This window comes from Pinus tabuliformis, chromosome 1_2, assembly GCF_031772625.1.
Source record: "Pinus tabuliformis cultivar Carrire ecotype Pingquan chromosome 1_2, CPIR1, whole genome shotgun sequence".
In the NCBI taxonomy this organism is placed as follows: domain Eukaryota; kingdom Viridiplantae; phylum Streptophyta; class Pinopsida; order Pinales; family Pinaceae; genus Pinus; species Pinus tabuliformis.
Genome location: NC_142298.1, coordinates 78,090,198 through 78,151,145, shown reverse-complemented (window position 1 = coordinate 78,151,145; position 60,948 = coordinate 78,090,198). Strand labels below are relative to the sequence as shown.

General features: G+C 34.0%; 1 protein-coding gene and 1 pseudogene across 1 annotated transcript; both read right to left on the bottom strand.

The window, feature by feature from the left end:
- Positions 1-18,434: 18,434 nt before the first annotated feature.
- Positions 18,435-22,707, bottom strand: LOC149204503 (aspartyl protease APCB1-like). The gene is made up of 9 exons (XM_089393304.1): positions 22,475-22,707; positions 22,272-22,386; positions 21,170-21,396; positions 20,741-20,980; positions 19,684-19,837; positions 19,523-19,611; positions 19,187-19,292; positions 18,910-18,982; positions 18,435-18,728 (listed from the first exon to the last, which is right to left on the bottom strand). The coding sequence occupies exons 1-9, from the start codon at positions 22,705-22,707 to the stop codon at positions 18,628-18,630; spliced, it is 1,338 nt and encodes a 445-aa protein (XP_089249430.1). The 3' UTR covers positions 18,435-18,627.
- Positions 22,708-22,898: 191 nt separating this feature from the next.
- On the bottom strand, positions 22,899-27,327 carry LOC149204502 (aspartyl protease APCB1-like; annotated as a pseudogene).
- Positions 27,328-60,948: the final 33,621 nt, after the last annotated feature.

Here is a 60,948-nt window from a genome sequence, read left to right as displayed (position 1 = left end):
ACAATTCCAATTATGAGGAATATGATTTGCAATCGGACTTGCAATTTCTAAACCAATCTGAAATGAAGAAAAAAATCAATCTTGGATTTCAAATTACTGCCCATCCATTTTTAATGGAGAACAATGAATATTACAAACTTAGAAGAATCTTGAACAAAGAGAAACAAGCAATTGTAAAAGACATTGCAATTAAAAAAAAAAAAACCCGAAGGAACCAATTTACCTTTTTATTACAGGTGGAGTAGGTGTAGGTAAAACGCTCACAGCAAAAGCGATTTTCCAAATGCTTATACGAATTTATGATTCACAAAACACAACTGATCCTATGAAACCAAAAGGTCTAATATTAGCATACACAGGAAAAGCTGCATATAATGTAGGTGGAACAACAATCCATTCTGCATTGCTAATGCCTTTTAACAAGTCTCAACTGTTTTCACTAAGCAAAGAAGTATTGGACAACTTATCAAAGCTATATCAAGAATTGCAAGTAGCTTTCATAGATGAGGTCTCGATGATTGGAAGTCGGTTCTTATATTCTATTGACAATAGACTCAGAAACATAAAACATGTCCAAACAAAATACTTTGGGAACATTGACATGATATTTTGTGGTCATTTCTATCAAGCACAACCTATTCAAGACTCTCTTATTTTTGAACAACCAACAATCAACAATCAAACAATAACACATGATTTCTAGAAGGATAATGTCAAGTGCTTCCAATTGCATATGACGATGCGACAAACAAATAAGAGATTCATATCAGTGTTAAATAGAATGCGAACAAATTGTCAAACATCTGACGATATAACATACATGAATACAAGTTGCATGCGCCCTGTACCAAATGATCCAACATTTCCCTATTTATTTTGCAAAAACAAAGATGTTGCAATGCATAACAAGAAAATGTTGATGTTGATGCCTGGCAAAGAAATTTTAATTAATGCAATTGACGAAAATGAGAAGAATAACGACAATTTCCCAACTCATCAACATACGGCTGTTTTGCCACCGCACCTTTTGATAAAGTTGAACATGTTAGTTGAACTGTATGCTTGCAATTATGATGCACCAGATGGGATAGTGAATGGTGCAGATGGAATAGTTAAAGCATATATGCATACAAATAACGTCGATGTTCTATGGATTAAGTTCCATGACCGTAATATTGGTCATCGACAATCTAGAAAACTAGCTCATTTGTATACTTCAGAGATAGCACATGATTGGACACCAATATTGCGAATATCAAAAGCAATGCCTATGACATCAAATATGGCGCCATTGAAAATACGAAAACAATTTCCAATTCAACTTGCATGTGCACGCACAATACATAGATCACAAGGCTTAACCTTGGATAGGGTTGCATTCGACCCTACTGGAGTACAAGTGCATGGCCTAGTATACACAGCACTATCACGTGTCAAAAACATACAATCATTGTATTTGCTTAATCCTCTTAAACATAATAATTTCAAGGTCAAGCAAAAAGTAAATTGTGAAATGCAACATTTGGAAACCACTGTAAAATGGAAATTAGAATATGACTCTTCATCAATACAATCATTGCGATCCATCTTTATTCTTTCATTGAACACTCGTAATCTTCATGCGCATCTTGCTGATATATGCAATGACTATGACACAATGCAATCTGATATCTTGTGCTTACAAGAAACACATATGTTGCTGTGTATGGAAAATGAATACTTCAAAAATTTCAATTGCATCTCAAGTTGCATTAAGCATGGAGTAATGATATTGATAAAGAAAAATATCATTATCCTTGAACATACCCATTTTGAAGACTGCTTTGTAGAAGCATTGCTCGCAAAAATAAAAGTTCACACATTACAAATTGCAATACTCAATATATATGCATCGCCACGTGCAAACCTGAACAATATCCTCAATGTCATTGCAAAAGCTTTGTACCACTTAGATCTAAACAATATCATAGTTATATTAGGGGACTTCAATATTGATATGGTACATTGCAATCAAAAACAAAGCAGCTAGAAACCTACATGCAAAACTACAATCTTCATTTCCTAGTTGACAAAACTAATAGCATGCACAAATCATTGATTGACCATGTTTGGGAAAATCTAGCTAATATAAAATATACAATTTTCGTATTGGATACATATTGGTCTAACCATGATACAATATCTCTTGTCCTTCAGCTATCATAACCAATTTTGTCATTTGCATATTTTCTCATGGTACTCGTACAGGCTGTGTTGTGCATGAATATGGTCTACACGAGAAGGAATTCGAACGCTTGGCTTCATTGCAGGTACGACGTTATTCTACTAATTTCTTTTTGTCAATTTTTCTATTAATTTCTTTTTGTCAATTTGTTAGGCTTTTAATTTTTGCATTGTCTAGGTTTATGGTCCAGTTACTCTAGGTTTATAGTCGAGTTACTCCGTCATTGTTTTAAAAAATATAGATATTTAAGCTTTATTGGCTCATTTATATTTTTTCTCTCATTCAATTATATTGCAATTCAAATTTGGAATCGTCGTTGTTTATTCTGTGTTTACATTAATATTAATATTAATATTATTAATTATTCCCTCCGACATTTTCCAACATTTGCCAACAATTCCTCTATTGTCCCTTTGTTACATACTATGCATTCTATTGTACATTTACATATATGGCGTTCTGTGTTGATCAATGTAAGTTATGCGAAAGACAGCCTTTTCAATTTACCAATACAAGTATCCTATCATAAATTTGCAGATATGACCTCATCTATTTATGGATGCAGATTCTGCTAGTAAAACCCTTTTCAATTGAACAGAACGACCAAGAAAAAAGAACAAAAACATGCAACATAAACAAACAGAGTATATTCTCTTTGCCTTTCCTTTCCTATGGATCTTCTGTTCTTGTTCAAGTTTTACTTTTATATGTTCTTTTGACTTGCACTAAATATGTCTTACTATTCTATAACATAGCATAAATCTTGAAAAAGGAAATGAAACAATTGAAGAAATAGAATGCATAAGCCAATTAGAAAGCGCAACCCAACCATGCTAATTTGTATTTAGAATATTAATGTTTACTATATATGCATTCTATTTTTATTTTTTACATATGTATGGTTCTATGGTTTTAATGTTCTTGTTCACTTTTTACTTCTAATTTGCACTAAATATATGTTACTATTCTATAACATAGCCTAAATCTTCAAAGACGAAAAGAAACAATTGAAGAAATAGAATGCATAAGCCAATTAGAAACGGCAAGCCAACCACTTGTTTTGCAAAGGTATGACTATGACAACTATACAAATATGCTAATTTGTATTTAGAATAATAATGTTCACTAGGGTATGTCCATGACAACTATACAAATATTCCAATTTGTATTTAGAATATTAATGTTTACTATATATGCATTCTATCTTTACATATGTATGGTTCTATGGTTTTAATGTTCCTTGTTAACTATTTACTTCTATATGCTCTTTCAAATTGAACTAAATATATATTGCTGCTCTATAACATAGCATAAATCCTGAAAAAGGAAAACAAACAACTGAAGAAATAGAGCACATAACTCATTTAGAAAAGGCAAACCAACCACTAGCTTTGAAAAGGTATGTATGACAACTATACAAATATGCAATTTTCTATTTAAAATATTAATGTTTACTATATAAATCTTCTCTTTTTACGTATCTATAGTTAAATGTATATATAACAGATTAATGTTTACTATATATATCTTCTCTTTTTACATATCTATATTTAAATGTATATAAATTAGAAAATCTTGGACGAGTGAAGAAAGCACTAGTAGTAAGCCCCCCCAAACAATGCAACAAGAAGACATGTACAGGTTACATATCACAATTTCTTTATTGATTGCTTATCACAAAATACACGTGATAATATCCACATCATATTGAACCATGCCTTTGCCTGTGTTAGTCCAACTGAAACAATTGCAGCCAAACTTCATTCAACAAATGTACAAAATGATACATCAAAAAGGTATGCATTTGAAACACAACACTCTAATCTATTTCTACTTATTCAGTCTCTAGGAGAAACATACTATTCTACAAATGTTTATAGCAATTTCTAACTAAGCAATTTTAATAGGCAAAAACAGATACTGCCAATTAAAGTATCAATTGAAGATCTGAATAGTCGTAAAATTGGGCAGCTGTTTGTTGGAGACATAGTGGTTGTCTATACTGCATTCCTTGATAAAGCAAACAAATCACGTCAAGTATTGCGAGAGGATTTGATAGATGCTCAAGGAATGATGACTATAACGTTGAGTGTACCTGCACATTTGGTGGAGCAACATGAACACAAAATTTTGCAAGGCAACAGCATCTCAATTACAAATTTCAAAATATTGCCTAAAACTGTATATGATTGCGGTGACTGTGACAAAATAATATTGCTTAATGAATCAAGTATCATAGAAACTGTACCTGAAGTTTGCAAAGAATATTGCTTCATTCCCAATACAACCATTAGGCAATTTGCAAACAAAAAAGAAATGTACCCAATTGGCACAATCGCTGCCGCCGTTACACTTGCCAAACGAGTTGGATTGCATTACATACTTCATATCAAAGATGGAGATTCTGAAAACGACAATGCAACTATATGTATTCAGATGTTACTTATTCCTAATTTTCAGTAGATAACATGCATCACTTCAATACATAGTTGTTGTAATTTTTCTATAGTTTTTGTAATTTGTCTAGTGCAATTGCAATTTTTCAATGCATACGAACAATGTATTTGCATATTACTTTTTGTATTTTTCAATACATAACAATTTCTGTTTTGCAGTTGCAACTCTTTGACACATATGAACAATTTTTCCTTTCAATGGAAAAACAATTGCAAAAAGGACACTTTCCACTCATCCTTTTCAAAAATTTAACAAAAAAGGTAAACACAAAAGAAACAATATTCAGAGCATCGAAGTCAACGTTCATGACTGAACTTAACACAGATGCACTCAACAATCTCAGAAAACTAACTACATCTACCTATGTTGTAAGTATAGCAATAATAATGTTTTTGCTGCCTTTGCATTTGCCATGTAATAATGTAAATTAACGCTTGAATGTTTTATAAACAGGTCGAAGGTATTCTGATCGCAACAAATCCATATTCAACTCCTTTCGAACCTGTTTGTGCAATTTGTAACTCCCCAGTGAATTCATCCATAGCAATAGCCAATGCAACAATTTTCTGTTCACAATGCAATGATAATTGCGCTTTCCTCTACAAGCATTGTATAAATGCTGTAATAGAATCCATTACAAATAACTTTGTCCAGTGCATTATCAGGGATCCGTTATTACATGACTTGCTTCCTGATTTAAAATCAATGTCATATGAAACATATTTGCAACAGAAAGCTACCACTGTTTACATCTTACGTGACTTCAAAATTCAGAGAAAGTTCACACTCAATGAAGATAGTGAGCTATTACATGTCAACTAACAAATGGAAGGTACATGAACATATGCCTTAACATGTTTTCTCTCAAATATGTCCTCTCTTCAATTTACAATGTTATCATTTTGTTCTAACTAACCATTTGTTATACAGATTACAAAATGCAGGAACATGGCAGCCTTCACATCCACAACAAATGCAAAAGTAATATGAATATGTTTCTTCATATTATGTTGTTACTATAATACAAGTATTTGACTTGCAATTTTGACTCATTTACAAAGAATATGTAACGCAACGGTTCATGAAAAAAGGCTAGAAAGTCTTTATGTATCTGTGTTTGTACTGTTTCTGTTTATGTTCTCTATCTCGAATGGAACGCATTCTGCATCATGCTTTATATCATTGAATATAGCAAATGCAACATCAGATCAGCAATAATTTTGTATCTACAGCTGCTGAATGCAAACAACAAAGATTCCATACATTGATTAAACATGGCACTTATTATCTACTCAAGTTAAATGACAAATTGTATATTGAATTAGCTAGTCATTTCTGTTTCTTCCTATGTTATAGCTGAATGCTATGTTAGTTTTTGTTTCTTGCATACTGTAGGTAACGACTCAGGAAACAAGGCTAGAAAGTCTTTATACATGTCTGTTCGAATGCATTCTGCAACATGCTTGAAGCTAGACTTTATAAATAGCACCAAACTATATGGACTTTAAAATGAATATATGTTGTTTGAAAATGGAATTATGGCATAATGCATTTGGTATTATTAGTCCTTCCCTGGGACTATATGCAATTGATCAATTGCTAACCGTTGGTTGACCGACATGATTTTTCATTATAATAGCATTATAAACTAAGTCGAATGAAAGTTTTGGGCTCGAAAGTTTTGTTTTATTTTACCTATGTTTCTCTTACCTGTACAAGGAATGAAAATCTCATCTAAACATAAGTTTCATAGAGGAAAACAATGTTGGCAATGTTGCTGCAGCACTGATGACTTGGCTGGCTCCAAAGAGCAAGGTCTGTTCACTATCTTTTGTATCAGTGGCAGCCCCAATATTTTCAGTTTTCTATCCTGGTTTTTGAGGGGAGGCATGCAATTGGATGTTCAGAACCCTGTTAAGATCATGGCTGCTGCAGTTTTAAATTCTTTGGTCAATGACTTAAGACTTTGAACGTAACAAGTTCTCAGAGATGGACAATGGAATGAAGAACATGCAGCAATGCTTGTTCTTGGTGACATAATCAGCATCAAACTTAGAGATATTGTTCCTGCGGATGCACGTTTTCTTGAAGAAGATCCTTTAAAGACTGATCAGGTCTTAATCCAATCCTTTTCTTTACTTCTTATTTCTGATTACAAGTGCTCGAATTTTCGGTATGCTTTTATATCGTTTCTGGGATTAACTTAAACATTTGGTACTTTTCCTGAACCACGCTTTATGACAATATTTTTGAATGTGTGTAGTCTGCCCTCAGTGGTCAGTCATTACCAGTAACAAAGGGTCCTGGCAATGGGATTTATTCTGGCTCTACTTGCAAACAGCGTGAACTTGAACATGTTGTCATTGCTACTGGGATCCATACCTTTTTTGGTAAACCAGCACATATTGTCAACAGTACAAACCAAGTTGGCCACTTCCAAAAGGTTGGTATTTATTCTGGACTTCTGATTCTTCTTTTTGTCCTTTCTCTTATTTCATAAATACATAATTTTTGCTGATACTGCAGTTGTACCAAATTGGCTAGTTAGGGTTCATGGTAATATTCGATGATCCAGTACTGTTAGCTTCCTTCAAACAACTATCAATTACTAATTGTTGTCATGAATAGGTTTTCACAAAAGGATATGACAAGGATGCTGTTGTCTTGATGGTTGCAAGAGCCTCCAGAACAGAGAATCAAGATGCCATTGATGCAGCAATTGTTGGGATGCTTACAGATCCTAAGGAGGCAAGTATTTTTTTTATGTCATCATATTAAATTTTAGTCAATAAGCAGGGCTATGCTTATTTTAATGATTTGTATCTTTTGTTGTGGCTTTTAACATCCATGCATCTAAAAGGCACAGGCAACCATTCCAGAGCTCCATTTTCTTCCTTTCAATCCAACTGACAAGAGGATAGCTCTCACTTATATTGACAATGAAGGGAAAATGCATCGAGTTAGTAAACATGCTCCAGAGCAGGTATTTTTCTTTGGAAGTTTGACCTTCTTCATTAGACCTCTTACATATATGCATCATTTTCTGGATCTTTAAATGAATCAAAAGAATAAACAGCAACAGGTCAACAACATCTCAACTACAACGTATTGATATTTTCCAATATATGGATATTTTCCAATTTTAAAATGATAGAATTGATATTTTATGGCCTAATATAGATGTCCTTTACCAGATATCCTTTATCAAATATAGAAGCCTTCATTTAACATTATATTTCAATGATTGTTACCCATTAACAGCTTCCTTCTAAAAGAAAGGTTTCCACGAAATCTCAATTATTTTTATCTTTCACACAGAAGTAATGAATAATATAAATTTTCACAGGAATGCTGAATAATATTCTTCTCTTTATAAGAAAAATCAATGAATTAGGGAGATAGATTTAACCCGAAGGTCAGTGTTTGGCTCTGTAGTTGTGGGTGTCTCCCACTAGAAATTTGTAGATAACATTATACATAAAACTACTAAGATTCATAGTACGTAGCTCTCTATTTCAGGTGAAGCTGCAATCTTTGCATCACTCAACCATTAGATATCAGTTCCAGTCTTATTTGTATTTTTGGCCTAAACAACATAAATTCTCAACTAGGACGCATGGAAATCTATTGGAATGCATACTTGGTCACCAGGATATCCAAGTCCTATGCAATAAAAACGAGCACTAATGCTTTGTGAATGACCTGGTAGAGTTTATAAGAATAATTTCATTTATGAAAGATGAAGACCTGTAATTTCTAACCCTATGATGGCCAAAGGTGTCAGTGGAGCAGAGTCATTATGGATACTATGTTATCCCCACCTGGAACTCCTAATCTTGTATTCTATGGCGATTTATACCTCTGGATGTACAAAACCCTTTCCTCTATGCTGTCCTTGGCACATCCTAATGAAGCGGTTCCATATCCCCACTCGTGGAAGCTGCATTCTGTGTTACAGATCGCCTGATCCATCTCTCTTTCGACATTCCCTAACTGTTGGTTGGTATTTCTTTCCACACCAGCAAGTTTTTTTTGTCTTTTCCACCAAATTCATTAAACAGACCTCGTCTTCCGCATTTAGGGTCCTATCAAGAAACTACCTTTGGAGTTCTTCGGCAAGGGGACTTAAAGGTTTTTATGAAACCCGTGCCTACAATTTCTAGTTGGCTGTTTGCATTTTCTTGCACCATTTTTCCCATTTGTTCTATACTAAGACAATAGAAATGACATGGTGGTCGAAACCGACATTTATGGAAATTTCCATAAAACCCATGCAGGTAAGAGAAACCCTCAGTATTTAACCAGAATGCCATTAACTTATAATGCTCAAATAACCATGGAATCTTGAGGGAAACGAACAGACAATATTGTGACAAACATCAACACCACTGGAAAACGCCAAAAGACAGAGGAACAAACATCTAAACAATACAGTAGCCGAACTTAACAAAGCGACACCAGACAGTCGAGGCATACAAGTCGGACCTGGAACAACAGAACCGCAACCAAACGTTTGTTATACAGTTAACCGAGCAGGCAGGAACCGCATTCTGTTTTCACCGCAGACAATACAACAAATACAAAGGAAAAATCGCAGAGACTGCAGAGCTAAACAACCAAGTAACAATAATAACCCAAAGGGCGCAAACAGGGTAAAACCCAAGCCGAGTAACTTTCCAGCATTTCGAGGAGGGACAGTTGTCCGCCAATAAGACCACCACAGTACATGCCGTCCTCAACACTCTGGAATATTTTGAGCCAATGTTCATATTAGATCTCGTTGAAAAGCATTACCTAGTTACCGTGAATCTGAAGTTTGATGACACATACAGATCTGTAACCAGTAATAGGATTGCATGTGATAAAGTACCTTTGAACAGCTTGATCTTATTTTGAAATTTTGTTATCTAATTAGCAGCGCTGCTGCAGTGACTTCTGAAATCATGCACACAACAGCTGCCAATATTAGAATATTACCAAGAGAAGACCTTCCTCGGTCTGCTTTCGAAACTGATCAATTGGTTCAGGTATATACAATACTTAGTTTCTAATAAATTGTTTTTGCAAATTAAAAGAGATCTCGTCAAGATTGGAAAACTGCAACAAGCCATGTTAGAGATCTGTTTTACTCTTATACAACTTTAGTCAATCAAATACTCTTTTTAATGTTAAACAAGCTTTTGACACATTGTACATGATATAAGGATTGCACAAGAAGCTTTAGTTCACATAACTCCTTAAGATGTTTTGTCTCAAATATGTCCTCTCTTCAATTTACAATGTTATCATTTTATTCTAACTAACTGTTTGTTATGCAAATTACAAAATGCAGGAACATGCTGGCCTTCACGTCTACAACAAATGCAAAAGTAATATGAATATGTTTCTTCATATTATTCTCTTACTGCAATACAAGTATTATGACTTTGTAGCCTCACGGTTTTGATGTCTCCTTCTGCATTGTCATGTTCAGCTAGTTAGCGTGACTTTGAAGTTTGACCGCAGATACAATTTTGTAACCAGTAATAGGATTGCATATGATAATGTACCTTTCAGCAGCTTGATCTTATTTTGAAATTATGTTGTCTAATTGGCAGGGCTGCTGCACTGACTTCTGATATGAGGCACACAACACCTGCCAATATTAGAATATTACAAAGAGAAGACCTTCCTCGGTGTGCTTTCGAATCTGATCAGTTGATTCAGGTATATACAATACTCACTTCATAATAAATTGTTTTTGCAAATCGAAAGAGATCTCGTCAACATTGCAAAGCAATGCGAAACCTGCAATAAGACCCCAAAACCTTTCCACCCCAAAACTTTGGTTCGACTTAGCTTATAATCACTTGCTTATAACAATGTGTTAAATGGCTAGTGATTGAAGCTCGATTGTTGATACCTTGCTATGAAGATCCTTTATTGATCAATCCCATTCATCATCAAGCTATCTGACTATGCAGTCTTCACCAGCCCCATGGTCATCAAAGGTCAGCTTTGTTTAAACATTTTTATTTATTTCAAGTGCATCCATTTTGTATGCAGTTCTTGATTTCCCTCCAACATTTTCCAACATTTGCCAACAATTCCTCTACTGTCCCTCTGTTACTACTTTTTCATTTTGATTTCTTAGAATAAAAGCAGATTCCTTGGTGCAATTAAATTTCTATTTAAGAAAATTAAGCATAAATCTGTCTGCAAACACCAACCCCTGTTGTACTAACTATATGCTTTGTTTCAAAATTCAGTCAAATCACGATATAAACAGTATTGGCAATTTCTCTGAGTTTGAGGAGCCAATTCTTCGTCAAGGGAGTTCTGCCAGATTTGGAAGGTACACAAGATTTGCAAAACTTTGTCAATTGCTGCTATCATGGGGGGTTTTGCTGATCACCATTTCTGTACTAATGTCCCTGGCATTGTATATCACCTTTGGCAGTGTCACAGCAGCTCGTGAGCTTGTCACAAAAACTACAGTTGAAGTTGTAATATCTGAACGCACAGTCGCAGCCATTCTAGGAAAGTCTGGAAATGCTGTTGTTAAAATTCAGTAGCTAAGCTCGTATAAAGAAGCATAAATTTCTGCAAATTCCATGGGATCCCCTTCAACTAACATTTTTGAAACATGGAGACTTGGAATGAAGTATTGTCATTGCTGACAAAATGACATTGTACTGACAGAATGACAAAATGTTACAACACAAAATTTGACATTGTACTGAGATAATACTTCTTTATCCAGCCTATAAAGTGCCATTTCTTTGACTTGACATAAATGTATTTTGATAAACATGAATTGCATTATATTTTGAATTTGGATTCTACTGCCACTGCTTACGCTCCAAAACCAATGTTCTCTGTGTAAAAAATATATATTTTTATATATATTCAATATATCATTACACAATGTATTAGCTTATCATTTTAAATTATAAATTATATTTTTTAATTCGATTACTATGATATTGCAGAAAGCAAGAGTATAGAACACCAAAAGATAATGGATTTTGTCTTGGAGATCATGATCAATTTACATTTCAACTCGTAAAGTTTAAATGTTTTTTTAATTTTAATTTGTTTATTTTAATTTTTAATTTATAAAATAAACTTATCAAAATTATTTTATTATTGTACTTATATGCTATATTTACTAACCCAAAACTATAAAAGAGACCAAAAGTCATGTCCTTTTGCATCACAACAAATCATTAATTAAATGCAACAAATTACTAATTACAAATTAGATGCATTTCAACTCGTAAAGTTTAAATGTTTTTTTAATTTTAATTTGTTTATTTTAATTTTTAATTTATAAAATAAACTTATCAAAATTATTTTATTATTGTACTTAGATGATATATTTACTAACCCAAAACTATAAAAAAGGCCAAAAGTCATGTCCTTCTGCATCACAACAAATTATTAATTAAATGCAACAAATTACTAATTACAAATTAGATGTATTTCAACTAGATGTATTTCAACTCGTAAAGTTTAAATGTTTGCTTAATTTTAATTTGTTTATTTTAATTTTTAATTTATAAAATAAACTTATCAAAATTATTTTATTATTGTACTTAGATGCTATACTTACTAACACAAAACTATAAAAAAAGCCAAAAGTCATGTCCTTTTGCATCACAACAAATTATTAATTAACTGCAACAAATTACGTCCTTTTCTTTGCTAATTAGTAATTGGACAAATTTAAAGTTCACACTAAAGTTATGATAAACAATAATTTTAAATAAATATATCTTTTGTTCTTTTGACCATGGAATAATTCCTCAATCATTGAGATTAACCTGAATCGTATCATTTATGTCCAAATATGTTACTAGATATGTAATCTTTCAATCATGGCTTCAAGACTCCATAACTATAATTTTTAAATGCTTAAGTTCTTCTTTGACCTTCGAGAATAATCTATGTAAATATTGAACACTCTCCACCACGAATTTAATTAACAAATTTATATTCATAATAATGTTTATTTGGTCATTATCATTTTATCAAAATTTCCATAATATTCAAATGTAAAAAAATAAGAAAATTCTATGTTTTGTGCACCATGGTTATTAAAATACATAACTTGCTTTAACACCTTCCTACTATTTTAATATGTTTTGTGCACCATGGTTATTACAATACATAACTCACTTTAACACTTTCCAAATCTTCATACATTATAATTCATTATTATGCATTTCAAGATATTTTATACCCCGTGCCTATTAAAATACATAACTTACTTTAACGCTCCCTAATTCTTCATACATTATAATGCATTATTATTACCTTTTATAGTTTTTTTCCCTCAAGTTTTCTATGATTCACTCTTCAATTTTATTATATTTTAATTATTAATCTAAGCATTTTTTAAATCATGAGACATTGGAAAATTATATCTAAAACTAATCTTATTTTAAGAAATACAAACTCAACACTATAACAAGATATATGACAAGTGTCTTTTGAAAATTAATTTTAATCATAATAAGAAAATATAGGACCAATGTCTTTTAAAAATTATTTTATAATTGAAAATAATAAGACAAGTGATAAGGTAATTTTACTTTATACTGTTAAAACATATTTTAAATATGTATGTTAATGTATTAAGATACAAATTAAATTATTATCTTAAATAGATGGATAGATTTGTAATATGAAACAAAAAATTTGAGATATAATAAAATTGTAACAAGAAATTATCAATTCAATGACATTTCTGACAATTCTTACTTAACAAAGGCAAAGTTCACTATATTTCACTCTTCGCATAAAATCAAAAAGTTCATTCAACAATTGGCCATCCAATTCATTAAATCTTAATACAAGTAAGCATGCGTACAACACACTACTAATGGAAACCATCTCTCATGATAACGCAAATTAAATCTCATAATAATAACTGACCAAACTGTTGTGTTAACCGGCAGGGACTAACGCCACAACAGTGGCTCCTTGTTTATATAGGTGTAACTAGATGTTATCGGAATGTTTGGGAAGAAATTAAAATAAATGTTTATATATATAAAAGTTTCAAGGGTTAGTTTAACTGGTTGAATTTCCATTGTTAAGTATTTCGGTGATTCGGGGGTCACAAGGTCAATTCTCTTCGATACCTTTGGGGTTAGGCCTAGCTATTGGTGGTGAGGCTTGATTCTCTCGAGGTTGATCAACCCAGATATTTTTGTGGACATAATGGCCACCCATTATCCGTGAACCACCAAAATATATATATATATATATATATATATATGTATATGTATATGATGTTTTAGGAGGAAGTATCTGTTTTTAAGCATTACGTTCATAATTAAATTTATTTTTTAATTAATAATTATTGTTTTTCTTAATAAAAGAGAAATAAGTAGAAAATGTTTCAATATTCTCAAAATATATTTTATTTTTTAAAAACTTAAATTATAGCATTCATCGCAAAAATGTAATAATAAAGATAAAGAAATCATTATTTACAGAAAATAAAAATAAAAATGTTATATTATAACAAGTAAATATCTTATATTATCTTATATTATTTATTAAAGAAAATATTAACTATGCACCCCATTGACATGATCCCAAGAAAATTCTCACAAGTCAAGGCACACGTGGACTCCCAAGGTGTTAGACTAAACCTCACAATGATCCTTAGTTAAGTGTATTTTGGAATAATATGTTACTTAACTAATTTCAATTATACAATTGCAATAATCTCCATAAACATTAAAATTGCAATTCAAACGCATATGCAAGAGACCATCATAGAGTGGATGGCTCACTGACCTAGTACCCAAAACATCATACAGATGACAAGTTTTATAATGAACAACCCTCTTAGATCCTGACATCAAGGCAAAACCAACCAACATCACGATATGACCTCTATAAGCCAAACCCCAAATTTTTGGTATTTAAAAACCCCAAAATACATCCCCAAAATTTGGCCAGCGTCTCATGCAACAATCAACACCTTTAGTTTTTGCATCACTTTAACACCTTTAGTTCATTTATCCAACATTCAACACCTTCAATTCTCTTGGGCAATGATTCGCACCTATAATTGTATGTCCCTAAGAAACCCCCGACCCACATGCCCTTGCCTCACTAGATAGGGCATGTCCAATACCCATCTTATGCCACACTCATCTCCACCTAACTCTGCCTTTTGGTTTCCCCTGCTCAAATCATCTTAACGCCAACTCATCATATGACTCTCCATATTGAATTGCTTGTCTCTTCAACTGAACTCTATCATGTAAATATATGAGGCACACACAACCTCCCCAACTGGCACAACAATTGGGAGGCATATCCCCTTACCTTTTCGTGTCATTTTAACTTCCATCTAACATGAAAATATCCTTGCAATCAGTTTAGCTGATGCACCGAAGTTGTGACATGTACACCTTGCTCGTCTCATGTCATTCGAGCCGACATGCCAACTCTTACGATCCACCTTGTGCTTGTCTCATTTCGTTCATGTTGACGCACTCATCACACCATGCTAACACCCATCTCGGACAAATGCCTATCACACATTGTCGACTAACCAAATGTCGTGTTGGTCATGCCCTTCATCACATGTCCCTGTCCATGCCCACAAAATAGTGGGAACCCCAAATTTGGGCATTCCACCCCGACTTGCTCCCATATGAGGAACTGTCCATGTCTTGGGCATGCCCATACCATGTGACCCATCCATTGCAAATTTATCATGATGCCCCTTGTCTTGCCCAACTCAACTCACCAAGTTTTGATTATGGTATGCGACTCACCCACTTGCCCAACCATGGGTTTGTTCAAGTCATGCAATTGCCTAATTTGTGATGGCATGCTACAACATGGTATGTCATTCATGTGGCGCCAAGGTAAGGAAACCCCAATATGTGCATGGTTAACCAAACTAAAACAATCATCCCCAATAAGCCCAAGTGTGCTCATCCGCCCAATGTGCCCATGAGTGTGAGGGCATGCCATCCTCCCCCTCTCATAATCATCGTTTTTCTTAACAATCCTCCATCCAACAACCAAACCTCCAAGTCACCAATTAAAGCCACATCTACAAGCAAAGTTTCACCTCATGATTCGTCATTATGCCTCTACTCTAAATAAACCTTGCATGCATCCATGTGTTGGGTCCCCCTATGTCCCTAGCTAATCATGTAGTTAATCCAACTAGCATGCCCAAGTCCACAATAACTCACTTCCCCATGCTAGTGAATTTATTTCAATCTTAATGGCTTTTCCATGCAACCTTTAATCTCCATCAATAATCCTAGGCACACTTTTTGGAACCTAAGAAAAATGACTTTCCGTCTCTCCTCATGATAGCAAACCACACCATAATGGCTCAGTGAGAAGGAGAGGCGGGGTAGCCTCCTTGATTGCTACCCCATCTCTAATCAAACCTGACTTGACTGCCCTCACTGAAGTTCCTCCATACTTATGCGTCATGTACATCGGTAATGAAGCATAGGAACTATGCTCCTCTGTGATTCACTCCAACTTTAGATCACAGGGTTGTTGGGTGTGGAGCCTGATTACCTTCTTTATTAAGAGGTATCGCCGCATTGGACCCCAGTTCGTAATGTGGTGGCAACGCCGCCAGGGGGATCCACGGGGGTGATGACAATTATTTCGAGCCCCCCCGGGGGAGGAATGGGGGCAGTGCCCCTGGAGCTAAAAATAGATGTAAAATTGCTTTGTAAAATGTTGTAATTTAGTAGTCAATCTAGGCCGTTCATTAGGGGGAAATCTGACGGTAGAAATTATGTTTAATTTAGGGTTTTTTTCCCTAAAAGGCAACCCCTCGCTATATATGAGAGAATTGTATTGCGTCTATGTAGATGTGTATTATGAGCGAGGAAGAGAGAGGTGATTGATAGCGAAGTCGGAATTACATCGAATCTGTTGTAGGTTGTATCTCTTTATTTTGATGGATAATATAAAAGGAAGCACTCACTGTTTCTCCATGAACGAAGCCCAAATTAGGTGAACCGCATATCTCTTAGTTTGTGTTTATATTTCTGCAATATATTTTATGTGTTCCATTGCTTTGTAATATGTCTCTCTTAGTTTATGTGTTTATATTTCTGCAATATATTTTATGTGTTCCATTGCTCTGTAATATACAATTTTCTAACAAGAACCACTTCCCCTTCCTAGTCTCTCTATGATAGGACCAATATCCTCCCTAACATGTATTTAACAACAAAGCTAGAAAACCCCTCATCACACTTATGAATCAGTGTGATGAATCATGGGTGACTCATGCGATAATCTCATCTCCACATCTCCTAGAACTCTCTAATCGAACTCTCTAATCTAAAACACTTTACGGAGACCTCTCTATTAAAGTCACTAATATGTCTGAATATTGTACCAAGAAATTCTTCACCAATCAAAACTGGTCTTCTAAGTGTCAAAGTCCTCTCCTCATGCACTCGAAGGATGTGTCTGACGACCTCAACATATCCCACCCCCAAAGTAACTCCCTCATCCATGCACATGGAAATCACCCAAGCTCCCAATCATGCACTACTACTTTCAATAGTTAAAACCACTAGTGAGGGACCAAAAAAAATGGCACCCACGGTTTGTATAACTTTGTTTTAATCTCAGATGATCTATGAAATGGATTTTGAAGGGCTGTGAAGCTTTCAAATGAAGTCATTGCTCCGGATCTATCGTATACAAATTTGTCCCATGAAAAAAATATATACCAAACGCTGGAAGAAAATATGAAGAGGAAGAGCAAACTGTTTTCCCGTGTTCTTGATCACATGATATTGTTTCTTCTAATGTCTCTCTGTGAAACATTGAGGGATCTTCTAACACCACAAATTGTTGAGGAAGAGGTTCAGAGGACTGCAACACCCGCCTCAAACGACTAACTTCAAGAGTTAGATTTATAGATAGATTAGAAGAGAAAATGAAAATTCAAGTGATTAATCTAAATGACAAAATAAATATTTAATTAATGTCTAGTCTCTATCCTTACCATCAGGAATCATGCAGGGGAACCATCTTTCCCATATCGGAGTATCTAAATCCGGAAACATTTCCCTGTATCGTTTCTTAAAACTTTTGTGTTTTTCTGTTAAAAGTTTTCTAAACATTTTCAGGTCAAGTTAAGGATGCATTTTGAAAAGAAATGCCCAATCCTCAAATCGAACTTGTACTTATTTCAATTGGATATTTGGTTGCCAAAACATGGTAGTGAAGAGTGTTGCCCTTGAAGCAAATTAAGAAATTTTAAGAGTTCTCTGTTTTTTTTGCTTTTAGGTTGCTTAGGTAACCTTTCCAGGTTTTTAATGCTATATATTTCTTTGGTTTTTAATGCTATATATTTCTTTTGGAGGAGATTATTTTCTCTTCATGGGATGTTAAATGTGATTCAAGTCTTCTTTTTGTTTTATATCCTTTTACTGGAGCAGACTATTTACTATTAATGGGCTGCTGAATGCAAATTGTCCTTTTTAAGTGTACTTTTCGGTGCTTTATCAAGTAATTAATTGTACCAAGATAGTTTCTGTACTTTCTTTTCATATACATAACATAATGTATTTTGATTGCAGCTAAAAAATTATAGTTTTTTCATTTCGGATTACTTGTTTTGTGGTTAATGAGGTTCTCAATCTGTCAATCTGACAAGGAAAGAAAAGTTCAAGTTAGGAAATATCTCTAATATCTAAATGATTCTTGGTGTCGTGAGTGTTCGTATGGAACCAAATATTATATTAAAAATCATCAAATATGGGTACAAAAATCATCAAATATGGGTACAATGATATCATCTAAGCAACTTCACCAATCTCTCCCATTGTTGTTACTAGTTCTCAACTTGCCATATCTCTCTCATGTACAAAATCATATGAAAAATAATAAGAACTGCACTAAATCCTATAGAATAAGAATCATAGGTAAAAGAAGAAGGTTCAGAACTCGGGAAACTTTTTGCAATTTGAGTCTGATTTAGCCCAGCCGATCTGGTTTTTCTCATTGTCATAAACAACAAGGTGCCCTTGAAAAGATATATCTGCAAAATGCAACAAACTTTTGTTACTTTATCTTAATACCATCACCAACATGTTGATTAAGAGCATGCCTCAACTGCTCTAGGTACAAGCCCACCCAAGGCCATTCATGCCATGCTTATAGAAAAATCAGCCTGACAGACACACATAAAAAAGCAGCAAAACAATATGATGTTTCATTACCTCCAAGAATATTCGTGTCCAAATTAACCACTTCAGAACCATTCAAGATTCCCAAGCAGACGTTACCTTTTTCCTGTGCATTGAAAATCATTCAGGAATCAGCAGTAATATTTTTTTATCATAGCAATCATTAAGCTTAATCAATAAATAGCTTCTGCAATAATATCTTCTTTGGCAGACTCATAATGTTGATCCTTGAATGCTATCTTACGTTACACTCTCATCTGGTAGTAAAATACAGTTCTCATAGAGTATGCCAAAGCTTATGCATGCTTACACTGATGACCAAATAACCTCCTGGAAAAATTTCCATCTGTTTTGCTCTGGCACTTCCAAATTTGAGTGTTAACAATTTAAAGTATGGTGCCGCTTCTGCAACAGAGCTGATACATTTCACAAAACCCAGGAAGCATTCAAGATACTAGTATCTTGCCAATGGTCATAGTTTTTATAATTTGAACTCTAAATAAGGCTAAGATTAAAATGTTGAAACCGAACATGCACTTGACTTTCTGGCTGTAGTTTTTATAATGTGTACTTCAAATAGGCCTGAGATTGAATTGTTGAAGTTGAACTTGCACTTGATTTTCAAAACCTAACCAAAGCCATTTACCTGAACCTACTTTTCCCGCGCCAACAGAGTGGTAGGAATGAGTCTGATGAATCTTGCTCCAGCTGTTTCCCACGTAGGTTTTCTTTAACCTGTCAACATTGCATAATTAGAAAGAGACAAAGTCCTTATAGTACAAGGGAAGTGTAATTTGTGATACTTACAGCTGAGACGAAAGCACCATAAGCTTGACTTGTGAAGTATGTGTAGGAGCTACCACTATCAAATATTATTCTTCCTAGCTTTTTTCCATCTCCATCTTTGTCAAGGGTTTTTTTCCCAAACATCATCTGTGCAGCCCCCACATCATAGTGCTTTCTGTAAAACAAGAGAACAGTGTGTTAGTAGAAGTTCGTAGATTAATTGTAAATAACAAAGTAAATCAAGAAAGTTTATTTATAAGGGATTTCAAGTTTATTCTTAAAGCAGAAGACATGGGAGTTTTTTCTAACTAGAGGCCTATGATGCAACTCACTGTCCCTATGAATTATTGGCCAAGTCTAAAATGCAGGATGCTACTGTAAGTAGATAGCAAACTGGCTTTATGAGGGAAATATAATTGTCAGAGAGTATAGTTAATTTGGAGGAACACGAACTTCCTAAGCGAAGAAGAAGGATAATGGTTTTGGTGCTGTATTTCAGGGTATAGAAACCAGAATTACAGGAATTAACCGCAGATGTGTCTGAGGAAGTTGAAAACTCTAGAGGACCGTTCGTCTGTAAAATGGAACACAAAATGAAAATGATGAACAACATTGTGAATATTCTGAAACGTAAAATGACCATGGTGGGGATCTGGAGGAATTTTGTCCCATCCGTTATTCAAGGCTGTAGATGAATAACCTTATCCAGATTCTCCATCGTTCTTGTACTGAAGCATGTGAAAGGAGAGAAATCGGGAGTTCATACAATTTACACAAATTCTGGGTCAACTAAATAATCAGCACAAATGAATTCAAAACAAGAAGGCTCTGATGAATCAGAGTATTCAAGATTAGCAGCTCAGTGAGACTAGTGTATTTATACTATGTTCTTTGAGGCTGAAATTAAACGTGAATTCTGGTATGTGATGAACTATGATTTGGTGCCTATTACATTGATGAAATTTTTATGTGTTGAGGGTTATTTTTAGGAAATATGTCGAAAAATATTCTAATTGATTATCCTGAACTTCAAATGAAAAGACGGAGAGCAGAAAAAGTGGATTTAATTTGATCTTACGTGGATGGCTTGCCAAGCATGGGAACCCATGTCATGGCTGAGGTGGGTACGAGATCATCACCAAAGAACATATATCCCCCATCTCGTCCCTCTCCTGAAATACAGTGACCTATCACATTCTTGATAAGGCCTTGCTTTTCCCATTGAGATGGAAGACTTGCCATACCACTGCCAAGGCCCAAAACACCATCCGTGCGTGCAGGGGACTCTGCCAAAGATCCCTGTTGGTCATATCCACACCTATCTCTCACACAAAAAAATAAATAAATTAACATGACTGGTCACCTCGATTTATTTTTATGCCCATGACAAGCAGTAAGGTCTGTTATTAGATTCCATAATTTAGTAATTTTCAGAGTTTTAGAAGTTGTTTGAAACAAATGAATTCTACCTGACACAAACAGACCGATTAAAAGAAGCAACACATACCCAAAAACGGAATTGGCTGTCAACACAGTTCCATTGGTGAGCAAGGCCCGAACACTGTCTCTAACAAGGACTCCCGAGGAAGAGCCTTGATCGGCATACTTAACATCATAACGACACTTTTTAGAAGAAGGTCTTTTGTGGCCACTCCCTGCTTGCACAGCAGCACACAGAGGATCCTTTCCTGGCACGAGCAAGCCTTCCTTTAGCTTGTACAGTGGATGTGGTACCTGCACAGAAGACATAACACTCTCATGTAGTCCCAAACTGTAGAACCCAAGAAAAAATGAATTCAATAAATAGTAAGTGTCCACTGGTGACCTAAAAAGCTGAAAATTGCAGAGTCTCGAATACATCCATTACAGTAACTCAAGGAAGTTCCTAGGACATATCCAAGACAGAAATGCAGAAAGACAACTAACAGAACAGACAACAAATGTAGGCCATGATGCAGATGCCAACAAATAGAAAACAACTTTCAAATGCATCAATTGGATCCTGTCAAGCACCATGAATTCTACCTTAAATACCATGTCGTTCAAGAATATCAAGAAATCCAACATGCTAATTTTCAGATTGGAATGCATACATAAACAGGTAGAGATAAGATGCAAACAAGCAATGCATGGGCTACTAACCCCAAAAAAGCAGAGTCAACTCAGAGACTCAGCAGGCTAATAACTTTGCTTATTAAAAAATCAGGAAATATAAACTTGGCAAAGTACTGGTGCTTGCTAGCAAGTGTGATTGGCCTGCTACCAACCCACAATCCAAAGTAAACTCTGAGACTTAGAAAGCTCATAACCTGGCTTATTGAAAAACTCAGGGAACACAAACTCGCTAAACTAGTGATCATTGTCTGCAAGTGGAATAGATCTACTACAAACCCAAAATGCAGAGTCACCTCTTAGATTCAGCAGGCTCATAACTGGGCATATTAAAAAGAATTAGGGAACATAAACTCAGAAAAATCAGGGAATAAAACAGTATTCAGCAAAGTGCTGGCAATTGTCCGCAAGAGGCATAGGCCTGCTACCGAACCTGTGTATTGTATGAATGCATCTACAATATACTCAAATTGCTCAAATGAAAAACCAATGCATACCTCGGCACAACTTTTGCATGGAGCGCATTGGACCCAGGTGAGGTCACTACCACTGTCCACATCCAGAAAATATGGCTTTGAAGGATTCCCAATTAACATAGTAACATAATACAGTCTGCAATTCCACCATAATTAGTTGCATATTCTAAAACAAACCATGAATTCAGAGCTAAGAATGAAATTCTGATTGTCTTCTACATTACCCATATGGAACGACGTTCCCTTTGAGAGAAAAGATGGTAGTATGAACCGCCTGCAACCTCCTGCCAATCCTGTCGGTGTCTCGGCTCACAAAGGAGGACTCGGAGTCCCCTCCTTCATTATCATCTGCTGCTGGATATTTGGGGTGCATACGGTATACGTAGGCCTGTTGAGAGAGGCACATGCAAACAGAGGAGAGTACAAATCCTAGGAACAATTTTGTGAATAAAGCCATTTTGATCTCAATGCCTTAAGGTGCCTATACAATGCTATTGTGCCTTCCCAATTGCATATAATCAGAATTTATAATGTGGGGGGAGAGGTGGTGGGTGTCGAACACCGCAAACCATTTGCTCATATTTAGTTAAGTAAGAAAATGTAAAGAAGCAAAGCTCAAAAAAATTTATAGTCAAATGTCTAAACTTCTTAAGGAAGTATCTTTTTCCAAATTTAGTGAACACTTATAATATAAAAAATACAATTTTAAATAATATTAAAAATATAATAATATATCAGAATACAACAAAATTTATTAAATAAGTTTGTGTTTATATATTTTAAATATTAATGACGTTAAAATTAATTATTTTGTTTTTATATATATATATAAAATATTATAATTCATAAAGAAATATATATATATATATATAAAATATGTAGATGTCTAAATTTATTATTTGACTTTTTAAATATGAAAAATAAATAAAAATATACATATATATGTAATATATTTTATCATATATTTATGTGATAAAATATAGATATCTGATAATTTTACATTTAACCAATAATTTTTTTTGCAATTTGAGTCTGAGTGAGCTCAGCCGATCTGGTTTTTCTCATTGTCATAAACAACAAGGTGCCGTTGAAAAGATATACCTGCAAAATGCAACACACTTTTGTTACTTTATTTTAATACCATCACCAACATGTTGATTAAGAGCATGCCTCAACTGCTCTAGGTACAACCCCACACAAGGCTATTCATGCCATGCTTATAGAAAAATCAGCCTGACAGACACACAAACAAAAAGCAGCAAAACAATATGATGTTTCATTACCTCCAAGAATATTCGTGTCCAAATTACCCATATCAGAACCATTCAAGATTCCCAAGCAGACGTTACCATTTTCCTGTGCATTGAAAATCATTCAGCAGTAATATTTTTTTATCATAGCAATCATTAAACTTAATCAATAAATAGCTTCTGCAATAATATCTTCTTTGGCAGACTCATAATATTGATCCTTGAATGCTATCTTACGTTACACTCTCATCTAGTAGTAAAATACAGTTCTCATAGAGTATGTCAAAGCTTATGCATGCTTACACTGATGACCAAATAACCTCCTGGAAAAATTTCCATCTGTTTTGCTCCGGCACTTCCAAATTTGAGTGTTAACAATTTAAAGTATGGTGCCGCCTCTGCAACAGAGCTGATACATTTCACAAAACCCAGGAAGCATTCAGGATACTAGTATCTTGCCAATGGTCATAGTTTTTATAATTTGAACTCTAAATAAGGCTAAGATTAAAATGTTGAGACCGAACATGCACTTGACTTTCTGGCCGTAGTTTTTATAATGTGTACTTCGAATAGGCCTGAGATTGAATTGTTGAAGTTGAACTTGCACTTGATTTTCAAAACCTAACCAAAGCCATTTACCTGAACCTACTTTTCCCGCGCCAACAGAGTGGTAGGAATGAGTCTGATGAATCTTGCTCCAAATGTTTCCCACGTAGATTTTCTTTAACCTGTCAACATTGCATAATTAGAAAGAGACAAAGTCCTTATAGTACAAGGGAAGTGCAATTTGTGATACTTACAGCTGAGACGAAAGCACCATAAGCTTGACTTGTGAAGTATGTGTAGGAGCTACCAATATCAAATATTATTCTTCCTAGCTTTTTTCCATCTCCATCTTTGTCAAGGGCTTTTTTCCCAAACATCATCTGTGCAGCCCCCACATCATAGTGCTTTCTGTAAAACAAGAGAACTGTGTGTTAGTAGAAGTTCGTAGATTAATTGTAAATAACAAAGTAAATCAAGAAAACAAGAGAACTGTGTGTTAGTAGAAGTTCGTAGATTAATTGTAAATAACAAAGTAAATCAAGAAAGTTTATTTATAAGGGATTTCAAGTTTATTCTTAAAGCAGAAGACATGGGAGTTGTTTCTAACTAGAGGCCTATGATGCAACTCAGTGTCCCTATGAATTATTGGCCAAGTCTAAAATGCAGGATGCTACTGTAAGTAGATAGCAAACTAGCTTTATGAGGGAAATATACTTGTCAGAGAGTATAGTTAATTTGGAGGAACACGAACTTCCTAAGCGAAGAAGAAGGATAATGGTTTTGGTGCTGTATTTCAGGGTATAGAAACCAGAATTACAGAAATTAACCGCAGATGTGTCTGAGCAAGTTGAAAACTCCAGAGGACCGTTTGTCTGTAAAATGGAACACAAAATGAAGATGAAGAACAACATTGTGAATATTCTGAAACCTACCTAAAGGCTAAAATGACCATGGTGGGGATCTGGAGGAATTTTGTCCCATCCGTTATTCAAGGCTGTAGATGAATAACCTTATCCAGATTCTCCATCGTTCTTGTACTGAGCAGTGAAGCATGCGAAAGGAGAGAAATCGGGAGTTCATACAATTTACACAAATTCTGGGTCAATTAAATAATCAGCACAAATGAATTCAAAACAAGAAGGCTCTGATGAATCAGAGGATTCAAGATTAGCAGCTCAGTGAGACTAAGAAGTGTATTTATACTATGTTCTTTGAGGCTGAAATTAAACGTGAATTCTGGTATGTGATGAACTGTGATTTGGTGCCTATTGCATTGATGAAATTTTTATGTGTTGAGGGTTATTTTTAGGAAATATGTCGAAAAATATTCTAATTGATTATGCTGAACTTTAAATTGAAAAGACGGAGAGCAGAAAAAGTGGATTTAATTTGATCTTACGTGGATGGCTTGCCAAGCATGGGAACCCATCTCATGGCTGAGGTGGGTACGAGATCATCACCAAAGAACATATATCCCCCATCTTGTCCCTCTCCTGAAATACAGTGACCTATCACATTCTTGATAAGGCCTTGCTTTGCCCATTGAGACGGAAGACTTGCCATGCCACTGCCAAGGCCCAAAACACCATCCGTGCGTGCAGGGGACTTTGCCAAAGATCCCTGTTGGTCATATCCACACCTATCTCTCACACAAAAAAAATAAAATTAAAAATTAACATGACTGGTCACCTCGATTTATTTTTATGCCCATGACAACCAGTAATGTCTGTTATTAGATTCCGTAATTCAGTAATTTTCAGAGTTTTAGAAGTTGTTTGAAAGAAATGAATTGTACCTGACACAAACAGACCAATTAAAAGAAGCAACACATACCCAAAACGGAATTAGTTAACAAGGTCCGAACACTGTCTCTAACAAGGACTCCCAAGGAAGATCCTTGATCGGCATAGTTAACATCATAATCACACTGTTGAGAGGAAAGTCTTTTGTGGCCACTCCCTGCCTGCACAGCAGCACACAGAGGATCGGTGTGTGGCACCAGGGAGCCTTTCTTTAGCTTGTACAACGGATGTGGTACCTGCACAGAAGTCATAATCCTCTCATGCAGTCTCAAACTGCCGAACCCAAGATATAATGAATTCAAGAAATAATAAGTGCCCACTGATGACCCAAAAAGCTGAGAATGCATAGAGTCAAATACATCCATTACAGTACCTCAAGGAAGTGCCTAAGACATATCCAAGAGAGAAATGCAGAAAGACAACTAACAGAACATACAACATATGCAACCCATCATGCAGATGCTATCAAAGTAGAAACCAGCTTTCATATGCATCAATTGGGTCCTGTCAAGCACCATGAATTCTACCTCAAATACCATGAATATCTAGAAATCCAGCATGCTCAATGCCAGATTGGAATGCATGCATAAATAAAAGAAAGCAACGCATTTGCTACTGACCCAATATACAGAGTCAACTCCAATATTCAGCAGGCTAATAACTTGGCTTATGACAAATCAGAGAACATAAATTGAAATTATTCGGGGAACATAAACTTGGCACAGTAAGATGATTGCTAGCAAGTGTGATGGGCCTACTACCAACAAAAATTGGAAAGCCAAATCTGGGACTCAGAAAGCTCATTACCTGGCTTGTTAAAAATCAGGGAACAGAAATTCGCCAAAATACTGGTCATTTTCTGCAGTGGGATAGACCAAAATGCAGAATCAACTCTAGACACAGCAGGCTCGTAACTTGCCTTATAAAAAAATTAGGGAACACAAAATCAGAGAATTAAATAGAATTCAGCAAAGTACTGGCCATTGTCTGCATGTGGGATAGGTCTGCTACCTAACCTATGTATTGTATGAATGCATCTACAATCTACTCAAATTACTCCAATGAAATAAGCAATGCGTGGACTGGCCTAAGCTGCATACCTCGGCACAACTCTTGCAAGGAGCATCACACTGGAGCCAGGTGAGGTCACTACCAGTGTCAATATCCAGATAGTATGGCTTTGGAGGATTCCCAACTGACATATTAATGAAATACAGCCTGCAAATCCACCAAACTCTGTTACATATTCTAAAACAAATCATGAATTAAGAACTGAGAATGAAATTCTGATTGTCTTCAAAATTACCCAAATGGAACGACGTTCCCTGTGAGACGAAAGATTGCAGTTCCTTCCGCCTTGGAGGCATCATCAGCTGGTTGATATTTGGGGTGGAGACGGGCAACGTGGGCCTGTTGAGAGAAGCACATGCATACAGAGAAGATTATAGTTACAGGAAACAAGATTGTGAATAAACCCATGTTTATCTCAATGCCTTAAGCTGCCTGCACAATGCTATTATGCCTTTCAAATTGCATATAATCAGAATTTATAATGTGGGGAAGAGAGGTGGTGGGGTATGAACCACCACAAATTATTTAGTTGAGTAACAGGGGACGCCTGGTACGTGTGAAACTTGCTTCTGCTTTTGGGTCACCTTGCTGTCCTCTTACCTTTTTTCTTTCCAGTGTCATTGCCGAGTTACTTCATATATGGGAAATTATGTCGTTTATTTTTATTTTTATCTCCGGGTAGAGTTGTTCTTTTTCTATTTTACGTGACCACGTTAAAATTTATTTCATTTTATAAATGAAACAAAAGGAAGGAAAATGTTGGAAAATTGGCGAAAACTTCGGATCTCCTTCTGGTGACTGTGTTGTTCACCAGATAAGGATGACCTTTGGCTATAGAAAGGCGTCCACGGTTTATGATTCGATGGCCTTTTTAAAGAAACATGTAACCAATTCCGCATAGAGAACCTTTTTAGAGAGAACACTCTTTGTGGATGTGCTGAAAGGCGAGTGAAAAGCAAGTGAAAAGCGAGTGAAAATTGTTTTTCAGAGTGAAAATTCTGTCCATCCATTGGGTTGGGTTTAAGATCTGCAAATTGTTGTTCCAGTGATCCAATTAGTGACATTTTGAGTCACCGAAAACTTGTAGAATTGTAAGATGCATATGGGAGGCAAAATAAAGAAGGGACTAGCATGGACAAATCTCAGCCTTATCGTGAACAATGTTTGCCCAAATATGGAAAGAAGATGTCCACTATTGTAGAATATAAGAACCTCCACGTATTGGTAATTTTGGTATGCACTATCAAAAACTCCAACTAGATAGTAACTGAGACTCTAAGGAAAACAAACAGGACAAGAAGATTTGTGTGAAGGAGACCTCAGATAGTTTTTTGAAGAACCCAATAATCCATGAAAGGATGAGTGGGATTAATGGAGAGATCCTAAAAAATACATTTGTTTCTTACTTTCTATATGCCCCACACAATGAGATATGTGGATATTTATAAGGGTCTATTTTGTGATCCCACCACTACATACAAGAAGCAAACGAGGAAAAGAGACTAAAAACCAGCAAAAGAAGAAAAGATAAACATCTAACCACAAAGTCCTAGAGAAAGTACACTAGAAGAAGAGGTAGTAAATTGTCTCAGACCTATTTAAACATAAAATGCACATACTTTGGCCATGAAAGCCCTTGTGTAGCAAGTTATCCCATGTGAGAATGTGGTTTTCCAGGACAAGCCAGTCAAAGCACTTATGTTTTCGTGGAAGAGGCCAATGCCATAGTTTTTTATACCACAACATTTTTCTGTGAGATGAAGGCAATTTGAAGATGGATTCATGGGCCAACTTAGCAGTATTTTTACCAAAGGCCAAATTTCAACACCAAACCATTGAGTCTTCGTTGCTAGATAAGAAAAGCCCATTTGATGAGAGGCCTTTGATAAGGGTCCCATTCATTGGCCATAGACTCCTATAGGCCCAAATCCAAGGAACTTTTTCGAACACATGCATGTTGAGCCTTTGGACAATACATAGAGGCATGACAAAGTCTAAAAACTCCTTTTGCATGCAGAGAAGAGATGAGTTTAGGGGAGAAGTATAAGCTTGTAGACCGCACCCCCTTCTCCTCCCACTCATGAAAGTGCTATTCCCAATATTAATTTGTTGAGCATTTCCAACCTTCCAGCAAAGCCATTTAAGGACCCTGGAATAAGAGATGGTCAATTGTCTCATACCCATTTAGACATAAACTGCATATATTTCAGCCATAAAAGCCCCTATGTAGCAAGTTATCCCATGTGAGAATGTGGTTTTCGAGGACAAGCCAGACAAAGCACTTATCTTTCTGCGGAAGAGGCCAATGCCATAATTTTTTATACCACCACATTTTTATGTGAGATGAAGACAACATGAAGATGGATTCATAGGCCAGTTTAGCGATATTCTAAGCAAAGACCAAATTTCAATACCAGTCCATTGAGTCTTCGTCGCTATATAAGAAAAGCCCATTTTATGAGAGGCCTTTGATAAAAGAGTCTCATTTAGTGGCCATAGACCCCTGTAGGCCCAAATCTAGGCAACTTTTCCAAACACAAGTATGTTGAGCCTTTGGACAATACATAGAGGCATGACAAAGTCTGCAAACTCCTTTTGCATGCAGAGAAATGAGTTCAAGGGAGAAGTACAAGATGAAAGTACTCTTCCCAATATTATTAATTTGTTGAGCGTTTCCAACCTTCCAGGAAAGCCATATGAGGACCTGTGGAAGGGTCAACATCAGACCCCTCTAGGATATGGACCTAAAGGAAGATCTCTGGTTATTATATGTATGCATTCACTGCCAAAGATGTATGTTTTAATATATTTTTCATTGATAATTTGGCTCCACACTCTCGAGCTAGTAACAAACCCCCACAAGCTCTTCATAGCAAGAGCGAAACCAAAGCAGTGAAGGTTTTTAAAACCCCATCTACCATAATTCTTGGGAAGGGATAACAAATTCCATTTTTCCAAGTGTATGCCAATTCTTGTCTTCTTCCCTATTCAAAGGGAACATAACTTGAGGAATCTTGTTTATAATGGATTTTGAAATTTTAGAGAGAGTTAACCACCAAACGGATATGCTTTCTATTACAAATTTGACCAAGATCATTCTTCCCCCAAGGGAAAGCCACCTATAACACCAATTACTAATCTTTTTCTCAATTACTAATCATAAAATATATTTGGAAACTATAATATCTTTAACCATAGGAAAAAAAAACAAGCATTTTAAAATATGTAAAGATACCATCTTGACAAAAATGATCATCTTAAACAAAATTATAGGCAAATGCCTAAACTTCTCGAGGAAGTAAGTAATTTTTTTTTTATATATTTAATCAAAACTTATAATTTAAAAAGTACAATAAAAACATTTTAAAATATGTAAAGATACCATCTTGGCAAAAATGAAAATCTTAAACAAAATTATAAGCAAATGCCTAAACTTCTCAAGCAAATAAGTATTTTTTTTACATATTTAATCAAAACTTATAATTTTAAAAATACAATAAAAATAAAAAATATATAATAATAAAACAAAATTTATAATTTTTAAATAAAATTTGTATTTATATATTTTAAATATTTATAATGTTAATTTTTAAATTTATTATTTTACATAGATTATTATAATTTAAAAAGAAATAAAAGTATACATATATATTTGATAACTTTATATATTATATATATGATAATTCTACGGTTAATAATATATTCAACATGTTTCTTTATCACAATTAACCAATATTCTTTTATTATATTGGAAATTAATGTTTTTAATTTATTTAAAATAACATATATATTATTATTATTATTATTATATAAAAATATTTCTTTATCTCATAAATAAAATAAATAAATTATATATCGATTTGAATTTTGTTAATTATATTGAGAGATGCTCTACAATCTATTATAAAGATGTTGTCACATAAGGTTATATTTAAAAACAAGTGTTGTAGAGATAGTCCCTACCATTAAACATAGAAAATATGTTTTGGGAAAAATTGCATAAACAATTATAGCCTACAGTGGTTAATGCAAAATTAATAATGATCCATAGACAAATAGAATTTAGGAAAAATTGCATAACAATTATAGCTTACATTGGTTAATGTTAAATTAATAATGATCAATAGGCACATCAAATCCTATAGTATTGCTTTAGTAAGAACTAAGGAATTGAGATGTGAAATGGATAAATTAATTAATTACTCAGGGACAAGAACTTGCATAAATTTTGCATTGATCAATGTAAGTTTTCCAATTTTGAGATGTGTACTATTAAGGAAAAAAAATGATTTATTGAAATTCTTTCATCACTCAAGTAATGAATTGGAACGAGATTTGGGTGATTGGACGGACTGCGACGGAGGACGAAAGATGGCCATCGTAGCGAGTTTTCCCTGCGCCGGAAATGGAGTCATCGAATGGGCGATTGTTGGAGGCGGCGCGGAAGGGACGGCCATAGCCTCTGGCCTCTGCAGATTCGGCCTCAAGTGCGTATTAACGGAGCTCTCGAAACCCTTTCAATCAACCTGCAAGGATATGTTTATCTGGCCCATCGCCAGGGAAGATCCCGACGCTCTTGGCATAGTAGATATGCGTGAAGGGCTGAACAAATCAAAGGTAGATCGGAAGGAAAAGACCGAGAAGTTGAACGAGGACAGAGATCGCCAAACAATCTTTGTTCTTTGGCTCAGAATCCATTTCGGGGGTGGAGAATCGTCAGGGTTTGGGCCGATTTATGCAGGCCTTGCCAGTTGGCTGCTCATCAGACAAATCGCTCCACTGCCGTCCTTTGTATGCAAAGATGGGGGATTGCATGTAGCAGATCCAAACCACCACCCAGATGCATGGCTCAAATTCAACAGATCCAGGCCGGATCTAACAGATCGGAGCAAGTTTCAAGACTATACAGAACCTAGGCAACAGATCGGCGGGAATAGGCATCGAATGAGCAGAGGGCACGAGTTTCTCGTCATACAAAAGGCAGATCGACCCAATAAGAGGCAAGATCTGGAAGAATGCACACAGCTGGACCATCTGGCAACCAGCATAGACACTGGTTCAGGCAGAGCTCAGCCAAATCGCAGACATCAGGTAACTAAAAATCGTTTCCAGATTTTTATTAAAACCCCTGAGAAGAAATCTTTCTTAGTATGGGTAAGTGCAGATAGCTCTGTTTCGCTGCTAAAGCAACAAATTTGTGCTTTGACTGGCTACCCTGGCCAGATCCAACATTTAGTCAGCGGCAGGTGGTCTCTCCAGGACAACAGAACCCTGGGAAGTTACGAGATCAGCCCAGGAGAAACCATTGTCTTGAATCTCAGGCTGAGAGGAGGGGCACCATCTCAGGGACAACCAAGCTTTTCAGGAGGGGAAAAGGGGAAAACAGCACCCCAGCATAACCCTAAGGGAGCTTCATCCTATAAAAACATTCTCCAAGGCAACAGAGAACCAGGATCCTCCCCAGATCAAGGTGGATATACACCTCGGCCATACATAGTAGACCAGCTAGGGCAAACTCCAGCCCTTAATTTTGATTCCACAGGGCTGGATGACAATGTTAAGTCATACGAATCGCAGGCCCTAATATGCCGATTCAACAGCTTTTGGCCAACACCAACGAATCTATTTCACTGGATCTTCACTAATTGGACCATGGAATGCGAAATACACTTATGCTCCAAAGGGTTCTTCATAGTCAAATTTGCATCCAGGGAAGCCAGAGATATAATCATAAATGCTGGGCCTTGGTTCTGGGGAACGGCGGGGCTGTTCATGACCCCATGGTTTACAGACTTCGATCCAAACAAAATGACAGTCTCCAAAGTGCCGGTCTGGGTTCGTCTACATAACCTCCCCCTACACTTCTGGAGTGAACGAGTCTTGGAAGGAATCGGGAACAACATAGGGAAATACATCAAAACAGATATGGAAAGGATTGATGAAAGGATTTTCACTTTCGCACGAATTTGTGTGGAAGTGGATCTAAGTAAAGGGCTGCCTGACAACATAAGGCTGATCTATAAACAACAAAATTGGTTGCAAGTACTAGACTATGAAAATACTGCCTTTAGGTGCAGGCTCTGCAGACAAACAGGACACTTGCAAAGCACATGTCCAGAAGCCAAAAAAGTAAACAGCAAAAGAAAGCAGAAAGGAAAGCAGAAGAAAGGATGGTTCTTTTCCCCTCCGGTCTCAGATGATGAAGAATCAGAAGCTGAAGAGGAAGATACGACCACAGAGAAAGCTGAGGTTTCCCAAGAAACGGGGAATCAGAAGGAAACCACATCAGACACCAAGGCTTCACAGCTTCACCCAAATCAGGCAGAGAAGACAAATGATGACCAGAACATGGGAGGGATAAATCGGCACCACCAATCAGACACATCAAATTCAGACAAGGAATTAGGCCCGCAGAAAGCAGAAACACAGTTAGTCATAGCCTCGATCGAGCCCACTCAAGGAGAGTGGCGCAAGGTCGAAAAGAAAAAAGGAAGAAAAACCTGAAGCGTGAGGCTTACTCACATATGTAATTCAGTTTTTTCTTGCCTTCACTCTCTCTCTCTCTCTCTCTCTCTCTCTCTCTCTCTCTCTTCTTTTCTCATTATTTTTGCACGTTAGTATTGTAACGCTGCGAAGGGTGCCATGGCACTCGAGCCCATTGGGCAGCTTATGGAAATGCATCATGCATCTGCAATTGTAACTTTTCATTTTTTAATAAAAGGTTACAGTTTTTTTCTCCAGAAAAAAAGTAATGAATTGGAACTCTAAAATTGTATACAAGAACCAAATAGTAAATGGAACTACTATGTTGAATTTTTCAATAATTGGTTTAGTAAAATATTAATATATAATACAAAGTATCCAAGTAAAAATAATACGAACTACAACCTTCTAAATTAAACTATTCATAACACACACTATTAACTTTAGTGGGTAACTATTAACTTTACTAGGTTTTAACTACCAATAGCTTTATGATTATAATTTTAATCTATCTGATTATTAACGTATCTTATTAAGATTACTGCAAGTTTATTAGCTAATGTACGTAATTAGTTTAATGGGTGAACTGGTTAATATATCTCATTATTAATCTACAGGTAAATCAATAATATATCTACCTAAATAAACATTCACAATTCTATCTATATTACCCATAAGAATTACTAATATCATTAAGCTATTAACTTGAAATGAAACTAACAACACATTGAAATAGAGTTTAAGCATTACTTTTATCATTAAGCTATTAATTTGCAACCAAACAAATAACACATAAAAAATGAATTTATTCTTGTGCACATATTTTATATACTGGAGTTTGTTAGAGTCTACTCAAGTTTGTTGGAGTCCACGAATTTATAGATCGCCATGAACTTGTTTTAGTCCAAAAAGTTATAGATTTTCAGGAACTTGTTACAATTCAAAAATTTACATCATAACTCACAAGTTTGCGAACTTCACATGCCTTATTCACTTCAAACATTCCACTATGTGCTTAATCAAAATTGAATAAAACCAAGTCCTCCTTATGAGCTTTGCAAAAAATAGAAAAAATCTAAATCCCAAGCCCACAACAAGTATAAAAAATAATAATTATCTTTATTAAAATAAATATCCATAAAATTTTGAATCGATATTGAATGAAATTGAAACAATTTCCATAATAGCAAGAAAACTCAACCATTCATTATAAGAATTTTAATAAATTGACTCAACTAGACTAATAAAATTTTAGTGGAAATATACTATAACTTCACATTGAAAATTTTTATTTGAAACTCCTTTCTACAACATCAATTTGAAATCACTTTCTTTTATCACTTAGAAAATTAACAAATACAACACATCCAATATTTAAATTTCTTTCTTATATCTCATCCTAAAATTCAATTATCAAATACTGTCTTTTATTTTCTATATATAATTATTAATCGTCTCCAAATATTACCCTTGTTGTTAATCATCATGTCACAATACCCATATTTTGTAATAAGCATTCAGTGGTACATGGTTTCAACTTACCTCAGTGAAAGCAAACCAAATGATTTCCTATAGGTTATACACATGTTCGACTTGGAAGACTGCGTGGTGCCATCTTAAACGAGATAGTTGCATCAATCACCACAAGCTCCAATTTTTTTGTGGGATGGAAACTAAGGAATTTCTAACAACTTTATAGTTGTAGTCCCTACTCACAGAGTAGTAAACACATTAATCATAAAATTCATTTGTTTCTTTTCCATACTTATTTGCATTTCTCACAACTTTATAGTTGTAGTACTTATTCACAGAAAGTAGTAAACACATTAATCATGGAATTCATTAGTTTCTTCTCCATACTTATTTGTAGAATTCAAAGCATATTATCTATATTTAGATATAGATAATCAGCATGTTAAGTAATTTTTTTAAAAATAAGGTCAATAAATTTACAGCTCATCTTGGAAATTTTTATGGCGACTTTTATGGCTTTGAACTATATATATTTTTTAAAAATGAAAAAATATTAAAAAAATAATATAAAACTATGTTACGAAATGTTTTCAGATCTTAAAATTAAAAGTTATTGAATGAATATGCAATGAAAACTGGATTGATAGTTATTTAAAATAAGTAAAACATGTTTAGTGAGAAGGATGTTCATTTTCCTTATAATATTAATATACATATGGTATTTTACTAAAAAATGGATTTCAAATTTATAGTTTTATAGATGAGATTATTCTTTTTTTGGTAGGTAAGCATCCACGGGGATTTGAATCATTGAACCAATGACCTATCGCAAGGAGTGCTTTAACAGTGCACCCATTCACCGTCAACCATTGAACCAATGACCTATCGCAAGGAGTGCTTTAACAGTGCACCCATTCATCGTCAATCCAAAGCCCTATGGGCATATAGATGAGGTTACTTCATTTGTGTGGGTTTTCACCCTTTTTAATTGATAAAATGTATTTAAAATAAGAAATACTTTTTAAAAGAATGATGTGTATAAATTTTTGTATCTTTTATCAGCTTAGCTAAAACATCTATTCAACAACCTAAGTGAAGTCACAAACACTACTGCAATTCACAAAGTACCCAAATGCTTATAAAAAAGAAAATTATGATAAAACCATGTTTGTTGCTGAAAATATGAAAGAGATTACAAAACCAAAAAACCCAAAGTACCCAGATACTTATAAAAAGGAAAATTGTGATAAAATGGTGTTTGTTGCTAAAAATATGAAAGAGATTACAAAACCAAAAAACCCTAAACCATATATGAAAGAATAGAAAATACCCAGATGCCTATAGAAAGGAAAATTGTGATAAAATGTTGTTTGTTGCTGAAAATATGAAAGAGATTACAAAACCAAAAAACCCTAAACCATATATGAAAGAATAGAAAATTTGAAGAACACAAGATGTTTATAAGATTTTTTTAGAAAAAAAAGGGCGAAAACCCACACTGACATATTCATATGAATACTTACCATCAATGATAATGGTATTAACTACAATTTCATAATAGGAAATAAAAGGACAAAATCAAAAGCAAAATCTGCATTAAAATGGTTAGGGCAACGATTTTGATTCTAAAATTGTACTTAGGTAAGAACTTATTTGGTTTGTCATGTTGTTTTAAATATATGGAAAAATAATTAATATTTTCTATATTCTTAAAAACATTATATAAAATAAACAAAATTGTTTATGTTCAAACATGAAAAATTTTCATCCTTTAATTGCTTACTAATGAAAAATGACTTCATAATTTTTTGGTGGGTAACAACTACTACTAAGTTTTCACATTTACACTTTTATTCCTACATGTTAATGCTTGGAAGAAAACATAAATAATGGTAAGCAATCCCCTTAGGTATATTTATTTTCATCTTTTTCCTATTCATTTTTATGCAAATACTTGTTTAAATTATGGTGGGCAGTAACTATGGAAAATTGAGTATTTACATGACTATGAGCTATTTTCAAATATTTTAATTTTAGGTGGTTTTCCTATGAAGTTTACTAGTGAAAAATCATTGTTCAAGTATTTAAAAATCATGGCATAGATATTGTCAAAAAAAAAATATTGTCCACATGACACAAAGGTTGCAAAAGACCTTCAAAGTTAGTTTCCAATGGAATGTCCGAAAATTATTTTTTTCAATAATATTGAAAAATAAATAGTTTTTTTGTTTTTTGTTTTTAATTTGCATTGGTCAATTCCAAGCTAATAAGGTCAACAAACAAATTGGCAGGGACTAATAATGAAATAATACTTACATTAACAAATTAAAAAATAGTAAAATATTTAAAAAATCAATGTTGGCCAAATAATTGAAAATAAAGAAAGATAATTTACTTTTTATAATGAGGAAGATATGTAATTTTTTCATGAATCAATATGGAGTTGACAAATGGGATGTAAAAATAATATTAAAGATATTTATTTTATTTAGATTTAAGAAAAAATAAATTATGAATAAAAAATGTTTGTGTTAGTCATAAATACAATATTCTAAGTCCAGGTTAAAATAAAGTGATTTAAATTAAAAAATTTATTATATTTTCATGTTCCATTGTAAGGCAGATGTGTTAATTATTTCAATTTTAAAATAGAGTTAATATATAATATTTGGGAAAATATTAACAACAAAAAAGTGTAATGTAGGTTATAAGTCAAATATTTTAATATTCATGCCGAGTAAATAAATTTAACACCAAATATATATAGAGGGAGAAAGAGAGAGTGTTCTTATTCCATTAATATATTCTTTCTAATTTGAATGAGAGAGATTTGTAATTATTTCAATGTTTAATATGAATTTGAAATGTAACAATTTAAAAATATTAATAATAAAACCATAAATAAACATATATCTAGAGGTAAAGAGATAATATCCTAACATCTTATGATTATAGGTTTTCGATTCTAAATATGATGAGGAATGTATTAACATTTTAATATGGAGAATGTGAATCATTAATAAAATATTTTAATGTCAACTATGTATATATTATATAAAATAAGTGAAAATAAAAAAATTCTTATTAAAATAATATTTTATTAATGTTTTGTTCAACATTGACATAGATCCATCTTAACTCCATGTCTACGAAGAGTAGAGGAATCAGATCTCTAGAAAAACAAACTTCAAAATTTTCATTCAATTTTTTTTTAGATTTACCTGTTGAAAAATTTAATCCCTCCTAACCATTAATAAATTCAATTAAAATAAATATATATTAATTAAAATTTTAAAAATTAAAATATAATTAAAATTTAACTGATAATAAATTAACCCATTATATCTTCTTTATATAATGATACATTATTATTTTATCTTTTAACAAATTCAATAATTATGAATTAAAAACTCACCTTTAGAAGATAAATATAATATAACACTCAAATTATTTTCCAGGATATTATTAAGAGGTTTTATGATACGTGACTATCATGCCACATGTAATTTGATAATCCCTCAAACACATGGTACTCATCTCATATACAATATTTTGGATGATTTGATGCAAGTGAATATATATTATCTTTCAATTTTGGTTTTGGAAGGTTTATCCGTTTAAGCAAGGTGATTATATATAATTGTTGTTTAAGTTTTATTTTAGATTATATATAATTGTTGTTTAAGTTTTATTTTAGCTTATATTGTTTTTTTATTTTTGTAAATTTATTTATTTAGTTTGAAATTTTTAAATAAATTTTATGAAATTTGATAAAGTTTTGGAAAAAATATTAAATTGAATATTTTGAAAATTAAAAATTAATTTTTAAAATATAAATAATTTTTTTTCTAATTAATTGATGATTGTTTTTATGTAGTTTTAAATATATAATGTATGTGTATATATGAGAGATGATTAATGCGTATATATATATATATATATATATCTATATATATATATATATATATATATATATATATATATATATATATATAATTTAAAATTATCAATTACTTTTTTGCAGGTATTAAGTAGCAATACTGTGTTTTGTACTTATTTAAAAAATGTAGAGTTGTAGTGAAGTAATATCTTTGTTATTGTTATTTGGTTAAAAAAAATGTAATTATTAAACTGAGCAAACAAATCAGAAAAATATATGAATTTATAATTTTTGATTTTCTCATGATAGTAATTTGTTCAAATATTTTTGGTTTCCATAAATTTAATTTGAGAAATGAAAAGTTCTTTGATGAACTTTATCTTTAAAAGTGGAAGGTATGGGTTTTTTTACAAAGTTTTTGAGGGAGTTTATCTTCGTAAGTGAATATATGTGTTTGAGTTAGGAATATTAAAAAAAAATGTGATCCATGAAAACTAATAAGTGTTCATAAAGAGATGAATGAATTGATGTAAACAGATTCATAGTAAATGTTTATTATAATAGAAACATGTAACATTAACTAATAAGTTAGTTTTTCATATGTATTATTTCATAATTTTATTCAAGGGTATGTCTAAATTCTTTTGTTGGGGAAGAAATTACTCTTATGTAATGAGTTGAAATGAACAATTTATGACATGTATATATACTATTAAATAATATATCATAAATTCATTAAGCAATTCTCCTTATTTTGAGGATGATATATAGAGTAATTTATTAAGCATTTCACCTCATTTTGAGGATGATATCTATGTTAAACAAGATCTTTCAAGGCTCAGGGTCGTTATACCAATATACTTATTAAGAACTCAACATGTCACTTACAAGAATTAATTCTAAGTGAGAAGGAAACACTTCTTTCAATGACCTAAACTAGATCCAATGTACTCATATGTGCAAACATACACTTCAATAAAAAAAGAAATAGATTGTATAATAACATAATATTTTTTAATGAGTAATTATAATTTAATTATATTTAAATTTGTAATGTAAAGTAAAGGTAGAACGAGTGGTTAAGACGAGTTGTTAACTCCCTCTCCACCCGAGTTCAAATCCACGAAAATGACACCCATAGTCCATCATAGTAAAACCCCAATGGGATGACAGAGCATCATGCACATTTATTTTTCAATATCACCTTCTTGAATTATTAATGGGTTTGGGTAACATTATAACATTGTTCTTTTTCTTGATAAGTAGACATATTATCACATTGTGTCTTTCCGACCAATTAATGGTAATGCTCTAATCCTCTTAACAAAAGGGCCTATGTAGCAAAACACAATCCCTTGTTTTAATAGTGAAAGCATTAATCACTTTGTTTTATATATATATATATATATATATATATATATATATATATATATATATACTCCTTCATATCTAAATCATCCATTGTTTTAATAATGAAAGCATTAATCACTTTGTTTTATATATGTCTAAATCATCCATGGTTATATATATCTTTTTGTCTAAATCATCAATTGTTTTATATATATCTTGTTTTATATATGTCTAAATCATCCATGGTTATATATATCTTTTTGTCTAAATCATCCATGATTATATATATCTTTTTGTCTAAATCATCAATTGTTTTATATATGTCTAAATCATCCATGGTTATATATATCTTTTTGTCTAAATCATCAATGGTATATATCTTTTTGTCTAAATCATCAATGGTATATATCTTTTTGTCTAAATCATCAATGGTATGGTTTTATATGTATATAAGTCTGGTATGGTTTATATGTATATAAGTCTGGTATGGTTTATATGTATATAAGTCTGGTATGGTTTTATATATATATAAGTCTAGTTTATATGTATATAAGTCGTATGGTTTTATATGTATATAAGTCTAGTTTATATGTATATAAGTAGTATGGTTTTATATGTATATAAGTCATATGGTTTTATATGTATATAAGTCTAGTTTATATGTATATAAGTAGTATGGTTTTATATGTATATAAGTCGTATGGTTTTATATGTATATGTATATAAGTCTAGTATATGTATATGTATATAAGTCTAGTATGGTTTTGTCTAAATCATCAATGGTATGGTTTTATATGTATATAAGTCTGGTATGGTTTATATGTATATAAGTCTGGTATGGTTTATATGTATATAAGTCTGGTATGGTTTTATATATATATAAGTCTAGTTTATATGTATATAAGTCGTATGGTTTTATATGTATATAAGTCTAGTTTATATGTATATAAGTCGTATGGTTTTATATGTATATGTATATAAGTCTAGTTTATATGTATATAAGTCTGGTATGGTTTTATATGTATATAAGTCTGGTTTTATAGGGTTATATATATGTCTAAATCATCAACTAAGACATCAACTAACGGGTTGTCTGACGGGTTACCATTATAGTCTTGTAATGCTTACATGTTTATACATGCGGAATATGCAAACATCAGAATTGTAATGCTTACATGTTTATACATGCGGAATATGCAAACATCAGAATTCAACATCAGAATTCAACATACATCAATATTTGTTACCTTTTAATAACAATTAAACTATATGTATAAAATCTTTGACATGTATACACCGCTAAGGAATCAGTTTGATAGCCCCTCAAATGTCTTCGATACAATGGTTGGTATCTCGTAAACCTTTCAAGTGGTCCAACTTCTTTGCATTGTGATGAATGTGGTATTTTAATTTGGTAAAATCGAATACTGTTATATACAAAAAGGTAAGGCTTGGGATGTTTCTGGAGTGCTCCAGGATATACTTGGCCTTCATCAGTGAACTCCACGTTAATGTACATTGACCTACCCAATCGACGATTGGCATCAGTCCTTGTTTGATCAACGATGTAAAACAATTCTAGGGTTTGATGTACCTTAATGACTACGTTACCACTCTTTCACACATTCATTCCGCTGAGGCTTTTTCGCCGGAGAAGTCGCTTTACGGCTAGGGTTTCACAGTTGAATTTTACCTCAACGTTTTCTATAGATGTTACATTATGTTGACCTTTCATTTGTGAAATATGATGATGGAATTAATCCACGTTTTCGCTCTGGTCGGCGAAGGTAAATAAGCTCATAGTTGTTTCGTAACCACTGTTTTTTTCAGAGGGGAAATCTCCTTTGAAGAAGTTTTATATATTACATCATGGTATAATTATATTACAATGGGATATTTCAAACATATGTTGTATCAACAGTAAGCTAGTAAAGCAAAGCGAGTATGTATCGTGGGTCGAACCCGAGTGGGGAGGCCAATAACCAGCCATCCCATCCACGCGGGATAACGATTGCATACTTGTTTCGTAACAACTGTATAGTTTCTTTGTCAAACATTAATTTGTTTATATATGCATTTACAGTGCTATTTCACATAACTATATTTTCATTTTGTTATTTTCGTTGATTGCAAATTCTTTGAGGATTTCTAGAAAGAGTTAAGGTATTTGGAGGAATATCGGTTCCACATCATTTCCTAGGGTTTTTAATGTAATATGTTGTGTATTCATTTGACTCTCTCTATGGAAGACCATAAAGGGTTTCACACATCCATTCTGCCATGTTGGCCTTTCCAAGTAACAACTTAACATGTTGCCTCTTTGTTAGCATGAAAAACTCCAATTTTGTTTTCCTTTTCTAAATGTCTGTCCTTGGGAGTGCAATCACGAACTTGAAATTTGTCTAGAGTATTTTATTTAGAGGGTTTTTATTGCAAATTTTGAATATTTGTAGATAGCTATATAAGCCATCTCTCCAATAAGAGGGTTTTACATGACCAAAACTCATTTCCTTTTTGTAGCTTAAGAATTGTTACTAATTTGAGGTTATTACTTAAAATTCCAGAGTTATTGTTATTTATCATACGCTGGAGATTTTCTCCTTGTGCCAGTCCTTGTAGAATTTTTGTTTGAACATTGTATTAAACTCTTAGAAGGAGTAATTTCTTTTTTGTTTTGTGTCTTTTTCTTTATACCCTGGTTTTAGGGTTTCTTCATTGGTAAAATAAACTCTACTTTTTTTAACTTTAGATTATAGTGTACCCCCAAAGTAAGCAATATTTTATGGGTCTTAGGTATGAATGAAGTTCTCCACTCTCATGGAGAGGGTTTTGTTTTTCTTCAAGATTTTGGTTAAATATTTATAAAATTTATTCTTGGACATTTTCACATTCGACTTCTCATCTTACATTAGCATCTTTTGATATAGGTAAGGAGACACCCAAGTTTTATCCTCGATATTCACATGTAAATACTTTCCTTCTTTCAATGATTCCTTTTTTCTTAAATTTTTGTTTACTTTTACTCCCAATCTTTGCATAACAAATAGCAGAGGCTAACTGAATTCCATATTTCCTTTTACACAGGTATTACTAATCTTGTTGGCGAGAGTAACTTTGTTAGAAAAACTTTAGATTGTAGTCACTTTTCGACTCTCACTGAGCTTTTATATTTCTATTCCAAGTTAGATGTTTGGCTTTTACTTCTTGAGCTCGTGATTCTTGTACCGATTTTTTTATTTGACCGTGTCATACTCTGGGGATGACACAATTTTTTTTGTCCCTTCCTATATTGGAAGCTCATTAGTGGAATAATGCCTCTGTTTTACTAATTTCCTCGGAGGATAATCCTCTAGTATAGTGTTTTTTAACTACATTCATGAAAGTGTGACTCAATTTTTATGATATCATTATTTTTAAATTAAATGGTTGTTCATATAATTTCTCACGAGTCTTTACTCTAGGATTCTTTATATTCTAGTTATTGTTTTGATTCCACGGTTTTCACATAAAAATAATGACTTATATAAGTTTATTTCTTGGTCTTTCTACTCTTTGTAAATGTATGGAATGTGTTTTATATGTGTAAAATTGCTCATCAATATTAGACAATTTTATTCCCTTTAACGATACTTTCTTTTGTTCATGATTTTATTGAAGAGTATAGCCTGTTACATATATGTTCATACATACAAAAACAATTAACTACATGTAATATAGATTTCTTATTGAGAGAAGTAACATTTTGTTATTTTACTTATTTTATTTACATAACTACTCTCTCTCTCTCTCTCTCTCTCTCTCTCTCTCTCTCTATATATATATATATATATAATTTGTAACGATTTTCTTGCATGACAAAGAGATTCATTTAATCATATATTCTTTAACACCACACAATCTTGTACTATATGCTCTTACTTCAACATGGAATTCAAACTTCATATAGGTAATATGCAATTACAATCCTTTCTATTTATAAATTACAATAATAACATTCTAGGCATTTCTTATCCCTACTTTCCCATTTAATTTAACAATTAAATTGTAGAAAAGAAAACATAACTTCTTATTTGCTCGTCCACTTTCAAAAATTAAAAATTTCTTCAATATCGTTTATTCTTTATACACAACATGATTGAGTGGTTCTGGAAAATAAAGAGTACTAAACATTTTCCTTCCTTGAACAAATAAATTAACAATACATGTAGAAATATCGACTTGAACAAATATATGGGAAATTGATAGCTACATAATTGTCTCCTCCCAACCTTGGGAAATTGATAGCTACATACTTGTCTCCTCCCAACCTTGACACAACCACTGCTAGTTTCCCCCGAGCAAACCAAGCTTCCAAATTCTTTTCTATTTGTTGTTTCTTGCTTCTCTTCAGTCTCTCTCTGTTTTTTCATAGAAGATCATGAGACAAAAGAAAGAAAATACAACCTAAAATTATCCCATCTACCACTCTTTTGGTGGTTAATAACTACCTCCACCTCACCAATAGGTGGCAGGTAGTTATCTACTCATTAATGAGCTCTTATTTCCCTCTCTTGAGGAAAAATCCCTATCTTTTAGGAAACATTTAATTGGCCAATCTCATAATTCTTTAATTAAATATAATCAACCAGATTAGATGCCTACGACTCATTGATGGATAATAATAACTTTCCCCAATTAAATTGCAACATTTTTCTCTTTCAACCATTAATTTCCCATATTTTCTTTATTTACAAAATAAAACACAATTACAGCTTTACAACCATCTATTATCAGTAATAAATTAAAGATAATTAAAATGTTTATATGTCTTTCAATGTAGCATACTTATTCAAAAGAAATAAACCTATGCACATTTAGTTACAATAAAATCATTAAGCTAAGGGATACAACATCCTCCCCCACTTAAAATTGACATTGTCCCGGTGTCTAATCAACTCTGCCTTCCTAGAAACATATTCTAGTTTTCATCAAAACATAGAAGGATAAGCTTCCTTGAAAGCATCATCCAAATCCTAATATGCTTCCTCTGGAGTGAAATGTTTCCATTGAACCTTCAACTGCAATACATCTCTGTTCCAGAGCGTAACTACCCTTTGATCTAGAATACATAGTGGTTCTACTGGGAACTCTCCCTCTGGTTCCACATGTACAACATGCTAATCAATTACATGAGATGGATCATGCACATACTTTTTCAATAATGAAGCATGAAATACATTATGAATTTTAATGTTGGGTGGTAGGGCTAGCTAATAAGCAACAAGCCCATCTTTGGCTAACACTTCAAAGGTTCCACAATATCTAGGAGATAAATTAGCACATTTTCCGATTCTTAGTATACTCTTCCTAGGCTTGACTTTTAAATACACATTATATCCCACATTGAATTCCTTCTGAGTTCTTTTCAAGTATGCATAAATTTTCTGACAATCTTGAGTTGTTCTCAAATTATATTTAACCTGTTTGACTATTTCTTCCATTTCTTTTAACATGTTTGGTCCTAATATCAATTTGTCTTTAGGATGATCTCAACTTAGGGGTACTTTTCACCTTCTTCCATACATGAATTCGAAAGGGATCATCTTCAAGGAGGTTTGATATCCATTGTTATAGGTAAAATATGTTAGGTGCAAGTAATCCTCCCATTTAGTCTATTTATTTTTTACATGCATCCTTAACATATCCTCCAAAATTTGGTTCGTCCTCTCTGTTTGATCATCAATTTGAGTATGATAGAATGTACTAAAGTTTAACTTTGTTCCCATATTTTCAAACAAACCCTTCCAAAAATTGGATGTGAATTTTGCATCCCTATCTAAAATTACAACCTTAGGTATCCCATGAAGCCTGAAAATTTCCCTCATGAATATTTCTACAATATTTATGGCCTTAAAGGTGGACTTGACTAGGATGAAGTGTATTGTTTTAATTAATTTGTTAACCATGACCATAATGGAATCATGTTGTTTCCTAGTCTTTGGTAGTCCTGTGATGAAGTCCATTGAAATTGTCTCCCATTTCCATTCTGGAATGGGTAGGGGTTATAACAATCCAACAGGATGTTGATGAGATGCCTTAACTTGCTAAAACTCAAGACATCTATACACATATTATGTTTTTCTTTATTTTTCATATTTGGCCAATAAAAATCCTTTCTTAACACATTAATCAACTTCTTATGGCCAGGATGACCAACTGTTGGCCTTTTGTGCAGCTCATCTAAGACAAAAAATTTCAGATTTATGTCATTAGGTATATAAACTCTGCCTTTAAACAATAATAAATCTTGGTTGTCTATTGAAAAGTAATGTTTCTCCGCATCAAATATTTCAATATTCTGCACTTTTTCTTTGATTTTCAGATATTATGAATCAAAATTTGCACCTGTTTTTACTTGTTGTACTAAGTTTGTTGACCAACTAATTGTTGATGTAGCCTAAATTTGATTAAGTTTCCTGCTTAAGGCATCAACTATCATTTTTTCTTTCCTCTTGATATGTGTAATCTCAAAATCATAGTCACTAATAAAGGCTAACCATATTGCTTGTAGATTAGGTTGATCAAATATATATTTGAAACTAAACATTATCTTTCCTCAATTGAAGCTTTCTTCCTATTAGGTAATGTGTCCACATTTTGAATGCATGAATAATGATTGCTAGTTCTAGATCATGGGTAACATAGTTCTTCTCATGTGCTTTCATCTTTCTAGATTCATAACAAATAACATGACCATTTTGCATCAAAACTCCCCTTAATCCTTATTTGCGTGCATCCATACATACTACAAAATACTTGTTGGGATCAACCAATTTTAAAATTGGAAATATGGTCAAAAGTTGTTTTAGCTTGTCAAAAGTGTCTTGACATTTTTTACTCCAATCAAACTTGATCCCTTTTTCTTGTAGAGAAGTAATTGGATATGCAAGTTTGGAGAATCCTTCTATAAATCTCCTATAGTAGCCCATGATTCCCATAAAGGATCTAACTTGAACTTCTACATTTTTGGGTGTTGGCCACTCCATTATTTCTCTTATATTTTCTAGGTCAACAACAATTCCTTATTCTGATATTACATGTCCTAGATAATGAATTTGTTTTTGGTAAAATGAACACTTGCTGAATTTAGCATACAACTCATTATCTCTTAGAGATTGAAGGACCATCTACAAATTTTGGTCATGCTCTTCTTTACTCTTTGAGTATACCAGAATACCATCTATAAAGACAATTACAAATTTATCTAAAAATTGTCTAAGGACACTTTTCATGAGACACATGAATGTAGGAGGTGCATTAGTAGGCCCAAATTGGAGTATTACAAATTCATATTGTCCATAATGCTTGCGAAATGTTCTTTTGTAAACATCCTCTTCTCTAATTTTGATTTGATGATATCATGATCTCAAATAAATTTTAGAATAAATAGAAGCCCCTCTAACTTGATCAAACAAGTCATCTATGTTGGGTAGGGGACACTTATTTTTAATGGTCATCTTATTCAATTTTCTATAATATTTGCATAATTTGAATGTACCATCTTTCTTTTTAACAAACAACATTGGTGCTCCCCAAGGAGACACACTTGGTATTATGTACTTTTTGTCCAAGAGTTCCCGTAATCGATTTTTCAACTCCATTAATTCAGGGATACTCATTCTATATGGGACCTCTGACACCAAAACAACTCTAGGTATAATATCAATGGTAAAATTAATATCCCTCCTTGGAGGAAGTCTTGGTATTTCCTCTGGAAAGACATCTTTAGACTGCTCTAGTATAGGATATTATTCTAATGATAGTTGTTGTTTATTTTCAAAAAGATATTGTACTTGGATAGTGAAAATTTGACACCCTTTTTCTAGCATATTTCTTCATCTGTAATGTAGAAATTTGGCTAACAAAATTTTTCTTGGAATTCTGTGAGCCATGCAAACTTCCCCTTTATTATCAACACAGGTAAAGGAATTTTCTAAGAAGTCTAACAACAATTTATGTGATTCTAAGAAGTCAATACCTATGAGGATATCACAAGATCCCAAGGGTATAATGTTTAGATTGAGTGTGATATTCATTCCATTGAGATTTACTGTGCATTTTTTGCTTATTTTAGTTACTTTTCTTTTAATTCTCGTGGCCCACTGCACTAACCAAGGCTTATTTTGTTTTTCGTTTGCAAGTTTACACTTTTCAACTACATGAGTGCAAACATAACCTATTGTAGATCCTAGATCTACAAGTATATACACTTCTTTATCTAGAATCTTACCTTGAATTTCCACCATAGTGGACTAATGGTCTGCTTTCCTCTCATCCAATGCGGCACTAATTCTAGATATGTTACACAAAACATCATTCATAGTAGACGCTTCCTAAATATTGTTTAATGCTACTTTATTTTTTAATGGATTATGTGGGAAATCTTCCATAGGTGGTTTTCACCACAAGACCAGCATTTAATCGATGGTTTTGTTGATTCACTGAAATTTCTATTTCCTATTCCTAGTCCTCCTTTCTAACCAGAATTCTTTTGCTGATTAATTTTTTTGTTATAATTTCCTTCTTGTACAATTTTAGCAAAAGAGGGTTTCTTAAACCCTTTTCTTTTATTGCTGAATCTATGAGATTTATTTGATATCCATCCCTTCGATCTTCCCCTTTTTTCTTGTTCTGATTGAAACATAATTTGGCCTTTCTAATGGTTTCATCCATGGTTTTGGGTTGATCAAATTCAATTCATCATTTGTATGAAAAAGGTAGGTAGCTGATAAATCTTTATATTTTTTCCTTCTCCTCCTTCAAGTAGGGAACATATCTTAATAGTCTCATGAATTTATTAACAAATTCATCCATGGTAAAGTGTCCTAATTTAAGCTCATGGAACTCCCTAGTCTTTTCATCAAAGTAACTCTCAATCAAATATTTCTTTTTAAATTCCTTCTTAAACAATTTCAAATTTATGTTCTTTATTTTAATTCTTTTGACAACTTTGTTTTCTTCTCACCATAAGGTTGCCTTACTAGTCAAATGGTAAGTTTCCACTCTTGCCTTCAAATTACTTCGATAATTTTATACTTTGAAATATTTAGATATATTTGGGATCCATGCCTCCTCTCCTTCTTCAGATTCACCATCATAATTAGGAGGCCTAATATTTTTAAACTCTCCCTGTAACTAAGATGAAGATCTCCTTTTTCTACGCATAGAGGTGCTATTATCTAATTTATGTTCTTCTTGATCACTAGGCTCATTTTTTTGGCTTTCACTAGAAGTTGTGGAGCTGTTTCTACTAGTAGATTTGCATCTAGACCTTTTCCTATGATTTTTTTCTGACTCTTTCATCCTCCAAATTTCTTATCAAGTATCCATTAATCTCCTCCTATTTTACTTTGGCTTTGGACAACCTTTCTTGGTTTCCCTTAATATCATCTAGATCTATTTTCTAACTTCTTATTACTTGGAATAATTTAGATTCTTGTTTCTTGGCATTGTTGGTTCCACCGCTCACGATTCCTAATTCAGTATTAGGTTCATCACCACCCCTTGGTGATCCTACAAAAGTTTTTCCATTAAATTCTCCAGCCACTGTTCAACCCTTCAGTGCTTTAACAACCTGTTCACCAAATGTATAACTGTTTTAGTTTCAAGACCCAAAAGAGGTCCAATCTTGTAACTACAACTCTGATACCACTTGTAGTGACTCCAATTTATACCTATTTTTTTTAGGTAATTAATAATATTACCAATTCTTAATGAAGGTTACACCGTCTTCTCCTTCTATTTTTCAATATCACATTCTTAAATTATTAGCGTATTTGGGCGACATTATAACATTGTTATTTTTGTTGATAAGTAGACATCTTATCACATTTTGCAATCTATGTGTTTAAACAGAATAGTATTTCTGACCAATTAATGGTAAAATTATAATCCTCTTAACAAAAGTTCTATGTATCAAAACACAATCCCTTGTTTTAATAGTGAAAGCATTAATCACTGGGTTCTATTGGACTACACCTTAAATAGGAAATTATATATATATATATATATATATATATATATATATATATATATATATATATATATATATATATATATATATATATATATATATATATATATATATATATATAGATAGATAGATAGATAGATAGATAGATATATAAAATCCAATTTTAAGGTCACAGCCAAGCCAGACACCGAATTCATGTATGAGAACCCCTTGTTTGTGGTGTAGGGGACCCACCTCTGCGCAGCGATTTGATTGCTAAGTCTACGAAGGCATACATACTCTACCCTCTATGGTTTTGAACCTATGACCTCTTAGGATATATATATCGCCATTATCTACTTATTAAAAATAAGGTTGTGGGTTTACTAACTCTTTCATGTCTAAATCATCAATTATCGGGGTTACCACTAGAGTCTTGTAATACATATGGTTTACTTGCATAAACATATGGAATATGTAAAAATCGTAATTTTAAATACATCAATATTTGTTACCTCTTAATAAAATCTATATTATATGTATAAAATATTTGGCATGTATACATCGCTCGAGTATCAGTTAATATCCCTTCAATTATATTCAATCCAATGGTTGGTATCTCCTAAATCTTTTAAATGGTCAAATTCCTTTGCATTGTGATGAATGTGGTATTTTAATTGGTAAAATCGAATATTGTTATATACAAATAGGTAAGGCTTGGGATGTTTCTGGAGTGCTCGATGATATACATGTCCTTCAAAAGAAATCCACGTTAATGTACAATAACCTACCCAATCGATGGTTGGCAGCAGTCCTTGTTTGATCAATGGCGTAAAACAATTCTAGGGTTTGATGTAGCTTAATGACTATCTTACCACTCTTTTGCACATTCATTTTTTTGAGTTTTTTTTGCTGGAGAAGTCGCTCTATGTCTAGGGTTTCACAGTTGGATTTTACCTTGGTGTTTTCTACAGACGTTACATTATGTTGACCTTCCATATGTTAAACAGGATGATGGTATTACTCCATGTTTTTTCTCTTGTCGGTGAAGGTAAATAAGTTCATATTCTCCTTTTGTAATATTTGTATAGTTTATCGTTCAACCATTAATTTTTTTATATTTTCATCCATATTTTGGTTTCCTATAAACATATTTTCATTATGTTATTTTCACAGCTTGCAGATTCTTTGAGGATTTCCGGAAAGAGTTAAGGTATTTGGAGGAATACTAGTTCCACATCATTTTCCTGGGCTTTTAACATAATAAGTTGTGTAGTTGTTTGAATCTCTTTGGCAAAGAACATAAAGGGTTTCTCACCTCCATTCCGCTCTGTCAACCTTTTTAGGTAAAAACTTAACCTGTGGTGTTATACGAAATTTTCATTGTTGCAGACAAAGGTGAATTCCCTAGATCTAGTGGTTTGATCTAAAACAAAAAAGGACAAAATGATTCAAGTTTCCCTTAGAGAGATTAGAAGATGGGAAAGAAGCACACCTGGAATATGTAGAAATTCTTCCTTTCCTCCTTTCTTGTAAGCTCCAAGTGCTATAATTAGAACCTACACATAGGACTAAAACAAGCAAAGGAACCAGAATCCACGTAGCATAATATAAAATCTATATTCAATGAATCAACATGGCATTGAAATACATGACTACAAACATAACACAACAAATATAGGAAAACAATTTACTTTTTATATTAACAAATATAGGAGATAGTTTACAACCATAAATAGAATATGACTTTGTAGATGTCTCCCCAAGTTGACTTGTCCTTCCTTGTCACAAAGAACACCTCAACATCAACCCTAATGCATGAAAATGGTGACTCCTTTAGGCTCAAATTAGCAGCATGAGGGCACTATCAATCTTCAAAATCCAACCCATACCTTATGAAAGGAAATAAATTTATAGGATGATTGTGGTAGTTTATGATTTACCATTATAGGATTGAGACCCACATATGATGGGAGGATGAGATCAAGTAGATAAGAGATAAGGTCTTCAAGGTAGGATCATATAGGAATTTGATCTCTCTATGTGCGGTAAATAGTTAAAACTACCTTGGAAGCTTCTGGAAGAGGAAGCTTTGGAGATATTTTTTATTTTTCCTGAATTTCTAGATTCAGCGCCCCTGCAGAAGGGAGCAACATGTGCTGACCAACATTGGCTCTCAAATGTGAAACATGTGCTCAGTGCAATTGTTCAAGCATTCAAGGTGCACTGGGGCTTAAAAAAATGTTTTTGAGCTAATTGTCCCATAAACTCAGACTTTTTGGAGAAGTGATGCTTAGGGTTTTGTGAAGGGATTATGACGAAGTGTTTAATTATGTTGAGTGACCCTATTTGCAGGCCTATTAAACATATGTGACAAATGGCCTATAAAAAATTCCCCCCCTAAAGTACAAAGTCAGAAGAAATGGATGAGGACTGAAGTTCTTTCCCTTGTGACAAGTCCAATCAAGAACAATTGGTTGAGATCATCATCTGTTACAATACATTTTTATCATGATATCACCGCTGAAGGAGGCATACCCATGCTCAATGTATAAGCCAATATTACATGTACAATAATCAAGAAGTATCATTCACTAATGACAAAGTGTATACCCATGCTTGGATAGTCTTTTTTATGATCATATCCATCATATTTGTGATATTGCATGAATCCTGAAATGCAGCCTAGATGGATGAAACTAGATCCAGGGTCTTATATCTCGTTCACTCAATTTCTTGATGTACGAGTCTAACCATGTGAATAGATCAACTGAAGTTCAATATGGTAGACACCATATGATACCAGTCAATGATGTATGTCGTTAATAAATGCGAGAAACCACCAATGATGATAATGGCTCTCAAGGTACTATAGTACAATCTACGTGGTGTGAATGGATGAACTAAAGTCGAATACCACACAAAACCTTCTATTCGAAGGCCAATGATGAAGACTTATCACCGAAAGTGAGGAAACTTTCCATTGATGTATGCAAGCTCCAAGGTACTAAAGGGATTTTCTAAGTCAACTTCTTGGATAATGAGCTGATGTCAATAGGAAGTGACCCATTGCAGGAGGGCCTTGATGTATTCGTCATCAATGACACAGGTATTAATATTTGAGACAATATGATGTTGATGTGGAACTAGTTCAAGAACGATAGATGTGAATGAAGGCTTAGGAGTATTGTAGTAGATATCAATTGAAATACTTCTCTAAAACATATCGGTGACACTTTAATGGATTTGGCAGCATTGACCCAAAACTGAATATGGAGGATTTTAACATGGTATGATGAACTAAAGAGGCAAACGAATTTCCCAACCCAATAACCACAAAGATGATGTAGGAGAGTGTCATGTTCAAGAGCGACTCACTACCATTAATAGGTTAAGTACCCTATTATCCCAATTTCCCCAACCATTTATGGGCAGTACCTCTTTATTTTTGACAAGCTTGAGGTGGATAACATATGGTGGATCTATAAGTTCATTCTTCAGATGAATCCCTTTGAGTAGTTTTAGAAAATCTTGAGAAGGAGTGGTTCGGTCCCACCATGTTCATGATTCCAATGTTGTTTGATGTTTTTACGAGTCCAACGAAGGTATAAATCAACTCCTTTTTCATGTTTAGAGAGTTTGAAAAAGAAGAAAAAACGAAAACTCCAAAGGTTCATTTTCATAAAATTGTCCCTTGAGTCCGAAAAGGCAGAAAACAATACTCAGGAGAACCTCCTAGCCATGTTCGACTAAGGTATTCCTTTTTCGTAAATAGTCTATTCCAGTCCGGAAAATGGTTTTAACTTATATTGAGTAGATGCCTTTTCATTTAATTTAAAAATTTCGAAAATATAAGTACTCGACAATATTTTCTTGTTTAGGGAGTTTGAAAAGAGTTGAAAGAGGAATCCAAGGGGTTCTTTTTTCATGAGTTTACAGAGCCCGAAAAAGTAGTAAAAGTATGCTCCTCCATCAAAATGACCTTTTTTAATGCAAAATTATCATAAGATTCTTCAAATGTGCTTAGAACGCCATCAAAAGATTAAAAATATATGCACTTATGGTAAAATTAGGTAAAATTTAGGTCAAAATAATAAAATATAATAAAATTGACCTAAATAGGCAAAAATTAAATTCACTTTTATCATTTTCATTTTACCTCTTTGTGAGTGAGCTTTAAGTGCTTTTTGCCCCCAAACTTTAGCAACAGATTACGGCCAATCCGATGGACCATTTCCAGTCCCGTCAGTTCTAGGTAAGAGATTTTACCTTTCTCTTTCTTTTAATGGTTTCCGTTTTTGGTTTCATGCAAGTGTTTTGGAGTTTTAAGTTCATTTAGGCTTTATATTTTCACCCTAGCTCCATCACACCCTCTCTGTGTCGAAAGGTGCATTGTGATAGATTAATAAAATTAGGAAGAGCACTTCAACGCACCTCCCAAGGAAGGGAGGGTGTGTTACAGTGCTTTGTCCTCTTAAGCTAGGGTGTGCTAGCTACATTTCATAAAGGGGTTTTGTGATTTTCTCTTAAATTTCTCTCAAAGTAACTAGCAGTGCTACTTTTCATTGGCTGAGAAGTCCCAAATGAAATATGCATTAGAATGCATAGAACCAACCATATTCAATTGGAGTGAGGGGGTGTTAGCGAACTTGAAGGAACAAATCAATAAATTAAAGGATGGGCAATTGAATTGATATTGATATCGTTTACCTTAGAGATTATTCCATTACTTCTTCCTCAACATATTGTTCTTGAGCTTTCAGATCCTAGGGCTCCATGGATGAGGTGATGGGTAGATCTCATGTCTCAACATGCAGGTCCTTCTTCCATGAGTTTCACTCCCATTTTCTTTTGATGGTTGCGAATGCAGTTCATCATGATCGTGTGAAAATTTCAAAACTAAAATCCTATTGCAGCAACTGGAAATTATTCTTCTAATTGTTAATTAATTTAACAATTTATTTGCTACGACAAATATCAAATAAATCACACTACAACCTTCACAAATAAAACTGCAGAAAATAATAACGTTGGAAACTGATAAAATACTAGTACACACACATAATGAAATTGACACTGTTATTTTTGGACAATTGTCCATAGAAAAACCCAATGCGAGAAAATTGGTGCAACAGTCGAGGGTTTTATTATTATGCAGCAGTGAGAGAAAATTTATGAGTACAAATGGATGCTGAAATATGGCAATCCTATAGAGAAAAATACTGGAAAAATTATAGATGAGGAATTTTCCTCACCCCACACAAAAATTTGGGCTCTGAATGAAGCTCCAAGTGAGTCGTCCAAATTGCCTCTATGTTGTCCTGTGTCACCCTAATGTAGTATCTTCCATGCTCAACCTGAATCAGCTGCTCCTGTAGCCGTCTTGTCTGCCACTGGCTGAGAAACTGTCCCTCAAGCCTTATGGAACCCTTTCTAGACCTCTGGAACTGAAACTCGGCTTCTCTCCACCTAAATTGAACTAGCCTCTAGAGGCTACTGTGCAATCCCTATGCTAACCTCATTGTGGATCTTATGGCTCTTTGCAAATGCACTCACTGGATCTGGAAATATTCCTCCAGTCCCACTATCTTTGCTTGGATCTCTGGCTCTCCGACAACTATTGCTTCTCTCTAGAAATCAATCTACCAAGGAAATCAAACTGCTGGTGTATCTTCTCCAAGTTCCCATCGACTTCCTCTTATAATCCACTGTTGGAGCACCAACGACCAAGATTAAATATTAATTAATGGCTAGGATCATCTTGGAGTCAATCCCTGTGAGTTTCCAGATGATTGGCACCTTGACTTAATTAATTCTGATTAATTAACCATATTCCCTAAGTTTAGACTTAGGAAATATTTAAAAAATGAATAATAATCTAATTAAGCCATCTCTAGGCGAGATTTCAAGAAACAATTTTTGGGTTTTGGAGATCTCATGCATTCTAGCCTCTCCACTAAATTTCGTGTCTAGAACACATTTGATGCTATAGATACTAACACTCCCTCTTAGAGAGGATTGTGTTATCTCTAGTGCTGCACATCCTGCCACAACACCCTATCTCTGTATCACCTCCTGTCACGATACTAATGTCTGGATAGTGCTTACCACCAACTACTGAAAATCTAATGCTGCATCTATTCTGCTGCTAGCACTGCCATATTACTGCCAACTCTACATATACATTGCAACTCCCTCTCATCTGTTGGTGTTGCAACTGCAACAACTGCAACTGCAATAACTACAACTTAGAAGCATCCTAAATACTAAATCAAATGTGTTCAGTATGATGTGTCTGTCTTCTGAGTCTCCGACCGCTACTAGTATCTGCACTTCCACTGAAGAATCTGCGTTGCTGCTGACTCTGCTATTGTGCCACTCTACACTGTTTTGAACACTGCACTGTGCTCCTTAACTTCTGACTACTACTAGTATGCAATTGTCACTTTGGTACTGACTGCATCAACTGCCACTGATGCATCATGATACTGAATACTAAGGGTCCCTCTAGCTAGGTAATGATCCTTGAGGTGGAATCCTCGCAGACCCTTCCCAATATTTGTAGATCTCTAGGGCTACAACTCCAAGTTGCCCCACCTCACTCCTGGAGGAATGACTTCCATCAACACGAAGTCTTCCTCCAACGAGGAGGAAAGCTTGTCGATCTCGGTTGATGCTACCTATTGATCCTTATTCTCTGACTTGTCCTTCTTCCTGAGAGGACACTACGTGTTGTTATAGTGACTGAACTCACCACATCTGAAGCACTTGACCTTTGACAGGTCTTTCTTCTTCTTCTTTTGTTACCCCTGCTCATGACTAGGACCCTTTGATGTGAGGGCCACATTCACCTCCTCCTTCACCACCTTTGATCTGTTGTTATTGATGGAGCTCTTGAGGAGAGATATTGTTGCAAATCATCCCACATCTTGTCCCATTATGGCAAGTATCTATGCCCAATATACTTTGGACGAATACTTTCAATCTTTTGATACACTATTTAGAGCCAATCACACTAGCTCTGATGGTTGAGGTGCTGCTCCAACAATTGCAAGCTAGTCTCGAACCTCCGGAATCCTAACGAGGAAGGGATACATGCCTTCTCCTTTTTGCATACTAATGGATCTCAACTTCTACTCTAGGAACATTTTCGGCTGCTTAGAAGTACCTTGGTATATCGTGGAGAGAGCATCCCACATACCTTTGGTTTTTACCTTGGCTGCTATATGTGATACTATATGGTCCCAGAATTCATCCAGGATCAACCACTACACCTTCACCATTTCCTTCCTATATTCGTTCAGCTGATCTGCATCTTATGGAACTACCACCACATTATCGATGTAGGATTTCAGGCCATATTCATCTAGAAGGAAGGACATAGTTGGATCCACAATTGGAGCACCAACGACCAAGATTAAATCTTAATAAATGGATAGGATCATCTTGGATTCAATCCCTGTGAATTTATAGATGATTCACATCTTGAATTAATTAACCATATTCCCTAAGTTTAGACTTATGAAATATTTAAAAAATGACTAATAATCTAATTAATCCATCTCTAAGTGAAATTTCCAGAAATGATTTCTAGGTTTTGGAGATCTCATGCACTCTATCCTCTCCACAAAATTTTGTGACTAGAACACATCCAACTCTATAGAAACTAGCAGATTGATGACTACCCATATGTTAGAGTGGACTTTCAAGGAGACCCAGAGCTCGTGTTACCTGGAGGTGAGAAATTGGGTGACATAGCTAAAATAAAATCATTTTGAATTTCTTTGAATTTTACAATTTGTTTTGTTATTTTTTCATGTATCCAAGAGTAAATATTGATTTCAAATGCAGATGTTGGACCTATTCGACCAATGGGTTCATCCTATCTTTAGCGATGTGGGGAGCCACTAGTTGCACACATTCGAGCATAGGTAGCTATGGGAGCAGAGGAGGAGATGCAATATCTCAATGTAGCTGAGACTCTTGCAGATTTTGAAGCACCATGTTGAGGGATTGATCCATAGCATACCAGAGGCCATAATCAATCATATCCCTATACGACTATAACATTACAACATCAGAGTGCCAAACCACATTAGTCAGTTGTTGTGCAAAGTCTCCCATGTGATTGTTTGTTACCATGATCACCATAGGGACTAGTATACTAGGAGGCCATAGAGATGTATTTTGTATGCATGTATTTTGATAGTATAGGTCGTGTGGCCATATGTGTCTGAGACACAGTTTTTGTAAAACCAAACTTTTATATATATACAATTATCTATCAATGTATCATATTTACTCTAATCTTGTTCAATGTGTGATGTAAATTGAAGTGTTTACATATGCTGCAAATGTCTATCTAAAACATAATTCACCAATACATTATTTAATATATTTAGACTTCTAGGAATGTGTTGATATTGAATGTAATCAAAATGTCTTTCTAGAAGGATAACCCTCAAAAAGATGCAAAGCATAGTTGGAATTCGTACTAAGTAGACGTTTTTTAGTATGGGTTGTGAATCAACTTTGATGATCAAATAGTGAATGCCATATGAAATAGTGTCAGACAAAATTTCAGTCACTGCACTATACTCAACTATGTTATTGGTAGAGCAACCGATATAAATACCTTGTAAGCTCACTACCTCACCATTCGAAGCATAAATATCCCACACTACAGAGGAAAGATTCTAAGTTCTAGTTCTATGGCTAGCGCCATCAACATAACCAACATATGGTTGAAGGGACACTGACATATGCAAATCAAATGTAATCCAAGATTAATAGAGACAATAAGAAACTTAGAAGGAAACAGACTGCAAACACAGTCACACACCTATATAGTATGTACATAGTGACTATGCAAAGATAATTTAAGCATAGTATCTTTTGAGGTATAACCCATTTCTGGGCTGCACCAAGTGGATTCCATAAAAATCAATGAGCTCATAAGCAGCTTTTGCAAGATCGCGTTTAACTATGTACGGGCCTAACCACATTGTTTCGAACTTCCCAACTCGTTTATCGGCTTCGTGATCATACAGAAGGATTGCGTCACCTTTAGAGAAGGCAAGAGACTTAAAATTCTTGTCATATTGTGCTTTGATGTGTTTCTTGTGGGCCTCATTGGCCATTACAGCATCAGGTCGGGTTTCATTTAAACATGTTAGATACAAGAGATGCTCTTCTTCAATGGAAGTTGCAGGGAGAAGTGCAATGACAAGATTCAAAGATGGAATCTTACATTTTATGGGAGGGATTTACTCTTGACTATACACCAATTGAAAGGGCGTGAATCTAGTTGCAGTCCAGACATTGGTTCGATATGCCCACAAAGCTGCATAAAGGATGAGATGCCAATCCAATTTGTGGATCTCTATCATGCATTGTAGCATTGTTTTCAAAACTTTGTTAATAGATTCTACTTGCCCATTTTCCTGTGGGTAATAGGGAGTTGAGATGTCATGTTGAAGGCCCAACTTAGCAGTAAGCTCAGACATCGTGTGATTTTGAAAATGTTTCCCATGGTTTGTAACAATAGCTCATGGTACATTAAACCTAGTAATAACATGATTGAAAAGAAAAAGGGTAGATGTTTCACTGGTGCTATTATATGTAGGCATCGCTTCGACCCATTTGGTAAAATAAGCTACCACCACAATGATGTAGTCATGCCACCCGACCGAGTGAGGGTTACATGTCATAAATTCAATGCCCTATTTCGCAAGAGGTCCAACGACGATAACATGACGTAGAGGAGCAGGTGTAGCATGGGTTTTACGATCATAGATCTCGCAAAAGTGACACTTTTGAACTAGAGGGCGCAATCGTGAAACTTAGCAGGCCAAAAGTAACAAGTGCACAAACATATTCTGGGCATTGGCATAACCAACAATATGTCCACCACGTGCCCCAACATGACATTCGTTTAGAGCCTTCCTGGCCTCCTCATGAATGAAGCACCATTTAAAGATGGTATCGATACCACAACGATAAAGTGTGTCACCAACTAAAACGAAAATTTTATCTTGGTATCGAATATGTCATTGATCAAAGCGAGAGGTATTAGGCCAAAAATTCTAGGTCTGGAGATATATGATAATATCCCCATACCAAGGATTAGATGAATCAATCATAAAAATGATTCATCAAGAATACAATCATCATATGCAGACTCAGTTTCATAGTAGGGAAGGTCGTAGATCAGTTCAATGAAGACTAGGGACTTCTTAGATTTAGATTTGATGGACTCCAAATCAAACTCCTGGAGAATAACAATCCATTTAGAGTTCTTTCTGCCCAACAATTGTCGTGATAGAATATATGTCATCGGGTTGCAATCAGAAACTACCATAGTCTTCTGAAGAAGAATGTAGTGGTGAAACCTTTGCACAACTTGGATAACTGCCAAAGCTAACTTTTCAATGTGAGTATATTTAATTTTGGTGTCGTTCAAATTCTGACTCAAATAATAAATGGGATGTTTGTCCCCGATATCATCTTATTGGACCAATACCATAACAATGGTAGTAATAGAGGCAACGAGATACAAGAAATAATCATGTCGATAATTGGGGGGATACAACAATGATGACGGAACCAACACATATTTCAAAGCATCAAAAGCCTTTTAGGCAATATTGTCCCATGGAAGGGAACCCCTTTCTTCAACAGTCGAGTAAATCCTTTGGTCAATTCAGCATAGTTGGGAACAAATATTCGTAGAAAGTTAGCCTTCCCTTGGAGGCGTTGTAACTGAAAAAGTGAGGAAGGTGCAAGAAATTGAGGGTGGCCTACACTTTAAGTGGATCAATATGAATTCCTTGCTTCAACATGACGAAGTCGA

Excerpts from the sequence above, each read along its gene's own strand:
- LOC149204503 (XM_089393304.1), bottom strand. The coding sequence starts at position 22,707 with ATGGCTTTATTCACAAAATTGTTCCTAGGATTTGTACTCTCCTCTGTT. Across the intron at positions 21,397-22,271 it reads CATGCAAAAGTTGTGCCGAG|GTACCACATCCACTGTACAA; the intron begins GTATGCATTGGT and ends TCTTCTGTGCAG. Across the intron at positions 19,838-20,740 it reads ATGCTTGGCAAGCCATCCAC|AAAGCACTATGATGTGGGGG; the intron begins GTAAGATCAAAT and ends CTTGTTTTACAG.